Source organism: Ornithodoros turicata, chromosome 3, assembly GCF_037126465.1.
Source record: "Ornithodoros turicata isolate Travis chromosome 3, ASM3712646v1, whole genome shotgun sequence".
In the NCBI taxonomy this organism is placed as follows: domain Eukaryota; kingdom Metazoa; phylum Arthropoda; class Arachnida; order Ixodida; family Argasidae; genus Ornithodoros; species Ornithodoros turicata.
In genome coordinates, this window is record NC_088203.1 from 58,033,954 (window position 1) to 58,097,812 (window position 63,859).

The 63,859-nt window shown below is 47.2% G+C and overlaps 2 protein-coding genes across 4 annotated transcripts; both read left to right on the forward strand.

Annotated features, from left to right (window-relative positions):
- Positions 1–27,953: 27,953 nt before the first annotated feature.
- On the forward strand, positions 27,954–60,629 carry LOC135388500 (uncharacterized). Its single transcript, XM_064618082.1, has 11 exons — positions 27,954–28,052; positions 46,098–46,394; positions 46,735–46,944; positions 48,941–49,255; positions 49,531–49,752; positions 52,593–52,889; positions 53,229–53,438; positions 55,053–55,367; positions 55,647–55,868; positions 57,836–58,174; positions 60,318–60,629. Exons 1-9 carry the CDS (start codon positions 28,016–28,018, stop codon positions 55,847–55,849), a joined length of 2,106 nt encoding a protein of 701 aa, XP_064474152.1. The 5' UTR covers positions 27,954–28,015; the 3' UTR covers positions 55,850–55,868; positions 57,836–58,174; positions 60,318–60,629.
- On the forward strand, positions 28,069–35,069 carry LOC135388501 (uncharacterized). 3 transcript variants are annotated; one of them, XM_064618083.1, is made up of 3 exons: positions 28,069–30,879; positions 30,934–31,258; positions 31,355–35,069. In XM_064618083.1, exon 3 carries the CDS (start codon positions 31,575–31,577, stop codon positions 32,943–32,945), a length of 1,371 nt encoding a protein of 456 aa, XP_064474153.1. In that variant the 5' UTR covers positions 28,069–30,879; positions 30,934–31,258; positions 31,355–31,574; the 3' UTR covers positions 32,946–35,069. The 3 variants fall into 2 exon arrangements, with proteins under 3 accessions (XP_064474153.1, XP_064474155.1, XP_064474154.1); XM_064618084.1 differs by having other exon boundaries at positions 30,934–35,069.
- Positions 60,630–63,859: the final 3,230 nt, after the last annotated feature.

Below are 63,859 nucleotides of genomic sequence, written 5' to 3' on the forward strand. Positions count from 1 at the left end.
GCATTTCTTGCTTCGACGTCCATATTGAAGATCGCTTTCCGGATGCCGCCGCTCTCACAAACTCACTAACAACAGAACTTCTGGTCCAGGCGCCCACTGAAACATGAACCTCATGTTTCCGTCACGCACACGGAAATTGGCGGATATCCACTACAAAGAGGCTAGATTGCGCGAGTTGAGGAGGAAAAGCAAAGCTGGTTTTCAGCTCCCCGTTTGCCAAACTTTGCCGCCGCGCACAGCCAAAATATTTCGCGTGTGGCTTGGAGGCATATTATACCTTCGTAATAGATGCAAATGAAAGATTTGTTGAACTTCTGGACAGAGTCCCTTTAAACGGCAGAGCATATCTATCAGCTGTTTTATTGATGCCTTTTCGATATCGTCCATTGTAAAGGTATTTTCAACTTCAAGCAATGCTGCGATTTCCTCAAGCTGGATTGACTGTAGCATAGCGAGTTTGGATTCCACCGTGTTTCAACGTCCTGAAGCACAGTTCTTCAGCGAGTCAACTTCAAGCGAGTCTACTTAGATGAAATAAGGGTGAAGGTTCGACGACCGTGGCATACCTTGAGCTGGATGGAACGACAGGCGACACGAAGAAGTAGACAGGACAAGGCTCAAAACCAGCAATGCAACATTTATTGATGAGGTAAAAGAGTCAGGAGTGGGAGAGGAGGTTACAAAATGCCTTAGGGAAAATGACCGAGGGCTGGCTGACGCAAGCATTGTCCGAGCCTATTACAGCAGCTTCAAGAATGACGCGGTTAGCATCTTCCCTTACAGTGTGCAGACACTTGGTCCGCGAGAAAACGGGGGGCACAACCTTGACAGGAGATCACGTGTTTGGGTAATTCTGAGGACTGGCTCTTATTTTTGACAGCGCTAAAATGCTCAAGTAAACGTTCGTTGACACAGCGTTTGCTTTGGCCTACATAGGATTTTCCACAAGTTAGGGGGTTGGAGTACACAATGAGTTGTTTACAATCAACAAATTGTTTGGAATGCGCAACAGTGCAATCTTTCGGGGAATCGCTTATGAAATTAGTCAGACTGGCCAGTTTGTTTTCTACAGTGTAGACGACGCGTATGCTGTTGGAAGTGAGGGATTTACCAATGGCATGAGAAACAGCGTGAAAGAAGGGAAGAACAACAAGGCGGGAATTGGTGGGGTCAGCTTTGTGGGAAGGGATCCGAGACACCGTGTTTTTTAAATGACCGATGACCGAACCGAACGGAAAACCGGCATGTGTCAATCTCGACACTTGGTTGGTAATGGCAGAGGAAACATGATGGTGACAGGATTTCTTTATGCAGGTAGACAACAGGTTTTTGCTACGGCATGTTTTACTGCCTTTGGATGATTGCTGTTATAGGGGAGCAGGGGTTCTGGACCTACGCGTCCGTAGGACCAGCACAGCCCAGCTTCAGTGTGGAAAGTAATGTCAAGGGATCTTAGTAAGTGGTTATTGGGGACTTCAACGGTGAACTGCAACTCAGGAGAAGACGACTGAGCGTCGGTTAAAGCTTGTCTTACAGTGTCGGGGTCAGGCCCGACTACAAGGATAGCATCCACATAACGGCTGATTAAGAGAGCGTCATTTTGAGTGTCAGCCCATTTAGTGATGGCTGCATCGAGGGTGGAGAGGTAAATTTCGGATAGCTTGGGGGCTATGGACGAGCCTATACAAACGCCTTTAGATTGGGTATAGAGTTGCGAATTCAAACCTACTGCAGTAGAAGAAAGGTACAGGGAAACTAGTTTGAGGAAAGAAGACGCGTTGTTCTGCCTTCGTGGCTATGTATCCCACTGTAACCAGAGCTACTATTTGAACTCCGTCTCGGCCGCCCCTTACGCGGTGCCTCTCCGAGGTGTAAGGTGCCTTCATGGGCATGCTCCACCGTAACTGGAGCCACCTTTTGGACCCCGTCTCGGGCACCCCTTACGCGGTGCCTCTCCGAGGTGTAAGGTGCAAGAATTTCAGTTGTGTTTTGTGAGGCGTGGCAGTAAGTCGCTTCCGAATGCTACAGTCTTTTTACCGCATAGCAACGCAACGCATCGATCGTGCATTATATTGCATAGCTGGATATAATCACATGTACGTCTATGTATGCTTACGTCGGTTTAAGCTGTCCGATTAAACGTGTGTTTTGCAACAAACATGTGTTGGGATCGGAATAGTAAAAAGACTGCATTCCCACGGCGCTTCTCCACGGCGACTGCTCTGCGAGGATTACGCCATCGTATCATGGAACACGGCTCCAACGACAACGTCCTGGATAAACCTGCTGGTGACATCGTTCTGGATGAACCTGCAACTGACGGAGCACAGCAAGACGCTCGTCCGAAACGCAAGGTGAGCTTGTCGTTGAAAGCTTTGGAAAGGTTTGAAAGTGACAAGGAAGATTTCGTAGACAAGCTGGACAATGCATGGAGCGAAACGGAGCTATGCTTGTCGCGTGTTTCTGCAGCTACGTCTTCTGACGTCATACAACGAACTCTAGATGGACTTGGGTTCAGCTTCAACAAGTATCGTCTTGTCTCTGAAAGATATTTCACCTTTGTCACGCGGATTCGCACGGAGGCGAGCCTGCAAGAACGAGATGTACAGAGGTCAATTGACGAAGCACGCGAAGGTTTAGTGGGGAAGGCAATTACTGAAGCAAGGCAACGCCTGGAGGTTCTTCTGGAAACCGCTTCGGTTCATTCTAACGCCTCCAGACACTCCGTATCGTCAAGACAATCTATAATGTCTATACAGTCGAGTGCCCCGTCGGTAGGTGCATCAGCAGCAAGGGCAAGAGCTGATGCAGAAGCTGCGAAGATCAGATCTGCTTACGGCAAAAAGGAAGTAGAAATGAAGCTTCGTAGAGCCCAAATTGAAGAGGAAGAACAAGTGGCAGCCGCTATCGCGAGGCGAAAGAAAGCAGAATTGGAAGCAAGCATTCAACTACTTCAGGGACAAAAGGAAGCCAATGCAGCTGAGGCGCAAGCAAGGTCACTAGAGGCAGCTGCAGACACCAGCACCGACGCTGTGAACTTTGGGGAGGGTACAGAAGTCCCTACCGAAGCAGTCGAAGACTCAAGTCGGCACCTGCCGAAAACGGTTCAAGGTGTTTCCACGCTGGACGGACAAGCCTCACAGGGTGAGCAGCTCCACGAAGCCCAAGATGCCGAGCGCAAACACACACATCGAGCTCAAGCTTACACGGGATCAGGTCTACGCAGTTATCCAAACGCAAGTCTGCAAACGGATACTATGCAACAGGCTCATTACCCAAGTGCGCCCGATGCTGTCACACAATGGCTCGAAGTGGGCTCTCCTGATCTCCCGAATCCCCTTGCCCCTAGCTTCGCCCCCGCGGGACAACGGCTAGAACGGAGTCCTCCACGCGCCACTTCACGTGCTCAACGCCAAGAATCTGAAACGACTAGTACTTGGTACGACCCTGTTCGCCGGACGGCTGAGCCCACAGGAACTGTCGACAGAACAATGACAGACTTGGCCAAGTTTCTCGTCCGCCGAGAACTGGTGAACAGCGGTCTCACCAAATTCGACGATTCTCCTGAGAACTACATGTCATGGAAATCTTCCTTCAAGAACGCTATCGACAACCTGGACGTCACAGCAAGCGAAGAACTTGATCTCCTAGTGAAATGGCTGGGAAATGAATCCTCGAAACATGTCAAGCGACTGAGATCGGTACATGTGAACAACCCTCTTGCTGGTCTCAGCATGGCGTGGCAAAGGCTTGATGAGTGCTACGGAAGTCCCGAAGCCATCGAGAACGCCCTGCTGCAGAGACTTGAGGGTTTCCCAAGGATTCCAAACAGTGACCATCGCAAGCTACGAGAACTTGGTGACCTACTTTTGGAACTAGAATCGGCAAAGATGGATCGTCGCTTGAAGGGACTCAGTTACCTGGACACTGCTCGTGGTGTGAACCCGATCGTGGAGAAGCTACCGTACGGCCTTCAAGAGAAATGGATCACACATGGGTCAAGATACAAGGAAGAAAATGGGGTGACCTTTCCTCCATTTGCCGCTTTCTCAAAGTTTGTACGGGACATAGCCAAGGCCAAAAACGACCCAAGCTTCCTCCTTGCGCCCCCTCGTACATTCCGTTCAAGTGACGACAGAGCCACGTCCAGGAACCCCGGCAACAAAACGTCAGTAGCTGTCAACAAAACAGAAGTTCAGTCAACGACAGCTAACCCTGAATTCGCTGCAGCTGGAGCTAAGAGAACCAAAGATCCCGGCAAAGACTGCCCTCTTCATCGCAAGCCACATCCACTAAATAAATGCCGAGGCTTCCGGCGAAAGCCTCTGGCTGAACGAAGAGCCTTGCTGAGAGAGTTGGGAATCTGCTTCAGATGTTGCTTGACATCAGATCACCTGTCCAGAGACTGCGGTGAAGTGATAAAGTGCATGGTGTGCGGCAGCGACAGACACTGTTCCGCCCTTCACCCAGAGACCCTTGTTCCAGACCAACCCCTGTTTACAGGAGATACCGGGCACGGCGGGGAGGACAACGCTCAGCCTGAGCAACCCAACGTAACGTCAAGTTGCACGAACGTGTGCGGGAGCAGCTCAAGGAGTACATCTTGTTCGAAGATATGCTTGGTCAAGGTGCATCCAAAGGGTCAACCAGACTTGTCATTCAGGACGTACGCTGTTCTGGATGATCAGAGCAATAGGTCACTTGCAAAGCCAAGGTTCTTCGACATGTTCGGTGTGCATGCGGACCAATCGCCATACACGATCAAGACATGCGCAGGCATAACTGAGACAACAGGGCGACGTGCAAACGGATATGTGGTTGAGTCTCTCGACGGACGCATACGTGTTCCACTCCCAACACTCATTGAGTGCACTCAGATGCCTGATGACAGGAACGAAATTCCAACACCACAGGTGGTGCAGAACCATGCGCACTTGAGGAAGATAGCAGGCTTAATCCCGCCTTTGGACGACAACGCCGATATACTGCTTCTTCTCGGTAGAGACATCCTGCAGGTGCACAAGGTACGTCAACAGATGAACGGTCCAAACAATGCTCCCTATGCTCAGCGACTGGATCTCGGCTGGGTGATAGTAGGTGATGCCTGCATCAGTGTTGTCCGGAAGCCGAATAGCGTCAGTACCTTCACCACCACATTGCTTGAAAACGGCAGGGCAAGCACCTTCACTCCGTGCCCAAGTCACATTCACATCAAGGAAAAGGTTGTACAGGACGGACAGACAGTCACCACGGCGACACACGTCACGGGACTGAACGACATCGCCTCGAGCACTGAGGAGTTAGTGGATCCCATCTTCGAGACTTCGAAGCATGATAGCATGCTTGCTCTATCGATTGAAGACAAACGTTTCCTCGAAATTATGAACAAGGGATTCGCTAAAGGTGAAGACAACAGCTGGATTGCACCACTCCCTTTTCGCACACGGAGATGTGAGCTACCCGACAACAGAGAACAAGCGCTCAATCGATTCTCTTCGCTTTGTCGCACCTTACAAAAGAAGCCCGAAATGAAAGGACATTTTCTGAAGTTCATGAGTAATATCTTCAAGAATGGCCATGCCGAGCTAGCCCCACAAAGGGACGAAGGGAACGAATGTTGGTACCTTCCCATCTTCGGTGTGTATCATCCGAAGAAACCAGGACAAATACGTGTTGTCTTCGACTCGAGCGCGAAGTGCCAAGGAGTGTCTTTGAATGACGTGCTCCTCACCGGTCCTAATCTCACGAACAGTCTCTTAGGTGTCCTGCTTCGTTTCAGAAAAGAACCATTCGCTATCACTGCAGACATTCAACAAATGTTCTACTGCTTCATCGTTCGCGAAGAGGACAGAGATTACCTAAGATTCTTTTGGTTCCATGACAACGACCCGAATCAGGAGATTGCAGAGTATCGAATGCGTGTTCATGTGTTTGGAAACAGCCCATCGCCAGCGGTCGCAACATACGGACTAAGACGAACGGCACTAGAGGGGGAAACAGAGTACGGAAATGACGCAAGGAGGTTCGTGGAAAGGGACTTCTACGTAGATGACGGGTTGAAGTCCCTCCCTACAGAAAAAGAGGCCATTGAGCTACTTCGAAGAACCAAGGCGATGTTGGCAACAGCGAACTTAAGGCTTCACAAAATAGTCTCCAACAGTGTAGCTGTAATGGAAGCGTTCCCATCGGATGAGTACGCGCCGGACCTGAAGGACCTTGTCCTGGGAACTGACACTCCTCCGTCACAGCGTAGCCTGGGCTTAAGTTGGAATATCAAAAAAGACACCTTCGCATTCCAGGTCTCTCCTAATGACAAGCCGCACACAAAACGTGGTCTTTTATCCACGGTTAACAGTTTGTACGACCCTCTGGGTTTCTCCGCTCCCGTCACAATACATGGCCGGCTCTTGCTGAGAGAGCTGTCTTCCTTGACTGACGACTGGGATGCTGGGCTTCCACCAAGCAGTGAATGGGAGATTTGGAGGAATTCTCTGCCAGCTCTCAAAGAAATTCAAATACCTTGCACGTACACCAGCAGTACTCTCAGCAATGGCTGCCGCAAGGAGCTCTGCGTATTTTCAGATGCATCGACTAAGGCTATTGCAGCAGTGGCCTACCTAACACTAACTGACGCTCAGGGCAAGAACCACATCGGATTCATCCTTGGAAAGGCGAAACTCGCTCCGAAACGCGAGCAGACTATCCCAAGATTGGAATTATGCGGGGCCGTTCTTGCCGTTGAACTGGCCGATATTGTTCTCGGCGAACTGGACGTTGACTTCGACGCTGTGAGCTACTACACTGACAGCAAGGTCGTTCTCGGCTACATATACAACGAGTCCAGGAGATTCTACGTATACGTGGCCAACAGAGTCGAACGCATCAGGAGGTCAAGTAAACCTGAACAGTGGAACTACGTTCCTTCTGAACAGAACCCTGCCTGCTATAGGGACTTCGCTGCATTTTACACGGATGGCTCTAAATCATCAAACGCGGTAGCAGCTGCAGCCGTCAATGAAGTGGGTGATGTGCAGCACCTTAGCCTTAACCCAAGAGCAAGTGTCTATACGGCCGAGTTATATGGGGCCTTTTTAGCACTCGATAGAATATCGAGCGAAAACAAAAAGAAAACTGTAATTTACACAGATTCAAGGAGTCTAATGATGGCAATGAAAACAAAAGAGCAAACTAAAAATGCTCTCTTTCATAATCTAATTTTACGCCTTCACAGACTCTCTGCAAAAGGGCATGACATACACTTTTGCTGGGTCCCCAGCCACGTGGGGATTGCTGGAAATGAGCTAGCTGATGCTGCAGCAAAGGCTGCATCACTGTCTCCTCCGCAAACTATGCAAATTCCCTTTCAGGACTACAGACCAGCTCTAAAAAGGGCTCTCGTATCACAGTGGCAGCTGACATGGGATACAGAACTTAATAACAAGTTGCATTTGGTAAAACCAGTAATTAAAGAGTGGGAGAGTTCCTATCACCGAAATCGCTTCTTTGAAGTCACACTTTCCAGACTAAGAATAGGGCACACACACCTAACACACCAGCACCTACTTCTTGGACAACCGCAGCCAGAGTGCCAATACTGTCAGGAGCCTTTAACAGTTATTCACGTTTTAATAGCATGCCCAGCGTATGAACAGTATCGTTTTACCCACTTTTCACGATTCTATCGGTATTGCATACCATTACATCCCTCGCTTTTGCTTGGCAATGAGCCTATAGTACCCCACGTGAATGTTTTAAGGTTTTTAGATTGTATCAAGATCTTACGAAATATATAAGTATTTTAGTCATCATTGGTATTTTACTCTTCACAAGACACCTCTAGAAGTTTTACATATATGCATACATTTTAATGTCTTCCTGATTTTAAACAAATCACTCATTACATAATCCATGAATTTTTCTTATCAGTGACTTGGCGCTCTTTGGCTTGTAGCCCTTGCGCCAGAAAACCTCTAACTACATACATACATACATACAAACAGAACCCTGCCGACATTGCCACCCGAATGGTCCCGGCGGATCGCCTAGCTAAGACGGCCTGGTTAACTGGTCCTGAATTCCTAAGCAGGACTAACGTCGCAAGTGCAGGGAAGGAACATCAAGGATTCGCGCTGATGAGCCCAGAAGCAGACGCGGAAATCCGTCCTGTTGTGACTAGCCTCGCCACCAACGTGTCGACGCGAACACAGCTTGGAGCTCATAGGTTTGAACACTTTTCAAGGTGGACAAGGCTGGTTAAAGCTATAGCAAGTCTGCAACACATCGCACGCTGCTTCCACTCCTCGGATGACGACGTGTCAGCGTCTTGCAATCACTGGCATCTGTGCAGCAGGCTACGTACGAACGAAGAACTCTCCGCTGCGGAGAAGTTTGTCTTCAAAACGGTGCAAAGCGAATCTTTCTCGAAGGAGATTTACTGCATCGAGAAGAAGCAAGATCTACCAAAGAACAGTCCTCTTCGGAGCCTGAACCCCTACATCGACGAAGATGGCCTTCTGAGAATCGGTGGACGGCTGAGCAACTCGACGTTAGATCAAAATCAGCGGCACCCTATCATCATACCGGGTCGACATCACATCGGAACGCTGCTGACCCGTCACCATCACGAAAGTGTGGCTCACCAAGGTCGTCATTTTACCGAAGGAGCAATCCGAGCTGCTGGGCTGTGGATCGTGGGAGCCAAAAACTGCGTTCGTTCAGTGATCTACCACTGCGTTAGATGTCGCAAATTGAGAGGCAGACCTCAAGAACAGATCATGGCTGATCTCCCGCAAGATAGGCTGCGTACGGAACCCCCATTCACCTACGTGGGCCTTGACGTGTTTGGTCCCTGGACAGTGCGATCGCGGAGAACGAGAGGAGGACTTGCAGCCAGCAAAAGGTGGGCCGTCATCTTTACCTGCATGTCTATACGAGCAGTGCACATTGAGATCATCGAGTCCATGGATTCTTCGAGTTTCATAAATGCTCTGAGGCGCTTCCTGTCCGTCAGAGGTCCCGTCAAGCAGCTGCGATCAGACTGTGGAACTAACTTCGTCGGTGCATGCAAGGAATTGAAGATCAACACGACCTCAGGTGGAAAAACTGACATAGACAGATTTCTGCAAGACCAAGACTGCACATGGATCTTCAACCCACCACACGCCTCTCACATGGGCGGCGCTTGGGAGCGCATGATAGGTGTGGTCCGCCGCATCCTCAATTCGATGCTCATGGGAACCGACAGGTCAAAGCTGTCGCACGAAATGTTAGTAACGCTCTTGGCGGAGGTTACAGCGATCGTAAACAACAGACCGCTCATCCCTGTATCAACGGACCCGGAGAACCCCGCGGTTCTGACCCCAAACATGATACTGACACAAAAGACGGGTAAACACCATCCACCTGCTGGAGATTTCGATGCAGGTGACATCTACCGGAGGCAATGGAAGCAAGTACAATCCATGGCGAACGCTTTCTGGAACCGTTGGAAGAGAGAGTATCTCCCAACACTCGACGGTCGTCGCATGTGGCAGACACGTCAACGAGATATTCTCGAGGGAGACATTGTACTTCTCAGGGATAAAGACACGGAGCGCAATGAATGGCCAATGGGTCGTGTTATTAAGACGCTACCTAGCTCTGACGGGCGTGTTCGGAAAGTGGACGTCAAAATCTACAAGAACGGTGCGCCGAAGGTATTCCAGCGACCAATACGGGAAATTTTCCTCTTACTTCCTACGGAAAACAAGTGAACATTTTTTACTGTGAACATTGTATGTGTGGTGGTATCTTGCGATACCAGACGGGGAGTGTTCTGCCTTCGTGGCTATGTATCCCACTGTAACCAGAGCTACTATTTGAACTCCGTCTCGGCCGCCCCTTACGCGGTGCCTCTCCGAGGTGTAAGGTGCCTTCATGGGCATGCTCCACCGTAACTGGAGCCACCTTTTGGACCCCGTCTCGGGCACCCCTTACGCGGTGCCTCTCCGAGGTGTGAGGTGCAAGAATTTCAGTTGTGTTTTGTGAGGCGTGGCAGTAAGTCGCTTCCGAATGCTACAGTCTTTTTACCGCATAGCAACGCAACGCATCGATCGTGCATTATATTGCATAGCTGGATATAATCACATGTACGTCTATGTATGCTTACGTCGGTTTAAGCTGTCCGATTAAACGTGTGTTTTGCAACAAACATGTGTTGAGATCGGAATACGCGTGAATGCCAGCATTAGTCTGGAAGATGATCAGATCCATTTCATTAGCAGCGTTTAGTCTGGTGAGGAGTAGGGAGGAATCGAGTGAGAAGTAGAGATCCTTGATATCCAGAGAAATTAGGGAAACTTTGTTGCCGTGACGGGATGTTAGGGAAGTAAGTAGCTCTTCCGAGTTCCTGAGAGAAAGGGAGAACGGTAAGAATTTTAGGGCGTTATTGATGTATGACGAGATGACCTTTTGCCAAGTGCCATTTTCATTGATGATAAGCCTGAAAGGGCGAAGTGGCTTATGGTCCTTCACCACAAACTTGACCGAGAAGGTGTTGCGCTTAATTTTTTTTCACCTGGTTAAGGCTACATTGTTTGAAATGATGCGAGCGGAGGAGAGCAAGTACCTTGCTCTTGCGTTGTTTCAGATCGCCGTCATAGGGTTTGAGAACGGAGGTTAACGTCTCGAGGCACTTCTGTCCGAGGGAGAACATAGAAATTCGAAGATTTGTCAGTTTCCAACAGGGTGACTTGATTTCGTTGAAGATCAGATAGGATGTGTCTTTGCCAGGAGCGATGAGGGAAGAGGGGAAGATCATCGATGGTGTAAGCTTTGGGAACACTTCTCAGGATGGGTTTTCTTCTATGATGGGGTTTCTTGGCTCACCAGATTGGAAAGGTGGGAACCGGCCTTGTGCAGGACTGAGGTCAGGTCGAGTCTGGATGGAGGAACATGCAGAGCAAAACTTGGGTCCATTGGAAAGAAGGGAGATCGTTTTTCCCGAGAGAGGAATACTGGAGGGGGTTGAGCAACTGAGTTTCTTTTCCAGGCCTGGCTAGGGTGGTTCCACGGTTCGAAGAATAGAAGCGGTTGTAAGCAGAACGTAAGATCCACCATGAGCGTTGGAACTGTGCCTGCAAGCGACAGGATCAAACAACAAAAGCTGGGGACTTGCGGTAATCATCACCATGGCTTAAGGGCCACAACAGATGCACTTGCTGTTGAAGATCATCCCAATCACTTGCGAGCACGTTCCTCGATGAACGTAGCAGTCTTTACTTGCAGGACCAAGGAAGGCAATTGCGAAAAAGGGGCCAAAGATGTCCGGGGGGTGGGAGCAAATTTCTTCCGAAGAGCGAAGCCAAGGAGAGAGAGGTTGGCATTCAAGTTGATCAGAATGTAACCCAGGTGGTAGGCTGTACGGACGGCTTGAAGGTGAGAGGCGCAAACATGAGAGAAAAGCCCGGAGGCGTGGCCGCGAGACTAGGTACGGTTGCAGAGGAGTACATAGATGAAATAGGGGTGAGGAGGCAAGCGAGATGGTAAAGGTTCGACGACGGCGGCACACCTTGAGCTTGAAGGAACGAGAGGACACACGAAGAAGTGGACAGGACGAGGCTCAAAACCATAAAAAAAAAACAATTCCCGACTTGTTGTTCCCTTCTCTCCCGCCGTTTCGCATGCCACTGGTAAATCCCTCACTTCCAACGGGAAACGCGTCGTCTACACTGTAGAAAACAAACTGGCCAGCCTGACTAATTCCATAAGCGATTCCCCGAAAGGTTGCAGTATTGCGCATTCCAAACCATTTGTTGATTGTAAACAACTCATTGTGTACTCCATCGCCCTAACTTGTGGAAAATCCTGTGTAGTCCAAAGCAAACGCTGTGTCAACGAACGTTTACTTGAGCATTCTAGCGCTGTCAAAAATAAGAGCCAGTCCTCAGAATTAGCCAAACACGTGATATCCTGTCAAGGTTGTGCCCCCGTGTCTTCACACTGTAAGGAGGAGGAGGAGGAGGAGTGTCGTTGGGAGGAACCCGAGAGGTCTGCCTGCCTGATTACGCGGCATGTTTCCCGGGAAGGGAAAGGTGGTGGAGAGGAGGAGAGGAAAGGGTGAAGTGGAAGACCGAGGGGAATCCGCTCGGGGGGAGGATAGCTGCGTCCATGGGCCGACTTCAGGGGAACTGTGCCGGCATACGCCTATTACACATCTGAGGGAAACCCAGGAAAAACCCCAGATGGCACAGCCGGCCCGCGGATTCGAACCGCGGACCTCCCAGTCTCCAAGCGCACGCGTTAACGCTGCGCCACCGGAGCTGGTACACTGTAAGGGATGATGCCAACCGGGTCATTCTTGAGGCCGCTGTAATAGGCTCGGACAGTGCTTGCGTCAGCCAGCCCTGGGTCATTCCCCCTGAGGCTCTTTGTAACCTCCTCTCCCACTCCTGACTCTTTTACCTGATCAATAAATGTTTCAAACTCAAAACAAGGTTTTGAGCCTCGTATTGTCTACTTCTTCGTGTGCCCTCTCGTTCCCTCAAGCTCAAGGTATGCCACCTCGTCGAGTCTACTTGCCAGAACCGACTGTTTGGGGAATGTGACCAGGCGCTTAGCGCTCGCGATGGTATCCTGCAGCGTCGGAGCGTGTTCTCTCATAGAATCACGACTAAAAGCGTTCCGAAGCACATTGTTCAACAGATGTGCGGCAGAGTTCAATCGAGAGTATGGCTGGAGCGCCACCCTGGTCTGTTACAAAGACGATCTATGACAGCAGGTTGCAGTCATAGCCTAGTTTCGAAAACCTTCGCTGCAACTCCTTTCTTATATTCTCCCCCGTCTTCCTTTCCCCTGGAAAATCACACGTGAACAGAACATGGCTCTGCAGTTTCCAGTTGTCGTCAACCAGGTACACCGTTATTGTAGTATATGCCACTTTTTTCAAGTCATCTGTCCACATGTCTGTTGTTGAAGCACAACATTCACTTTTCATAACTGATTCCAAAGGAGCTTTCATTTTAACCCGCAATCCATTCGTGGCATTCTCAGTGCGTCGCGAAATCGTGGTGGGATGTGGGATAATATCATTAGCTTCGACGAGGTCGCATTGTGCACCGATCTTAATAAGTGTCTGGGCCACCTCAAGAAAGCCCTTACCAGCTATGGTATTTTACATTTCGTGCACTACACATCACCCTGTCGTCCTGTTTATTAAACTTATATATACCCCCCCCCCCTGTTGCTGCACAGTAGTGGTGTCGACAACAAGCTGGAACGTTTTTTTTTTTTTTGTCACACGTCACTTTTTTTTAGTCTGTCTCCTGCTGTTTGTACGTCCCTGCCTGGAGCTTGGCTTGACCATCGCTTGGTGTGTCAGACGGTGTTTACCGAATTGACACCTTCTGGCTCACTGAATGAACATGTGGTCAAGACAGCGGCGAGCTCGGAACCCTGGACTGAACGCTTCTTATGCCTTCGCATTCGAAGGAAGCAGATCCAGCGTCTCCATACACTCACGGGCGACACACGTGGCGCGAGCCGTCTTCCAGTCACTACCAAACACATGAGCAATGCGAAATAGCTTTGGGTATGTTCTAGAGCTGCAGGGTCGAACCATATGCAAGAATGGTGCGGCCTTGTTTGTGTTTGCAAATACTGTATGGACAGGAATGATGCAAGCACGTCGTCATATGAACTAATAGCCCTGCATGGCATTGAGTTAGCAGAGTGATGCGATCCGGCCGGGGTCCCGAAAGTATGTTTGTCGTCCCGGCCCACATAGCAAATAAAATGTCAGGGCCCGTGCAGGGCTCCAGTACAGATGCCGACAAAAGTTTTTGGAACTCCACAATGAAGCAGCATACACTGAGAGGTGCATGGAATACCCAGTCACCTGCATGGACAGGAATGATGCAAGCACGTCATCATATAAACTAATAGCCCTGCATTGTATTGAGTTAGCAGCGTGATACGACCCGGCCGGGCCCACGAAAATATGTTTATTGGGCCGGGCCCGACAGGGCTCGCCGTACTAGCGTGTTTTGTCGTCCCGGCCCACACAGCATATAAAATGTCCGGGGCCGTGCAGTGCTCTAGTGCAGATCCCGACAAAAGTTTTTGGAACACCACAATGACGTGTTTCTTGATCGGAGCCAGCTCACGCTGCATGCTGCTGTTTGCTAGTGCGGGGAATGAAGCAGCATATACTGAGAGGTGCATGGAATACCCAGTCACCTGTCTGTACGTATATCTGCTCCCGTTTACTACAAGGGTGTCTCTCCGACGAAGATACAAGTCGCTGTGGTGTTCCGTAACCAATTGGCGGGATCTGTATGTCATACCATCGTTCTCTGTAGATGGGCTTCGCAGAACATAGTGGATGATTGTCTGTGCTGCGTTAGTACTGTGATATTATTTATTTTGCATATAAGGAAATGCATACATGTCAGGACGACATAGCAAGTCGGTTCCGTGTTCTGTATCACTGGTTGTAGACAAATGACCAGCTTCTTGTGATACTCCTTAGAGCAGCACTCTTGAGGATCTGGAGCACATTCTTCTTCATTGCCCTCACTACGAACCTTCCCGAATGACACTCTCCGAGTCTCTTCGTCAGCTGGACTCTCGCCCTTTCTCCCTACCGAAATTGCTTGGTCCCTGGCCCAATCCAGCCCAGCAACGCTCTGCGCTCAAAGCTCTTCTGACATTTCTGGACACCATCGGACTTCGATCGTTATTGTAAAGGGGCTCGTTATTTTATTCCCCCCATTCCACCAAGCACTGGGGTAGAGTATCGCCTGTTGCGATGAAACTCCCCACTCTCCAAGGCCGAAAATAAAGTTGTTGTTGTTGTTGTTCCTTAGAGCAGTACTAACTTATAATGGTTCGTGAGTCTGTGGCAAAGATAGACTCCTTCCTCAGTGGATGTTAAATCCGCTGCGTCGTGTGCTGGAATTTGCGTACACGTGAAAGAACCTTCATGTTGGCAAAATAACCCCCAGGCCGACCAGTGCGGTGTCGCTCAACCGTCATGGTTGTCTCGCTACATAAAGCCACAAATTGTTGAAAGATGAAAGTCACTGAAAAGGTTAGCCAGCTGTAGGAGTCGAACCCACATCTTCTGGATTGCCGGTCCAGGGCTCTAATGTCTCTATGGTCTCTATGTCGTTCCAGCCTCAGAACATCAGTTCTCTCTTGTTCCACAAATTGTTATAAAGAAATTAGATTCATGATGACATAAGTTGTTCAGGAAAGTTGTGCGATGCGTCACCACTCGGGACTTCCGTTCCGTGCTTTTCATTATGAAACTGATCCAAGTAAGGCGTAGGGTATTTCCACAGGGCTGAGACGCAGCTCGGAGTCGACAGAATTATTCTCGATTCCGATACATTCTTTGTTTTCGGCATTCTGTCCCAAAACATGAGTAACGTGCACCTCTGCCCGGACGCGCTCTTCAACATACTCTCAGTGCTTTCCCAAGTCTCGTGGCCTAGGTGGCCACTGCTTCGCTGCATTCGCGAATGTCGTTATTGAAATCGCCTGTCTAACGACGGACGCCCCTTTAACACGAATAGAATAGTCGAAACCCTTAATTGCTTCTAAGCGCCACAAAGGTGACTCTCTCCCTGCTCGGCAGGTCGGCGGCGAGTCTAATTCTTCAACCTGTACCTGATATCACGAAATCAGCAGCAAAAAAAACGAACAGTGGCAGATATGTTCTCTGTGTCAGCGTGATCTTCCTATCATTCATGAACTTCTTCAATCTCTAGTTTTTCATTGTAAATAAACAAATGCATCAGCGTGATAACGCTTTAGTTCATCATACATATACACTTGTACCGTTTCAGAATAAATTGCTGTCAGTTGAGGGTTTGCAGTTGTGGAAAGCACCCTCGAAAAAGAAACCGCGAAACAAAAAAAAATACTACGTGATAACCTGTTTTTAGGACAGTATTTCCTGTTGCATTTTCGCTATTTCTTCCGTAACAGCCAACACTCCCAATGCCAGCGACGTTAACCCTCAGTTTAAAGCGTTGGAGATCGGGATCTTTGTTCGTTGTTGGCCCAGATGGTACTGCAATTGTACCTATGAGTGGTGTGGAGAGCGTGGCGAGGATGGATACAGGACAGCAGGTAGAAAGGAAGGAGGGGTAAATAACATGTGTCATTTGGACCATCCTCAGGAGAAACTGTACCAACTCGTCTCCGGAGAAAACACCAGAGAGAGCAACCGTCGGTAGCATTTCAACCTAGCACTCCCCAGACACCGGTTTGGGGGGGGGGGGGATTCAGTCGTCTCGCGACGTAAACCCCCAATTATTATTATTATTATTATTTGGGGGTTTCTTTGTCGGAGCGCACAGTGGGGGAGGGGAGAGAGGGAAACTAATTGCCTCAACTGACGCTTGGTGGGAACGCCCCCCCCCCCCCTCACCCTGGATCCGTCACTGCCTTGAGGACCAAGCAACGGACTAGGCTTCGCTGCTTTTGGTTCCTGTACGAAAAGACGTTTACAAGCCATATTTGCCAAACACATTAGGGAGTCTTAGTAAATCGTTTTCACCCAAGCGATTCGCGAGCGCATTTCCCGATGCTCAACCAGAGGATTCCACTCTGCCGCTTCTCCCTTCTCGCCCTCCGCGATAGAGTTCGGGAACCGTGTGAGTGAAAACCATTTACTGAAACTAGCAACTGAAACAGCAACAGAAACCGCAGTTTCATATAGCTCGCATCCCCCAACGTTTGAGAGATTTCAAAAATAGCCGATCCGCTGGATTCTCGCTCCGTGGCCCTTGTCTTGTACTGCACTGCACTTGCACTTGTGCAAACATAATCCAAAAACCGAGAGACGACATAACTGGACAAAAAAGTAGAGAATTCCGACTTAACATAACAAAATAACAAGCTTTACTCAGACGTTTTGTCCATCATGCGACGGACATCATCAGTGCCAAACTAGATGAGAGATTATACAACCGGTCGCTATTTAAGGAGATGGGAGTATTGTTCGGGAAGGGGGCCACGGTTTTTGTTACAAACCGAGGGGTCACCACGTATGTGCAACGACTCTAGAAGCTTCCTGGGTCCCCATCTTTGTTCGCGAGCCAAGGTCACCGCGTTGTCAAAGTCGAAACAATGTCCCGTGTCCCAACAATGCTCTGTAAGCTCCGTCTTAAACCGTGGTGCGTGGGTCGCGCTCTTTATGTCCCGTTTTTGTTGTTTGAAACGAGTGTTCTGTTTTCTGCCTGTCTCGCCAACGTAGCACGTGTCACAGTCTTCGCATTGTACTTTGTAGACTACTCCACACTGGTCTTCCGAGGGGGACGGGGTCCTTCGGTTTCGATATGACACTTCGAAGTTTAACATGTGGTTTGACCGTAGTCCTGATATCCAACGGAAGCAGAGCCCGGCGGATAGATTCAGAAACGCCTTTGACATAAGGGATGACAACGCGTGTCTGGCGGGTGCGGTTCCCGTCGCGCGGTTCATTACGTCCGTCGCATGACGGACGAAACGTCAGAGTAAAACTTGTTATTTTGTTATGTTAAGTCGGAGTTCTCTACTTTTTTGTCCACTTGCACTCGCTCCATAGCAATGTTTTTTTTTTTTGCGATATGAATTTAATTCAGATACATAGTATTACAGAAGTCGAAAGTTTAGTAGGACAAACAGTAGTACTCTGGATCCCGCAGTATGCTCAGATATGTCCACTTATGTAAAGCTTTCCGAAGGAGCACCTTGATATGTAACGCGCAGGACAACGCGTACGCTGTATACAGTTCGGTGTCAAAAATTATCTCTTGATGGCCTTGACATCATAGCGTAACCTGGATTATTCCGAACTTGCAAAGTTTGGAAATTAAAGAGAAATAATATAGTTCAATAATCGCAAAAACTAAACATTTGATGACGTACTTAAGTTTACAGTTTGCATGATGCAAATTTTGTCGCTACCTGGCAATGTCGTTCCGTTATATGTGGCGTTTAACTAACCCAGAAAAGCGACAAAGTTCTAGGACGGTATGGTGAGGAGCACGTAGGCCAATTGTCGCAAACACTCTACTCAACAATGTTATCAATGTTATTGCTTATAATTTACAAAACGTACAGCCACATTCAAGTCTCAATCCACCGGATGACAACAATAGGAAGTTCTAGGAAATGCTAAACGCCCTCCGATTTCGATTCCGTATCGCTGTCAGTCAATCAGACATCAGGAATAAGATGTCACCCAAACGTATCAGGCAATTGGCTTATCATGTTTTCGGAAACCTTATCTTGAAACTTCTAGGTATTCCTAAAACTCCCTGTTCACAGCTGCTGGAGGTATCATTCACGATTGTTTTTTGTTTGCTCGCACTACTTACGCAGAATTATGATAGGTGGGACTGATATCATTATAATAGCACCACAGCCAGACTGTGGAGAGACGACGTACGGTACTGAGAAATTACTGAAACCGGACACCGTGATAAGGGTTATCCTAGAATGGGCCCTATAAAAACTGTAACATTCGAATGTACGACAACTTTTCAGATGACAGCTCCGGTAAGTTTGCAAGGCTTTACGCAGATCCATTATCTCGTCCCACTGTAATAGTCCTCGTCATGTTCCTCTCCTATACGTCTTTGTTTTAGATCATCTTTTGTCCGCTGTTACTAGATTTAAATGGCGAGAAATGCAATGCCCTTGAATGTGTTAAAATTCCACGCTATTTTCAAAGAGGCCGTCTGGTCTGCCTGAGCCGTGCAACATACGGTACAGATGCGGTGCCACTAATGTACCGCCGATATAGATATACAGGACGTTTTTTAATGTTTTATATAATTTTTATAAAACCGTATGGGAGCAGAAGAGATGTCGATTTGGCAATTGAGTTACACGGCCACTTGGACATCGTCTCGAAGAGTATCTACCTACGAATAATTATATCAAATTCACAATTAACTCTTTAGTTAGCGAATTCAGGACGTGACAATCCTCTTTGAAAGTCATTTTATTTTTAAAAAAATTCAGAAACTGGCGTGAGACCGTGAAATATCCATCGCCAAATTTCGCTGTGCAACTGAGTCGAAACCAAAATAGCTCGCTTCAGAAGCGTTTCCCCTACAGTTTAGCGACCCTGGTTTCAGCGACTGTTTACCCTACACTTTTGCGAGTTACGTTTCAGCGAAAGGAAGGCTCGTTTTCTGAAACCTTGTTGTAGATAATGCGGAGGTAAGCTTTAGAGAACATCGTTCTCACGAATGAAGCTTTGGTTTCGGTTTCAACATATAAGTGGTCGAACCAGCAGTCAGTGTTCGAATATAGCCTAAAGGTTGCCTGTTTGCGCGTCTGCCTTAAATTTCATTGCACTACCAGTGGTAGAAGAGTTCCGATATTTCGTAGAGAATGCGTGCTTTCTTTACGTTAGAATGCAAAGATTTTGCGACAAGTTTCGTCCGAGAGCTTTTTTTTTTTTTTCGAATCATGTGCAGGAGCGCGCAGACACTCTCTCGTACTCATTTCGTCACCAGGACAAACCATACCCTTTGATGCTCTTCCTTAGAGCGTGATTCATTTGACTCTATTCAGATTTTTGAAAATAGACACGTATTACGATACCGGATTAGTTTTGATATCATATCTCCCAGTGCGAGAAAAAATTCCCGAGTTTACTCACTTATTTTTGTTTTTTGAGTTCCTCATGCGCGGCGTTCTGTCCTAATTAAGGCTTCCAGCCGAAAACGTTAGTTGGGCTCGTATTGTAGACCGCTGATATGGAAATGCAAATACACAAGGCGTACGTCGAAAAAAGGTTGCGCGTCCATATCGAAGAGGAACCATCCTGTGTCTGCCTGCAAGCAAATGCTCCAGCGCCTTAGAGAAGCGACACCTAGAACATATGTTGTGAAAAGAGTAAGAGACAAATGGGACCGGTTGGTGTCACCAGGCGTGTGTCTCCGTGCTGCACGTCTACAGATACGTTGATGATTTTTTGTTAACTGGAAGAAGTGACACTAAGTGGCCCAGTGTGGTTGACATTTTTGCGAGTAATCCTTTCCACATGTCGTTTACAGTGGAGAGACCCGCGCGCGGAACTTTTGCTATTTCTCGACGTCAGAATGCAAGAACGTTGACGTCAGTCGGGACCGGAGGATTGTGCACCACTTGTGCTTTTATTGTGCTTATAGGCTAGGAAAGCAGTCCTGCCGTTTTCCTCGGCACATTCAAAAACTGTTAAGGCCGGGGTAATTGCGTCACTTTTGAGCGGTGCTATCGACAAGTCGTGCGTGCATAAAGTGGGTTCCTGCTTTCAGGGCCAAATTGCTAGGCTCCAGAGGGCAGGGTACCCTCGGACTTCCTGAGGGCCGTATTCGGAAGATTGTTGAAAAAAGGGTGGTTCGGGACGGTGACGTCGCCCCTGAAACTGTTAAGTCCGTTGTGGCTTTTCTTTATGTCCATGCAGCTTCTCACCGGTTGAAGTAGATTGGTGAAATACATGGGATTAAGGCTGTTTTCACTGTCAGAGGCAAGTTGGTTTGGCTGCCAGTATTAATGAGGAGAGGGTCCCGCTGAGAGGGTTGAGGTGTCAGGCATAGGCAAAGACATGTCTCTTGCCAGGTCGGTGTCGGTCCCTCTCTCCAGTGGAGAGACGGCCCTTTGTATAAGCGAGAGGCTTCGTGAGGCCCACAAGAGAGAGTTTTAGTGCATCGTACTTATCGCTTTTGCGTACGTACGGGATAGCGTTGATGCTTCTGCGCACGCCCACAACAGAAAGAGACCTTCGTGCAGTGCGCAGAACCACCAACGCTATCCTTTCCGTACGCAAAGGCGATAGCGTACGATGTACTAAAACTCTCTAATAAGGTGACGAAGGCCGAGATGGAGTCTCAGCTGGCTGCACACGTTGGGCCGTGGGGTTGCTCGCAGAAGTATGAATCTACTGCAATTGCCTTCAGGTCCGCTAACTGCCACTTCAGACAGGTTGTAGAGACCTCGCAGATAGATGAACACGAAAGCTCGTGTATCAGTACTGCCACTTTCATACATAAGAAAAATAAAATAAAATGAAATCAAGGATGAGTGTTTAGGGCGAGTGATATGGTTGGTCTCTTTCCCGTTTCCGCTATGGTCCGCAGTTTAGTTTGATTTTTTGTGTGTCTTTTTTTTTTTTTTTCAGTGAGTGTCAGTAAAGTTTGAAAGTTCGACGTTTCCTCTCCGTATCTATGCTTTTCCATCCCTCGCCTCTAAGCATGATCCCCTCTGGTTTGTGAATCCCACTCCCTTGTGCAAGGCTATTAATGCCAAAGCAAAAACCTATACTTTTTCTCTTTATCCCATCTCTTTTGTTAAGAAGGCGGTACCAGGTACTACGACATCGCTTCCTCATGGGGTCAGCATATGACTTTTGAGAAACCCATAAACATGTGTACATTATCGCGTATATCAACAGAGCAAAGGAAGAAAAACGAAACCGAAGCCATCGGGAAGTTTAGGTCACTTCGCTAAAAACGTGATTCTCTCAGCCGACTGTCGCTGAAACCTAACGCGTCGCCACTTTCCCTCAAACGTTATTCCCTAAGGCGTGGCTCTCTAAGAAGAAACCTCTCAAACGTGGTTCGCTAAAACGGGGCTAGCTAAACGGATGGGCTCAGCTCAGAATCGCATTACACTCGCCGACGGAGACTTATCTTGGCTACAAGCGGTTATTCTCTTCAGCAGATCAGCATCTATCCAATCATCTTAATCCCTCCAAAGCACGTCACCTTCTGTGCTCCCTGCGCTCCCGTTCGCCGCAGTTTCGGTTTGAGCTGATTTGCATATCACAATTCGGACATGGAAATTTCAGCGCACGTAGGATGCAGCGCACGTTTCAGGATTTTTAGACGCGGAGTGACTTTCAATGAGGTTTGTATCCGATTCTACGGTCTCACTTTTCTCGAAATTCCCTAATTACAGGGGAAATAATAAATTTTAGGTAATTAGTCATCTTTTCTTTACGTACTTTCTTGGAGAGGTTGTCCGCCTGGTCATATAACTCAACTGCAAAAAGAACATATGTGCTGCTCTCGTAGATTTTTGTAAGAACTATAATAATGATTAAAAAGAAAAACGTTCGATGTTATCGCTCCTAGAAGTTGTTTTCAAATGTTTCCAAGTAGGCGGCTTGCATACTGCAGGGCCCATTTTTGAAATGGGCATTGAACTGCATTATGCTACTACCGCAAACGAGCGAGTTTTACAGCGAGCTCCGGAAAGCGAGGCGAGTGTGAGGACCTCTGGCTATCGCTTAGCAACACCGCGTCTAGCGCCTCTGTTTCCAAACATGTAGTCGCGAGGAGCAAAAGAGTATTCGACATGTTGTCCAAAACGCTATCATAATTGGGGGTTTACGTCGCGAGACATCTATGAACGTGAGCGAGGCAACAGTGCTCGGGTCTGTGAATTAAGTTTGCCCATTTTTGTGTTCTTCAATGTGCGCTGAAAGCTCAACACACGGCACACCGTATCTAACGTCCCTCGCGGAAGACGGCGCGTCTTCCACCATCCCACCAAGCTGCCATCGTCCCCGGCTGGGTTTGAACCCGCGATTTTGGGATCAGCAGCCAGACACGCTACCGAGTGAGCCACCGAGGCCGATTATAAAAAATGCGTGTAATTCCTTTAAAGAGACCGAAATGTGTATAAAAACCTATCGAAACTTTATGTTCAGCCAAAAGCTTGAACCTTCAAAAGTTCAAATATCAAAGACCTTCGCTGAAGTCGCTGTAGATTTTGTGTAATCGAATTTTCCATGATTGCATGTCCAGGGACCTAGTAGGAAACCGAGCAGTCTGTCAACAATTGCGCCACCCCGCGCCATCTGTCGAGGACGCATGTAATACGCGCGCTTCCGGTCGCTAATCCGGCGAAAACGAAAATAGCCTTAGCATTTGCGACCACTTTCTACGTCGAGAATGTCGAACTTCTTGAACATGAGTGCGCTGGAATTCCGCATTCGAGAACTAGCACTCACACAACTTGTGTTCGTGCGATAGCGTGCTGGAAAGTGTGTTCTTCGCAGCAGAAGATTCCTCGTCCAGAGATTTGCCGGAGTCACATATTCGTCCTCACCAGTATCTCACCGCGCCGTGAAGACGGACTGGTTTGTGAAATTTACATGTGTCAGGGAGAAACACTTGCGTACGCCGAAACAAGCGCTGTTTTTTCGTCGTGCAGGTGTTCATGTGGGAAATGCGAACCGATGGATACCACGGACCGGTGTTTTTGCTGCCGAGAGGTAGATAATGCGTGTGAAAAGCAGAGACAATTGCATCACAACTGACGAACATTTCCAAAAATACTGTGCCTGGACACCGAAGTACTGCAAGTGTCCTTTACATACATCCGAGAAACTGAAGAGCATGGCAACATACGAGGAAGCGCCGTGTGGTCTTTACGCGCTACTTGAACGGAAAACTGGACGGAAAACCCTTATTTCTGCAGGAAATTCCGTCATATCACCTGTCGGCTATTCACAAGCAGTATATGGGGTGCTCTAAGAAAGTACAATACAAACTATTCTTCCTGCGTGCGTCGTGCATTTAGGGACACTTTCCCCATCAGTGTGCGGACTTTTAGAAATGCATGTATTGAACATGAGAACATGAGACATATTCAACATCTTTCATCTGTATATGTTGATGTCAGCAAATTTTCATTTCTTGCTTGCTGCAAGTTTTTCTCACTGTCGTCACAGCATATTATAATTATTAGTTTGTTCCTAGAGGGTTAAGTAACCTGGGGGCATATCTCTATTTGAAGATTATACTACTGTCTTGTATATATGACGAGTAAATAAGATAATTTTCGTCTGTGTCACTCAGCTGAACTGTGTTCATAACCTTTTAATATACTTCTTATTGACCAGATTTCCAAATGCCAATTAATATTTGAACAGAGATTGGGATTTAGCAGTTAACTCTAACAGTTAACTCTGTTTTGCTAAAAGAAGTATTTGTAATTGATTCATTATCATATCACCAACTAACATTCGTAAAGAAGGACTTAAGGGCTGACTTCAAGTATTGCAACCCTTAATCTGGGTTTAAAGTTAACCATGGAGCATTGGCGTGGGCAATAATACTCCGAATGGCTAAATAATTTATTAGGTAGGTTCTCTGTTACTGTAATTCAGATGTACTTTTGTAAAGTACTTTTGACAACCCTGCAAATTGAAAGTGGCTTCCGTATACACAACAAACGCATCGTAACATTTAATTGATATATAATGTAAGAGCAGAAGCAACATTTCGTCACAACTCAAACTATAGCCTTCTTTCCCTATTGTCCAGGGATTTAGGAAACAGAGCAGAACTTCCTGCCCTGTGATGTTCTGACATGCTTGATAGAGTTGTAAAACCTGCAACAAAATAAACAAGAGGAGTATAAACAGTTTTGTCTTTCCCTTTTAACAAGAAAGTTATATTTTGCCATTGGTGCACTTTTGTATTCTGTGTTGATGAAAAGATTACAGGAACAATAATGCTGCAGATAGATCCAACAATGACATCTTGATGAAGATGAGAACTTTTCTTCACGTGTGCTAAGTGAGACAAAAGAAATATACAATGAAGGTTGTACAAAAACAGCAAATCTCCGTTGACTAAAACTTTATATATGTGGATGGTACCACATGTAGTTTCCATCCAAAACTGGGACTAGGCAAGGTTGTTTGGTTGTTGTTGGCATGTTGATGTGCTATACCGTTATAGCACATCAATATAGATGAGGGACAAACACAGTAGGCAAGCGTGATGGCTGCCAACTCTCAATTGAAGATTTATTCAACACAACAAGAAACTGAAACCATGAGTAGAAAAAGGCAGTGCCAATGCAATGCATGGAGGACCACATTAACCTCTGAGAAGGTAGGATCGGGAAGGCAATAAAGAGAAATGACAGTTGTGTCCGAGATAGGGGAACTCTGTAAATTAAGGACCAATATGATGTGGTAACCTTGCATGGCTCACTGCAGCTGTGACACACTTTGAAAAATTCCAGTAGTGGGGCTTCAAAGACAGTCAACTTCCGCTGTTTCACTGGGAGTTAAAGTGTAGATGATGCAGCTCTAGGAAATTAATTAGCGTTTCTTAGTCTACCTCAACAGGAAGTATTCCCCTACCCTTCAAAGAATATAGTAGCTCTTATCGGTTTCTTCTCCTGCTGTTGACGTCATACTAATATTCTGCACCTGTCCAAAAAACCCCAAAACGTCACAAAGTCTGCAACACGTAAAAGATCTAGTGCTTCCATCTGTGGACTTTGCATACCTGTTTTCAGCTATTTCTGCCATGTCAACTTGAGTGGCTGGATCACACACACACGAAGCAGTCTTGCGCCACTTCAACACCGGACGGCCCCTAAAATTAAATTTGTTGATGTTAACAATGTTCAGCACGGGACAAGTAGGATAACATAAGTTAAATGGAATACGTCATCGCTATATTATAATTTATACATGTGTGACACCTGTGCATAGCTAAGACGTTGTGTTGAACCCGTCACCTCGTTGAAGCAAAATCACTGGTTACTGAACGGCAGTTTGCTTCGGACGTCTTCGCCATTCGCCTTCTACGGCATCTTCGTAGTCATCGGCAGGGAAATGAGCTCAGCACACAGGACACGACTGTGTATCTAATAGCCGAGTGCTTCGAACCACATTCGTTTTCGCGCACTGTCCTGAGGAATCTTGTGCTAGAAGACGCTCGTCGTCGAAGATCAATGAAGATGATTTTCCCCATCCCCGAACACCAAAACTACACCAGGCATATGTAGGTCTCTCTAATACGTGATACAGCAGCCATAGACATGTCATTCTCTTCCATTTCCTGCTTCGCGCGACCAACACGACCACCCACGAAGTAGACATCGCGAAACACACAGACGGCCTTGCAGATGGCGCGGCGGATCGTAGCTCGTAGCGGCGAAGTAGCTGAATGCTTTATTAAGGCTTTATCAATGTAGAAACTATGGAAGTGAGTGTCATTTTTAAAATGGCGTTTAGCTGTAAGATAATGTGCGTCAACTTTGTTCTCTACAAAATTAACTCTCACGTAGTAAGGGTTGACCAATCCCTGGGAGCCCTGAACCCGAAACCCGAGTTGCTCTTTTTCGCCGTTTGTTGGCAGCGCCGTCCATGTTCCGGCAATCTTCAAAATCTTTATACGTAAAAAATATGCTGAATTGAGAAGTAACGCTTTGTGTGTGTTATCAAACAACGACGTTGTGCACGACAGTGGGCAAAAATATGGGAGTTATTTTTCACCCACCCACCCCTTTTCGGTCCCTTTAACTCCTCTCGCATAATGCCATTATAGGTATTTTAAAATTTGTGCAAGATGAGACACAGACACAAACGGAATCATGTAGGAAGAATTGTCTATGTTCAGTGCATCTTCAAATCGCACAAATTTTTGCGCGGATTTCTGTGTTCTACCACGACAGGTTCGTGTCTTTTGCACTGGTCCTTGTAACCTCGCACACCACACGCATCTTCACTAAGGCATTGCTTACGTTTTTCATGCATTTTTCAAGTTCCCTAACTCTTTATCACCGGTTCTGCACTCACGGAGCATCGGCCAGCTCTGTAATTATTTGCATGGACATTAGGTCCCCTAGCGGACTCTTTAGCGAATTTCTTTACACATTTATTTGTTTGAAATAGCCCGACGCATTCAAAATAGCCTTAGTTCTTGTGCTTCATATTGTACAGTCCAAATTATCACAATGACAAGTTCTTTTATATTTCCATGTGCCAGTATGCGCTGATGTCTTCGTTTTCCTTTGTTTATTAACTCCACCACCAGCGGCATGGCCGAGTGGGCTAAGGTGTCCGCTCGTTGGTGGTAACCAAGGTCGCGCTGATGACTGGGAGGTGGTGGGTTCGAATCCTACCGCCGGCTGTGCTGTCTGAGGTTTTCCCTGGGTTTTCCGAAGACTTTTCAGACGAATGTCGGCACAGTTCCCCTTAAGTCGGCCCAGGACGCATACTAACCCCCCTGTCCCCCACTCCTTCCTGCTATCCTCTCTCCGTCTGTTCACATCTGTACGTCGCTCATAGCCACAGTTGCTTCGCGGCGCTAACACCCAATAAAAAAAAAAATTTAACTCCACCATATTGGAAGCGAGAGCGAAAATATCAAAAGGCCGTAGATAGCAGCGAGATGGTGATTTCACGCTCTCGCTGTATGGGCCGCTACTTTGGGAATACTCGAGCGAGATGCGAGAGCAAGAACAATGACATTCTCACGCTGTCACGTGTCGAAATCGCTCGTTCGTTATCGTTTGTGAATGCAGCATTGCGTTCTGCTGGATGGCACAGTAGCCACAAAGAAATATTTTTTTCTACGGCATAGTAGTACTCGAGATACAAACCCTTAAACACACTTGAACATTCAGCCCTGTCGTAAGAGGGTCGAGAAGTCGATTGGCCAACAGGTCGACATGGTCGATTGGTTTTCACAAGCACGTGACGTGTTGCACACTGGCCGACATGTCATAGCAGGACGAGCCTCGGAATTCGCGCCGCCTATTTCATGCGCTAAATCTATTGAGAGGCTCGCCCTTTGGAAAGCACGTTCACATGTATACAATTCACCATCTCTCATATGTACCCTGCATAATCTGGGGTGGCGACAATTCCGAAGTAAAAGAAGCAATATAAGTGTACCACATGGTAGCAAACGAGTTATGGCGGAAGCACATGCGAAATGTCGAAGCTTGGTCCTGTTTTGCCCGGCTTCACAAATTTTAGTGCCGTAGACCGAGCATTGAAGTAGCAGCGCTCGTATTCAGATTTGCAGATAGTCTTCTTTCGCGAACTTTGTAATACATCACCCACACAGTCCTCACGATCAACTCTGAGATTATAACTATCTAGACTACCATTTGAAGCGGTATGAACTCACGTTTATCATTACAATATTGGACATTATTTTCTCTTCCAGGGATCCTTTTGTTCTTCATCAGATATTCCTTTGAGGGTTGTTCCAGAAACATCAGAGGAGTCAAGATGCGTTTTGCATTGATCATCGCCACTTTCGTTGCAGGTACGTCAGTGACGCACATTCTTCTGCTGTTCTAATAAAATATTCATGACTCAAATATCTTGTACCTCTCGTGAGGCGTTATACTCTCAGATGGTAAATAATGATTTGGAGTAGAATTATTCCGAAGACAAGTCAGTCTCCATGTGTGTGCAGTAAGGGCGGCCTTCAGCTGGCGATGCATGCGCTCCACCATATCACTTGCAGACGTGTGTTAGGCGGTAGTTCGAAGGTGTGCGATGCCGAAGGTAGACAGAAAGCGTTTGAAAAGCGCGGATTCAAATTGACGTCCGCGGTCAGCTGTGACACTTCGCGGCAAGCCGAAACGAGAGATACACGATGCAAGGAACGTTGAAATGACAGTCTGGGCGATGCTGTCTGGCATAGTGGTGGCTTCAGGCCAGCGGGAGAATATGTCAACAGCTGTCAAGGGGAGCCTGAGGCCTGTGAGATGGAGGGGGGACCGGCGGCGTCCCTGTTCCTGCTCTCACGTACGTTTTAAGAGAAAAAAAAGGTGGATTTTCCTACCCACGCTGGTAGAACGACAGCACTTCTACCATTTCCGGCTGATCCATGCGCGCTTTCTCCTCCGCGGGTATAAACGCCGGCGTCCCTGTCCCTTGCTCCTCTCTCTCACGTATGCTTCAAGAAACAAAAAAGGGTAGAATTTCCTACCCAAGCTGGTAGAACGGCAGTTTATCTCCAGTAGTTTGTTTCTAGTATGCAGTTATACTCAAAAGGTAAACTTGCTTTGAGTCGATATGTGGTTGCAATGCAGCTCTGCCGAGATGGGTAGAAATTTCTGCCGTTTTGTCTTAGAGCCTAAGATTGAGAGATGGAGTAGTGCAGACATTGCCCTGGCAACAAGTCGCTTGCGGCGCATGTCGATTAGGATACCTAAGTTTGCGATCCCAGGAGAGCGTAGGACACATCCGCTAGGAGGAAAATCCATATGAACCTACATCGGAAGCAGATATTGAGCGTTGAGAAACCGCTGACATAGGAGATGCAACTATGGTTGACGGCGTGCAAGTGCCGTGCGGGAAGGGAGCGGCAGTCCTTGCGTGTCCCGGGGAGCCCACTGTCTTCTGCACCAGTGCCAATGAGGAATCAGACGCCGGTGGTGCGATCGCGCAGAAATAATACTCGGCGGTAGTCGTTGGCCCCTGTAGCATTCGCCTCCGTTAATGCAGGGCCGGGCAGTTTCCCCTGTTGCTGTTGGAAAACGAGGAGAAGGAAGTACAGCGCCTGGCGCGCAAGCCGTACTTGTGGGGGTAACAGCACAGGCCGGAGTCGTTAGCATGAGACGAATGTCTCTATGCTGATGGGGATCGTGAGATACGAGGGAGTGATCTCTAGGGGCGATGAGTAACGGCAAGATACTGCAGCAGTCGGTGAGACAAGAAACCTCAGCGCGTAGGTGATTAGTCTGCGAGGTATGCGGCTGGGCAACACTTGATACCAGGGGGGAAGAGACGTCCATAATATTGTCGGCCCCATGTGGGCGAAGTTTGCCGAAGGAATATCCCCAGCTGAAGCCAGACTCATCCATACCGGGTTGGGGAGGCGATGCAGGAGTAGTTCCCGAAGAAAAGCTTCGTCAATCGCAGGTTTATCTCCTATGAGATGCTAGATCTGCCGAAGTAGTTGAGCGGTTTCCGGTCGCCAAGGTCTTCAGCAGTTAACAATTGCGTAGGCGACGCTGTAGTAGACGAGTAGGCAAGGGAGTAGCTGTAGGCGACGGCGCTGGGAAGCTTTAGTGCGCTTCATCAGTTCACTCATTAGAGTAGTGCAGGGCTGTTCCGCTGGACGGTGGAGCAGAAGGGGGTTCCATAGTAATGAATGGAGGAATGGCAGAAACAGCAGCGTTGTATCGGGAGTCTTGGCCGACGACACGCTGGGCAGTAAATTGCGCTTCCACTTGAACAAACCAGACTACGGGATCGCTCGGCCAAAAGACTGGAAATCGAGCAGGCATGGCAGCAATGCAGGCTGATGGAACAGGAGCGCTAGAGAGGTCGCCTTCGAAGGGTTCAGCCATGGTAGCAGTGTCAAGGCGCACGGAGGGCAGTGGATGCTGCAAGGCGATGAGTGTTATCACCTTCTGCTCACCAATTAATATGTAGTTGACCACATATGAATGCATATCCGTCCGAGGCAGAAAACCGAACTGAACTGAAAGCAAAAGCGCGCCTCACGTTCGCACGCTAAGCGCAAACGTCTTTCGTCTTCGTCGGAGTGTCGACGTACCCATAAACGTTTCCCTTGAACCCTTTTCGCTTCAATCCGTATGAAGCCTGAGTATTCGCGCTTAAAGGAGCTCAGAAAGCCATCTAAAAAAATTCAGTTCCGAAGGTCTTGTGAAAGTAGGTAACTTAACTTGATGATTAACACAGAAATTTTCACTGTACGCGATATTTTTCATAGAAAAAAAGGCGCTTGAACATCGCCGCGCGCGTTCCCACTCGACTCGCTCCTCCGGGTCAAACGAGGATGAGAAGGAAAAAACGTCATTCCTGACGTAATAAAAGTAGAAAGCGGCGACCGCTCTTCAGCGCTTCCATCTGGGTCAGTTCTGCCCGGTTTTCTTCCTTTTCGTTTTCCTTGCTTTCTCTCTGTCGTGAACGATGGAGGATTTCGAAGTGCCTGCGGAATATCGGCACTTGATGCCACTATCTGAATGGGAAATACGAACTCTGCAAAGGTGCAAAATAATTAATTGTACGCCGTATGGCGATACGCCTTATATGACGCCAGGCACAAGCTTAACTGGCGTCGCCGGTAGCCATGTGGCAGCCAAGCGAAAGCGGCGGGACAGCTCGGATGATTGGTAAGTTGACCATAGTTGCGGTAGTTTATGACATTGCATTGATCTCTGCAACAGGTGCACATGTGGAGTGTGCCGATCAATGCAAACACGGCGCGAGGACGTCTGCTGCCGCAACGTGCCAGCAGCTGTCGAAAAGGAGCCGGAGGGCTGTGTCACGACGGCGTCGGAGTGCTTGACCGACGTGGTTATACGGCTAGCCCTCCAGTCACTTGAAAATCAGGGTGTGTTCATGAACACGGCGCTCCACGAGGAAGTTCACAACCTCCAGGACAGGGTGCAGACAGCGTGGATATGGTCCTTCATGGCCCTCATGAATGTTACACACATGATTGTTGAGGCTCTTCCACATCGATAGCGCACGTTCTGCATCTCCTTCGCTGTGAGTGACACAGTAGTATAGGCAAAATACAAGACTTAGTTTCGGTTTCACGCTTAGTTTCGGTTTCAAGCTTATAGGTTGGCAACCATGTTACAGGGAGAGAGAGAGCATACACTTCTCCAGGTGCAACGGACAGAGGATGATCACGCGCAGCAACGCTCTACGCATACTCTAAGTTAATCAACTCATATATGTGTGTGTAATGCAAGAGAAATAAATCCAACTCGTTTGAAGCCTGCAGAAATCAGAAGTGGGATCGACTCGCCATTTTCATCATCAGAACAAGGTGGGCTTTGATTGGGTTGGATTGCAAAGTATGCTCACGCGCCGTGCATCACGTAACGTGGACGCTCCGCGAACGATGGACGGGACGCCGATAGGATCCAGCACTACTGTTGACCAAAACCTGGCGAACGTAGCCGACGACAACGTACAAGTCGTTAGCAGCCACACGAATGGAGAACAGAGCGCGGACAGCGAGGCAACACCGTCAAGTGGGCTTCACGGCACGACTCGCATCGGACACCACAGCAACGTTGATGCTGGGACAAGAGCACCCAACAACGGCAACAACGCAGACGTTTTTGATATTCAGTCACTTATACAAGCCGCAGTGCAAGCAGCGGTTAGAGAAGCTATGGACGGGGCTCGACAACTCTACGAATCACCACGGCCACCGCAACGTACTATTGCCAGCGATGAGTCATCACCGGTCGGGTACCTCGCTTCAGCGAGCGCGAACCTTGTACCGACATATGATCCTGCTACGAACACTCAGTCGACGGTGGAAGCGTGGATCAACAAGGTAGACGGACTCGCGGCGGCTTACGGCTGGAATGATAAACAAACTTCTTGCTTTGCGCTTTCGAAGTTGGAAGGAGTTGCGAGAAGCTGGTATGATGGGCTCACAACAACGCAATATACATGGGTAGTGTGGAAAAGCAAGCTTCGAGAAGCGTTTCCATCAAGTGCAAGTTTTCAACAGCTACTGCGGGAAATGGAGGCCCGAAAAAGAAAACGGGACGAAGCCATCGAGATCTACTTCTACGACAAACTCGCCAAGGCCAGAAGGTGCGGGCTGGACGATCCCGCTTGCATCGAGTATATTATCACTGGCCTCAACGACGAAAACGCAGTTCGATTGCTAAGTGTGCGTGAATTTGCAAATCCTCAGGAACTCCTTCGTTGCCTGAAATTATTGGTCAATTATTGGTCAACATCGTCAAGCACTCGCGTTCCGCGGGTGGCCAAGACTCCAGTAAGAGTGCGAAACAGAGCACCGGTCAAACCGCATCATCCAAAGGAAAAGGAAAGCCAAAGTACAACGACAAAGGAGAACCCCTCTGCTTCAATTGCTCCGAATACGGACATCTTTCAGCAGCATGTCCACAGCCACAGAGGAAGCCACGCTGCGACAAATGCAAACGAACAGGGCATGAGACTAAAGACTGTTGTCAAGACAAAGCCAAGGGTTCGGCAACGCCAAAGTCGGCAGTTGTGCTTGCACAAAACGTGGTCACAGCGGAAGGGCCAGCGAACTCGAAGGAAGGGAGTTGCCTCAGGACACAAGCCGCCGATATTTCGAACAGAGACTGTTCTTCTTCTGGGCGAAGGAGAAGGGTTCGCTGGATTTCTACCCATCTACAGCGAACTCGAAGTATTTCATGACGGCTCTCCTGGACGGTAAAGAAGTCGAGGCATTTGTTGACATGGACAGCCAGTGCGTCACGCTTCGCAAGACTAACGCAGACGAATTATCGGTTCAGTAAGGCGATCTCTCAGCTCCATTTGAAATCCACGGCTACGGCTCTGGCAAAATAATTCCCATCGGTAAAGCGCGACTGGAACTGAAAGCCGATGAAGCCACAGCAACGGTGGACGTCTACGTCGTCCCAGACAATGCCCAAGTAGTTCCACTGTTGATCGGACAACCCTTCACAGAGCAACCACACGTCACAGTCATACGCAGGGGTAACATGCTGCGGATCTTCGAAGAACACGCGCACCTGGACGAAGGTGGCACCCTGCAGGATACTAAAATACTCACTCTTGCGCCACGACATGTCAGCCTTTGGGCGAAGAAGAAAACGGTTATTCCTCCGAACTACGTCGGACTTGTCATACTGTGCACCAAAGGGGAGAACATGGGTGACGTCTACGTTGATGCTCCTTATCGAGCTGGTCGAGTTTACGAGCACCGCATCCTTAGTTGCGTGCTTCGCGAGACTGAACAACAGGAGTACCTTCTGCCGGTGGCAAATGTATGCGAGCACGAACTTTCCATTCAAGAGGACGACAGAGTGGTAAGAGCACAGTGGTGTAAGCCAGAGGATACGCCAACGGTGGTCGAGGTGCTGTCCAACAACGAGGGCCATAGTAGTGAGATCAAGGCTTCCGAAATAAACGTAGGCACATTTGTAACACCTGCCCAAGCACAAGAACTCGCTAAACTTTTAAACGACTACCGGGACTGTTTTGCACAGTCAATGTCTGAAATTGGTTGGACGGCGCTCACAGAAATGCAGATCGACCTCATCGATGACAGCGTCGTCAAGTACCGTCCTTACCGTATCGCTTACTCGGAAAGGGAAGTGGTTCGAGGTATCGTACGAGAACTGGAGGAAGCCGGCATCGTAAAAGAGTCGAACTCTGACTTCGCAAGCCCTATTCTGCTGGTGACAAAGAAAGCAGGTTAAAAACGATTGTGTGTAGATTTTCGTGTGCTCAACCGTATCACAAAAAAGAAACCCTTCCACTGATTGACGACCAGCTGGACAGATAGCACGACAAAAAGTATTTCACCACGTTAGACCTGGCATCGGGCTATTATCAAGTGCCGCTAACGGAGTCGAGTCGGTCGAAGACAGCATTTGTAACTCCAGACGGGCATTACGAATTTACCAGAATGCCCTTCGGTCTCGTCAACGCAGTAGCTGTCCTTCAAAGAATGGTCAATGCCGTACTTGGTCCACTGAGACACACGATAGTTATGGCTTACATGGACGGCCTACTGATCCCTACACGGACTACAGAGAAAGGACTGACTTGTCTCCCTCAGGTGTCACGGCCTTGCAGGTGTGCTTCTGCAGGAACAATCAGACGATCTCCTCCACCCGGTTATGTATGTCAGCCGCCGAACGACACGTGACGAGGAAAGGTATCACTCGTACGAACTGGAGGCATTGGCTGTCTTATGGACTGTGGAAAAGCTACGCCCTTACCTGCTTGGGTTGGACTTCACGGTGGTCACTGACTGTAATTCTCTTCGAACGGTTTTCTCGAAGAAACATATCGTTCCCCGGATTGGTAGATGGTATCTTCGACTTCAAGAGTACCGCTTCGAGATCGAGCACAAGCCAGGCGAAAGGATGGGCCACGTAGACGCGCTAAGCAGGGCTCCCGTGGGAGAACCCGAATAAATAGAAGTAGTGGACACTGTAGAAATGCTAGCGGCAGCTGTCACAACTGAGTGGCAGTGGCGCAACGTTCAGATCCGTACATCCAGAAGATAAAGGACAGCTTGGCTAGTGCAGACCGAACAAAGGAAGCGAAGAGAGTAAAGCAGGACTTTTTACTCAAAAACGGAAGTGTGTTCCGAAGGCTACAAGACGGAACAAAAGACACGCTGTAATGGGTTGTCCCAGCACGAGCACGCTGGCAAATAGTACGCAAATACCACGACGAAGCAGGACACTTCGCCCTTGATAAAACAGTGGAACTCCTACAGCGTAGCTACTGGTTTCCTCGCATGAGACGTTACGTAAAGAGCTACAGCTCGAAGCAGAGTTGGAAATGGAACGCCGCTTCGACTAGCAGAGCAAGGGGGCAGCCACCCTAGCGGCGTCTAGTAGAAATAAAGGGCGAGGAGGTTTTGACATTTCCATTCTAGTCGGAGGGGTGTTCGCTATGGCGTGCCGAAGAGTGCGCAATCAGGCTGGCGTTATCAACGCTGCGCTCGTTTGTTTTGGGCTACCCCGTCTGAGCGACTGCGAAGAATCGATGATATCCCGATGGCGAGCGCCAGGTAACACGTCCGAACCAGTCGTCTCTCACCTCTCCTAAACTTCCAAAATTAAAATGAAGGTGAAGTGATCCAGATGAGGAAAATTTTCAGAAAAATGATTGATGTGGGACAAAAAAATGCGATTTACGAAAGGTAGGAGAGGCAAATTTGGGGAACGTGCAGTCGAGGTATGGACGAACCTCTGCTGACGGAAACTGAAGTGAGGACAAAGGTCATGGTGAATTTGTCTATCTCTGATCATTCACTACACCAATAATAGAAAACCTTCACGGTGACTCCCTGCACTGTGCGCCAGCATGCACACAAATATTTGTGTGTACTAATTGGCTGTTCTTCCGAGAAACGCGAGATGCTACACCATGAAAGCATTGTTTTGTTATTATTTAAAAAGCTCATTACGATGGCTTCGCGATTACCATCGTTAATTATTTCAACTTCAACGAGAGAAGTTATTGATTTCATTCGATCACACAATGAGTGTTTCGGATGACGCGTGCCCATGCGCCAACCTGTTTCCAGGCGCGTGCCATGACATCGATTCTCCGCATTATCTCAGACACAGTCGCCCGCCCAAAACACAAACAGGCGCAGCGTTGATAACGCCAGCTTGATTGGGCACTGTCCGGCACACCACAGCGAACACCCCTCCGACTGGAATGGAAATGTCGAAACGCCCTCTCCCTTTATTTCTGCTAAAGGGCGCCAGGGTGGCTCCCCTCTTGCTCCGCTGGTCGAAGCGGCGTTCCAGTTAACTCTGCTTCGAGCTGTACATCTCAACATGCTTAGAATGCTTGTACAACAAGAAACCATCGGGGAAACGGCCAGGAGAGCTACACAGCATCGAGAAGGTGGCAGAACCCTTTCATACGATACATATCGATCACCTGGGCCCCTTCGTCCGAAGCAAGCGTGGAAATGCCTACGTGATCGTCCTGGTGGACGCTTTCATTAAATTTGTGATCATTCGTGCCGTGCGTAATACAAGTGCCGTCCTCGCTAGGATCATAACGGACTGCGGAACATCATAAACGAGTACAATTTTTGAGAACTACTACCATAACATCAAGAGCATTCACATCGGAAATGCCACGACGACTTCCAGGGCAAACGGCCAAGTGGAGAGATACAACCGCTTGATCACTCCGCCCATTTCTAGCCTTACCAAGGAACCCGACGGCAAGGACTGGGATGAGACCCTACCTCAAGCGCAATGGGGAATAAACGCTACATACAACAGGTCAACTCGAACGTCTCCGTTCAGCTTACTGTTCAACTATGTGCCGCGAAACCTGACGGGCGACCCTGTACGAGAGACGCTCAAGCGACTAATACAGAGGACCGTATGAGGTCATTGAAGAACTGGCGCATGATCGATACCGAATTCTATCCTTGCCCGAGACTGGCCACCAAAGGTCGAAGCTACAAGGGCACTGTCCCGGTAGACAAACTGAAAAGGTTCGACATTTCACACGACGACTTCGCAAGTTCGACAGAGTCGTCCGATGATGACGAGCAGGAACCAAGACGTTCGGTGAGACTGGCCGAGAAGATGAAAACTTAACCTTTATTTGTTCGATGGGGTCGATGGAAAGAAAAGGATGGCCTAATATAGGCAAAATACAAGACTTAGTTTCGGTTTCAAGCTTGTAAGTTGACAACCATGTTACAGGGAGAGAGAGCAGGAGCAACGGACAGAGGATGATCACGCGCAGCAACGCTCTACGCATACCCTAAGTTAATCTACTCATATATGTGTGTGTGTAATGCAAGAGAAATAAATCCAACTCGTTTGAAGCCTACAGTAGTACAGATGATTCACTACGGGCTTTGATTTTTGCTGGCACTCATCAGCTTCTTTCGAATGCCTATACAGAAGAATGTGAAAATGAAAAGTAACGATCTCATAGCAGGTTGATGTTTGTAACTAATTTCAGTATACCTGTCTGGTACAGTACATACCTTTGGAAACGTGCCAGACATCAAACTGATGGTTAGCCTCTGGGTTTGATGTACGCATGTATTTACGTACACTGGGATGCCGATCTGTTGTCAAAGACCGTACACCGACGTTGAAATGATGCAGTTCTTCAGGGCCACGCTGCAGTGCTTCCAGCTCCATGTGGTAGCTTGATGCCACTTCATTTGACTGTTGATAGATAGAGTGAATAAGTTTTATTGTGGACATCTGGTTATCATTAATATTTAAGTATACGAAGGTACCATATACTTGAACCTGTACTGTATCGACAGCCTTGTTCAGCTTCCCATCATAGAAACTGTACGATAGGTACTTTGCGTTGTGGCACGGAGAATCGCATCTTCCATCAGCAGCCAAGTCGGATTCCTTGCCCTGCAACTCAACCAGGAGTGCTGCTTGGTGCTGTGTCCATACCTGCAACAAAAGCAAAGTTCAGTAATAACTTGTAAACCAGCGTTGTATGTAACTCACTTAGTAATGTCATTCATGTTGAAATGAAATAAATATGAAAAAAAATTAAAAATCATAATGGTTAACTTGAAGTCGAGTTACCAGTTGAGGTAGCAAGCTACATAACTGGCTACTTTTTTTTTTTTTTTTCAAGTTATGTCATTACCAGAAAACGTACCTCAGTTATTGCTGGTACTGCTGGTAGAAGGTATCCTCGCTGGTAATTGAAAAACGTGTGATCACAGAAGATCTAAAAGCAATGCTGACGCACTGTAAGCTCTTCTGCTCATTTTACATGCGAATAATTTCTGAGGATCGAATGCAAATTATACCTTGACATTTATCAGTTTGAGCATCCGCAGTGTTGGAGTGGGACTTGCTCCGCTAAACAGAATTGTTGCAGACAGCAGGACGTTTCCAACAGGCTTATTTGATATGTATGGCTGGCTATCCAAAAGAAACGTATGACCACGTAGCAGGACTCAACTCGGAGGAGGGAACCAACACTGAAGCTTGTAGTACATGGGTTCAAGCATGTGGTGCAGCAACGAAACAGTTCTTTCAGCTTGCTTTCGAATATTATATATTTTCGCTCCTCCTGGAGACTGACACTGCTGGCTTGAGGGCTATCACTGCAAGAACTTTGAATGTAACATAGAAAAACATGGCACTTTGAAGAAGTCAAACACTTACCCAAGAAGGCTGTCGTGTTGTGGTACATAGGTGGTGTCTGCTGGATTGTCAGTGTCACCAATAGTGGTCTCTGTCACATTATCCATAAGTTTTGTAGAGCACCGTTTTGGTTCCCATTGGATGCCTGAGTGCTGTGGCCCAGGTTCACAGAAGTCTTGACTTGTTTGAGTTGATGATGTTTGCAGAGATTTGGCATTATGATTTGCTTGTGTGCCTATAAGATGAGAAATGTATCAGCTACATGTTGCCATCATAGTGCCATGCTTTTACGTACCGACTCTCCTAGTTTGGATTTGGACAACTGTTGTTTGGGTCACTTTGACTCTCTTGGCAAACTGTACTGGGTCCCTTTTCTTCAGTCAAAGATACGCTGTTGGGCTGTCTGCACCCACAGTTCACGCACGGTAGGACGGTTGTAGGTGTCATGTCGGGCTTCATGAAAGAAAGATATAGACACAATGACATACTAGTATGACAGTGATAATACATGTGTCTCTCTGTGATACTCATTTTCTATTTAACACATATTTTACAAATCACATAGCTGCATGTATGCTGTGTAGCGGTTAAATGGTGTACTAGTCATAATCAATGAAGTTGGACCTATGTTTGCTGAGATACTTACACTGGGAGAGTGAGATGTAAGCACAGGGGAAGCAGGTTGGGTGTGAGATGTGTAACCGCTCTCTTCATTTCCAAAGGAAGAAGCCTGTGGGGCAACATTACAATACAGCAGCATTTACATATACAGAGCATATATATGTTTACATTGCCTCTGTATTGCCCCCTGGTGCTAAAACTCTCCAGCCATCATCATAAAATTATAGTTGTTATTGTTGTTACATTGCACGGCAAAAAAGCGAGAATCCTTACGTGACTGACTAAGCTGGCACATGCACTGTCACCGTTTAGGCTGTCACCTTCTGGTAGACATAGTTCTGCCTGTATTTGAGGAAAGTGATTGAAATTTATAAAATGTGCTAAGCAGGTGCACGACACATATATTTCTAGCATGTACTGTTGCAGGCACGTCAAAGGCGACATAAGTACCACGTTCTCTCGCGCAGCATTAGGTCGGTTCAACGACGGCGTCACGTCGGGTCTCAGTCTATGTTTGAATTTTCAAACTCCGGAGCCTTCAACAAGTGACACGTTGAGTTCGTAGTCGTCCGGTCGAAAGTGTAGAAAACAGACGACGATTCCAGCGTTCGATGGGACGTCATCACGTTGTATCAGTCGTAGCCATGTACTTCGTGCAGGTTCTTTCCGCGGTACCGTGTGCCGACGATATTTCGAACCATTCCATAGACTGTTTACGCACCAGCGAACACCGCACGCCTGCGGCATCGCGACTGACATCGTGAACGGATAACAATTCGTAAGTTGCAGGATTGCTGTGGATCGTGTCAGACATCGTGTCGCTACGAATACACCACCAGATGAATGACTGAGTAACTATAACAACGTTGCTAATCGAGGCGGGCGAGTTAGTGATTATGGCGTTCCTCTTGAATTGTACGCTGAAGTGTTGCGCAATTTTGTACTAATTGTCGCCACACAACAGAACAACAGTACCCTTGTTCGTTTACTGTACCTGATAAATCAAAGAAAAAGTGAAAAGTAACACTTCTGCAGGCGCTGCTTCTTACGGCGTGGTTCAGAGAAAAAATAGCAGACGATGTTTCTCTAACCCACCCAGCGGCTGCACCTTTCTTACGTCAAAGTGACGTAAGCGGCTCGTCTGTTCGTTCCGGTCATTGCCACCGTTGCGCATGGTCGCGATTTTTAAAATTTAATTTTGCGATATTTGTGCGTTTGTTGATTGAGTTATTGCGCGTGGTGCATTTTAATAGGCAGGATAACCGCCTGGTTTAAAAAAGGGGTAGTGATCGAAGTGCTTTCTGAGCTCCTTTAAAGGGACTATCGCATCCGTCCCAACCGATTCCGAACCTATAGTGACAATTTATTCCGCGTTTATCACTGATAATAGGGCCGACAATCCGACTCGAATTGGTGGTGTTGCTCCTGTGCAAGAGCGGACGACGCATATTGAGAATATTCCGGGATTCTCTCTATGTAAACGTCACACAGACAAGGCCAATCAGTGAGCACCCTTTGGCACGGACGATACCAATCAGGGAGCGGCTGGAGGGACCTTAGTAGCCTTTGCCAATCCAAGCCGACCGACAGGCGTGCTGGCGAGCCGGAATAATATGGGACGGCGTCTGCTCTGTGATCGGCTTGTGGAAAGTTGTTTGCGGTTAGCGTCGGACGCGTTCGTACAGCCAGGAACATAATATCGTGTTCCACGCAACATGGTCACGTCAGAATACACGCTGGTAGACAACACTCGGCGTATTTACTGAGGACTTTTCACTTCGTATATTGCGATGCGAACGCCAAGCAGACGACATCGGAGACAACCGCCTGCGCTACGCTCCCATACGTATGCCTGGCTTACGTCATCATGGTGCTAGGTGCATATGAAATGGGAATCTTTAACATCTAAACTGTATTCGGAAGATAAACTTGCCAAGGTGGCTGTGAAGCGGTGACGACCATTACCGTATCTCATGGACACTTTCCCGGATTCCATAGTTCCTTTAATAGAGCTTCCACTCGTTGTAAATTAGTTGCAGGATTTTTCGTGTCAAAGTCGTTGCATTCGTCGAAGTTGTGACGATAGCATAAATGGCAACCAATAGTTAACCGTCATCAGAAACACCCCAAACATCGTCATCACCTTGTCGTTTTTGATCAGAAAATATGGTGCGGTTATTCGAGCATTAACCAGGTCCAAAGAAAGATATTCAACATGTGCAAACATTGACAAGGATCGACGGAAACAAATTATTTTGCGGATGCGTGCATAGGAAAAAATAATACCACTTAACATATGTACAGTGCGTTTTATAAGCTAGAGGACCGCTCTAGGATTTAAATAGCATAGTGCAGTACAAAAAACTCCGTTTGGAGCACGGAGAAAGAAGGCTAGGAAGAGACAGTTCGCTCTCTCCCAGAGCGGCTCCAGTTCGCAGCGCCATTTGTTCAACAGAGGCGGAAATCTTGCGGTGGTTGCTGTCACGTGGTGCAGTTGCTTGGCGGCAGTCTTGGGAAAACTTACTTTCAAAAGTAACTAAGTTACAGTTACAGTTACTCGAGCAAAAAGGTAACTAAGATACAGTCAGGGCTCGGAACCGTTATTTTTGGGGGGTCCGGTTCATGTTCCGGTTCAAGGTTATCGGTTCGGTTCGGGTTCAGCGCAGCCAAAATAAAGGTTTGAACCGATATTTATCGGTTCGAACCGGTTTACGTCTGCTGTACTAATCAACACAGTTCGAGATAAATCGCTATGTAACTAAGTTCCTTTTGTTAGTAACTTGTACAAGAGTTCCGGGATGTCGGATTTATCCGAAAAAATCCCAAAAACATATAGCCCGGTGAAATTTAAGCAATTCGGATTAATCCACTTGGCAGATGTTTTTTTCGGATAACCGTGTAATTCTTCTTGGCCTGCTTTTGTGTCCTGGGTTTCTTCTGACCTCGGATACCGGCCCCGCCGGAACATGATAATGGTCTCCGCGACCTAGCGTTTTCTTCCCCGGTCATACCGACCACTTTGAGGATTCACAGCCTGTGTTTTTCCCCAGTCTGTTTCCCTATTTCCTTGTCCTACATTGACATAAGGACTAAAATGAGCATCGAACCGAGGTCATACGGAGTGATCTTTTCGGAAGGGCAACTAGTTGCAGTGCTGACGAGAAGATGGGACGCAAAAGAAAGCGGCACTGAGACTACGACTGAGTTCGATGAGGTCACATCGTCCCGAGATCTCAATGTAGAGGTTGTCGTATGTAAGCACTGCTATAACAGTGACCACAGTACACAGAATGGGTGCATTTAGAATTGCGGAACCCTTCAGTGTGCGTAGCACGAAATGTATTTTTAAGCTTGTAGTGCGCCGTCAAGTTTTCTCCAAATTTCGGATATTAACTGAGCTGTAAATCATGCACTCCGAAAAACTTCGTTCTTCGAAAAAAACAATAAACACCGAAAAATATCCTCCGGTAACGCCCAGAAATAAAACCCGGAACCCTACTTGTAACTTAACTCGGTACTTTTACGCCGTGGCAACTTTCAGAGCGACTTGTTTCTTTTTCAGGTAACTTTGTCAAAGTAACTTAAACAAAGTTAAACTAAGAACAGCTGCCATTGAAATGAAGCTGAACCATTGCGCGCCCACAGGGACTAAGATGCAAAGCGTTCGAATTGTTGGACATAAACGAAAACGATCTAAGCGTGTTGCACTCCTCCGCAGGCAGCTGAACATTGAACTCAACTGCTCACACGCCCAGCAGCAGCGTAGTGCTATTTTGTGTCAGAAGTAACTTGGAAGTAACTCGTTCTTGTTTCCAACGAACTGCGAGTTACATTTCAGGCTGAAGAACTTGGATTACCTTAGTTACACTTTTCATACAGTAACTTAACTCGTAACGAGTTCTTTTTGACAGGTAACTCCTCTATCTATGCTAATTAGTGTGTCACACGTGAGAGGTAATATCAGGTTCCGGCGACGTATTGCTCCTCGTTCCTACATCTTACTCCCTCGACAGAGAACCATGCAGTTTACAGCAGATCATCCTTTACTGTACTGAAAAATGCTGGGAAATGACGCACAGCGTACCATTGAACTTCATTGCAAAAGGTTATCACCAACTTCTCAAGAAAAAAGGAAGAAAGCGGTCATGTGGTAGATAGGCGTATCTCAGAGTCCCATTCGCAGGCCAGCACGCTCCCCGTTGAAAAGAGGGCGGGATGCCGCTCCTGTGTTCCCTTCCTCCATGCTCTGGACCACAGGCCAGCCTCTTTCCCTTCGTCGCTAGAGGTCTGCGTTGCTTGTGGATGTCACTGTGACCTATTAAAAGTTACGCCGCCCTCACACTGCGGTGCTGAATGAAAAGAAGCCGCCGAGGCAATAATACAAAATGTAGCTGTCGTGTAGCACATCTTTTTTTACACCTCGAGTTACAAAAATGTACAGAGATGTCGTGAACCTTTTGGAGGTGAAGCTGTAGGAGGTACATGGTGTTGCAGATTTGGGTTAAATAACTTCCTTGTCGGCGTAAATAAGGCATGAACGAGGAAGACGATGTGGGCTCTCGGGGAATTTAAATAGCGTGCGAGCCAATGATTTTTTTTTTTTTTTATGTTGCTGTTGTTGGATGGAGCGTTCCATAAAAAAGTTTGAAGTTTTCTCGAAGTCGTGGGTCCATTCTTGAATACATGGACTAACCAATTCTTACTTTATTAATTTGTCTGCTCTATAAATTCGGCAAGATTCCGAGCGATGCAGGGAGCTTATGCGCGGCAGCCCAGAGGAAAGGTCTAGGAGTTTTTACCGTCCCGCGAACCGGTTACCGCATCATATTTTTTCGGTTTAGTTCCGGTTCGTTCAAGGGGAGAGAAAAAATGTTTACGGTTCGGTTCGGCAAAAATAACGGTTTTATGCGGTTTTCGGTTACGGTTCAGTTCCGGTTCCGACCCCTGGTTAAAACCGTGAAAATTATTCCGCTTCCGACCCCAGTGAAAATTGTAACTAGTTACAGTTACAACTACTAGTTACAGTGACAAGTTAGTTACTTTAGAAATTTTCGAAGCAAAGAATGAGATCGACAGGCTTTATTGCATACATTGAAGTTATGCTATTTATATATATTACATTTGAGCAGCAGCTGGTGTTCGACGTTTACCTTTTGCGGCACGCTATCACCGCTATTTACGCGTCTGCTGTGCAACACGGTGCAGACCAGGATGCCTCCTCTGAAAAACCGTTTGGTAACCTCCTAATGCCAGCAAAATGCTCACAGTACAAGGTAACTTACTTCCTGGTGCTTCTTCAAGTTGCTGTAGATGTCTTGCTGCATGAATAAGTTTTCTTGCACGCCTTGCAATGAACTTTGACGTTGACGTCCGTAGAGCACACCAAATCAAATGTACGCTCATACATTGGCCAAGGAACCTTTGGGGCATCTTTCATGTTGCCTATCGGTTACCATGCCACTTCGAAATGTCATCAAGTAACTCTTTGTAACATATTGTTTTACAGGCCCTTAATGTGCCTATTACGTCTACCGTACCCCGTGCGAGAGTACCGCGCATTACCTAGCGCACTTCCCTCGCACCCCTTCAGTAGCCTCTTATCGGGGTCAAACACCCAAGAAGGAGCACATGACACGTGCCTAGCTTTGTGTGCTTCGGCGGTTGCTCGGCGGTGTGCTCGGCGACAAGTTACGTTTTCGTGACAAATAACTAGTTAGAGTTACAAGTTACATTTTTTGTAACTAGTTACTTACTTAACTAGTTACTAACTAGTTACTTACTTAACTAGTTACTAACTTGTTACTTACTTAGTTAACTAGTTCCTAGTTCCTAGCTAAGTAACTAGTTACTTGTAACTACTTCACTTCCCAAGACTGCTTGGCGGACATAGCTCGTCATTTCGGGTCGTGAAACACAAGATGACAATTATCTGATAAAGCATGCGCTCAGCCACGTGGTGCGAATTCACGTGATGATCGACATGGCGTGTCGCTGATGTCGATCATGCCGTATATTAGAGCGCTCGCCAGATAACATCACATCTGTGACCAGAGCTTGGCAAAAGAACACATGCTCTGGTCGCAGGCGTGTGTTGTCCACTGAATGCGCTAACATGCGACATGGTCGAGCGCAGCGATACGCCATGTCGACCTTCAAGTGAGTTCCTAGCCTGCGACTGAGCTCATGCCTTATCAGATGATTGTGATCCTAAGTTCCGTGGTCGAAAATGCCGACCTATGTTGGCGGTTCTTGGCGAAGTATCTCCCTAGTCCGTTGAATCGGCAGTTTGAGGAATGCTCCTGGACCTTTTGAAGGAAGTGTTTGGCGGCCCGGCACGTAGATAGGGCAGTTCACATGGACTTAACTTGGGTATACGCTCAGGCTGCTAATTTCAAATGCAGTTCGAGCGAAGCAACTGTAGACACCCGTTCAGTTCCGACTACCTTCTATCAAACAATGTGTAGTTGATAGAAACACTCCAATTCAGATTTGAAGACTATGTAACTGTAAAGGCACCATTCTTGCTCACACCACATCAACGTGCAACACGAAATGCACAAAATGATTACTTAGTCAGATGGACAATTATGTAACTATGTGCTGTGGTGTATGGGCTCGTAGACGACTGAGTTGTGGCGATGACGACGCAATAACGACGCAATAAAGCATAAAACATTTCATCGAGCACGCTCTCGTCATCCGCGTAAGGGAGCCGAGAGCCGACAGGCCGCAATTGTTTCCCGTGGTTTGCGTTGAACAAAATGCATTTTGTAAGTGACACGTGCGACGCGAATTGTAAGGACAAGCATGCTTCATATCTCCCTGTAAGTTTACATCCGTAAAGCTTGGTAGAGGCTGCCGCACTACTCGCAAAGAGTACGGCTTTTTCGTAGGTTTCCATGCAAAAGGGCAAGACGACATTGATAAATGGTGCAGCAGCATCTGTCGCGTGGTGCCAGCAGCCGGCTCCCTCTCCCAAAGCGACTTTCTCCGGTCGCGGGCCTGCGGTTGCTTCCGTGGGGAGTTTCATCTCCTATCCTTCTTTCTGAGTGATTTGGATCTAAACAACGAAAATGTTCACCCTTTATCGACAGGGGCCTTGGCAGGGCCGTTTGAGGCACTCGACCACGACTCGGTCTCCTTACCCGACGTCAGATTTGATGTACCGGGACACCCCGCAAGTCAGGTGGAGTTAACCCATGGAAAAGTAGAGGGACTCAGCAAGGTTCTCAGGCCCGGTCGTGATTGCTACGGACGTTACACGTGTGATGTGTTGGTCAGTGGTCTACACGTCACCTACAAGGCTGTAGCTAATGCGCCAGAGCGAGAGTTCGACGTGGTAGTGGACGTTCTTCACGGGCTGCTCCATCTGGACAGCAGAAAGACAGCAGGTACATGATGCTCGAACTGCGAATTGAAGAACCTTAAGAGTTCTATCCCTTTATGAGCCATCTATCTTATTGGTTTTCAGAAGACGCTTTCTTAAGGCTTATCTAATCACAAATGGCTGTTACACCCCAAGCAGCACAATGTACTGAAAGTCGAGTGCATAATGGTGGACGGTATATGTCTTATCAATATTCTTTAGTTTCACGAGTGTGTTCAAGGCCTTTCACCTACCCGTCCACCCCTATTGCACTCGACTTTCAGTACATTGTGCCGGCTGGGACGTTCTCGAATGATTCATCTCAAAGTTAATTGGGTCAACGTTGACACGTGCGTCTTTTGCAGGAGGCAAGTACGACGCGAAGAACGTCCGTGTCAGGGCTCTGCACCAATATGTCAGGAAGCCAGTGAAGTTCGGCACTGACCGGAAGCAGAATGCACTCTTCGACGAGGAGCTCAAGAAGAAATTGCTGGAACTATTGAAAGAGGTCGCGCGGACAGAACTATTCAGTGGTGTGCTGAACGAGGTTTTAGACGGTGATACAAGCAAGCGAGGTTGGTGTAACCCTGATACATTTGAACTGCTGACCCAGACATACTTCGTGCAGAGCTCCCTCCAGAGTGGACTCCTATGGAGACATGTTACATGTACCACCGGGTACAATTGCACATGTTTCAATTTCAATTTCAATTTATTTCCTTGCGGTTGGGAGAGCAGCAAAAAGCACATGAGGCTTGACACCGGCTCCTCCCCCAAAATTCACTTGGGGCATGTTGGCATGTTAACAAGCGTTCTGAGATTTGGGGAGTCGCGATCACATTGTTAGTAATCGATGCCAGTAATTTATTACAAAACTGTTATCACATAAATTATGATCACGGATTACATACTAGACTCCATGGGAACGTCACGAGAATTATCTGTCGCTCCATAGCTGCATCAGGCTCACCAATTGCGATATGACCGGGGATCCAGCCGGTTATACCGTTTTGTTACAGATTACAGGTATTATCTTCTGGTTGGTTGAATGCATTCATTATTCAGGTATTTCATGAATGAATTCTCAATAGGCATACGGTCATCGTTGAAAATGCCTGCAAATGCACAGCCCTAAAGCTTGTTGAAGATATTTCAGTTAAAAAACCTTAACATCACGTAACTTGAGCGCTTCCTACCGTTTCTGAAGCCGTTCGAGATAGTCGGTCAAGAATAAGGGCAAGATCATGTTGCTGCTTGGGTTTCCATTTTTGCGGGATAGAGACCTGAGTGTTCTGCTGCACAACTTTCTAATTTAAACCACTGACCCATTTTTACTAATTATTGAAATTGAGTATGCAATTTCATTAAGACCTGCGTTACCGGTTAAAAGGATGTTACGTCGAAGCAGGCCATGCAGCAAATGAGTATATGTACTGTGTTTTGGAAGCTAAAATGGACCTTTAATTTAGAAAAATTTGCCTCATTCATCGATAAAGCACCCTGTATACAGGGTCCCGTTGGTATACAGGGTTGTCCCGTTTCGTCCACGTGTTCGTGAACCTTCCATTTTTCTGCAACCGGTCTGTAGCCTAGATCACTACGTTCACATAATCCCCTCCACACTCTAACAAAGCAGCCATTCACTCCCGCCGTAAAAACCCGTACGGACCTTTCTTCCCTCCGGCCTGTTGACCCACAATTCGCATGAACCTTTAAACACGTCACACCTAACCCTTTAAATACCATGCCAATGATGAGGACGGTGCCCAGAAGAAGAACAGTCTCTGTTCGAAATATCGGCGGCTTCTGTCCTGAGGCAACTCCCTTCCTGTATACAGGGTGTTTTAGTTAAATACCCGGACTAAATAATTCGCGAGCGGGTGCACCAATCAAAGAACTTTCCGTTTTAATAGTTTCCAATACCACCTACAAGCTGCAAATGAAAGCTGCAAGCTACAAATGAGTTTCGTGAAAAAACATAACTTCTAATGCAGGACACCGTCGGCATAAAAATGGGTACTACCCCTCTTGCGACCTCCCGCGGACACCTTTTAGAGAAAAATCTGCCACCGAAGCGGGTCAGTTGTTGCAGTAGTTAATTGGTTTCGGTTTACATATTTTTATCGCGGCTGGTCGCAGCAGGGATGTATATTTTAACGCACGTGCGTGTTTCAGGTATTGTTAGGCGTGGAATGGCTTTCAGTGAGGATAGCCCCCCATTTTGCTATCTCGGTTCTGCCCTAAACCCCTGAATTACAGAGTTAATTAATGAATTTTAAGTAATTAGTTGTCTTGTAGTTCCATACTTTCTTCGGGAGGATGTCCGCTTGGCCACATAACTCTCGCAATAACGACATCTGTGCTGCTTTCATAACTTTTTACTAAAATTCTATAAAGGATAAAAATAAACACCCTGCAGAATACCTTCCAGTAATACACGTCGCAGTAATTCTGGCAGACATACGACGAGGTTCAGTATGCGTGTTATGCCAATGTACTCCCGCAAGCCTCGCAGAAAAAAAAAATGTCACAGTCGTTGGTTCCACTTAACTTGTGCTCTACTTTGTGCAGTCGCCGCGGGACCGTCTGAAGTAACAGGAGTGCCATTCAAAGCAGTCTTCGAGGACCACGTCGCTTTTCCCGATTTCGAAATTTCTGTGTCTGGAGCTCCCAGGAGGAACGTGACATTCACCAAGGGAAGAGCAGGACCTCTGAGCGTGGTTCTCAAGCCTACCCGTGGTTCTCATGGGGCCTATAACAGCGTTCTATCACTCAAAGACATGCGTGTCATCTACGAGGCTGTAGCCATCGAGCCCAAAGAAGAGTTTCAACTGGTAGTGGATGTAATGCAGGGCTTGGTGAAAGTAGAGCGCAGAAAAACCGCAGGTACGAGCATTTACACCATGGCCTTGTAACTGACCCTTGAAAACTTGTTGGTAGTAGACACGAGAATGAGCACCACCTTGCTCTAGTTGCACACCTACGGCTTCCAGTAGGCCTTTAAATGTACATTTTATGGACATTACTCGTACGGACTCTTACTCTTTTACTGCTCTGACATGACCCCTCCTGCTGTAATCCCCAAGAAATGAGTGGCAGATGTAGCTGTTAGGAATTTCGTCACCCGCAAAGTAATCTTCTGACATCTACAACCTTTGCAGGTGGGAAATTTGAACTCAAGGACGTCACTTTTGAAGATCTGAAGGTGTCCGTCGAAAAGCCAGCTGAGTTCAGCAGCGATGGAGAGCAGAACACTCTGTTTCAAGAGGAGGTGAAGAAAACAATCTTGGAATTTGTGGAGCTTTTCCTACAGGGAGAAGTGGTGAACGACGCGCTGACGGACTTCGGAGGTGATACCCCCCAACTAACCTCGATCACTCTCGGTTTGTATGGTTTGTTGAACCTACCAGAATTGGCAAGATGGGAGAATATCGCGGATATAGTCTTGTGCTAGGGGTAACGTCTGGAGGGAAACCTTACGCCGTCAATTCTTGCCGCTGCACGGGTATTCTGATGAGCCGCCTCAAAAGCCAAGGTCATGTCCGCATGATCTTCGCTAGAGTACGAGGTCATTGTATTGCAGTACTGGAATGCAACAACTGTCTCGCGCGTGTCGTACGCGTGATTTTATTCACCGCATGTGAATCTTGATTTTAATGAAACTGCTTTTTCTCGTGGTTCATTTGTCCGTGACACTTCCTTCTACTATAAGTCACTGGTACACGTTTGACATTGTACCCCCACTGCGGGATGACAAGCGGCAGCGACAGTTATCGTTCAAGACTTGATGCGAACATCCATGACCAGATACGTGCCTTTCCTCTTTCCCTTCTTTTCTAATGCATTGATGTGAAAACGACGCAAGTCCCTGCATCCCATGCTATCCTTTCCGCGCCCTGTGAGGCTGTCATGTTTGTTTCGATATTCCGAAGAGGTGATAAAACAGAAAAGGCAACACAATTTATACGAGGCACTAAGCCCTGCTCTGGAAGTTATTAACAACGATAAGCATTGTGTGTCGTGGGTAGCGAAATCGCTTGCCTGACTTCATCTATATTGTATCGATCGTTGGAGACATCAATTTGTACGACAGCCTGGAGAGTTAGAAAGGGTCAAGGAAGCCCCGCGTTCCGGAGGGTTTTCCTGCAGACGTCGTCCTTCCAGGTTTCTTTTTTGGGATTGCGCGAACATGGTGTCACCGTCTTCTTAGGAATAACATGTAGCCCAAGTCACAAACATCTCTTCAAACCAATGAATAACAGTTGCCCAGTTTCTAAAGGCTACTTTCGTCCCGTGTGCTGTGTGTGCAATCCTACAGTACTGTTATGGACCAGAGTGTCACGACGTCACGGTCTGCTTTGTAATGCATTTTCTACCAGCGAAGCCGGTCACTTGTTGCAGCAATTAAATGGTTTCTGTTTCCACACCTTTGTTGCGGCTGTAAATCGGTCGCAAATCATATGTACGCTCATACATTGGCCAAGGAACCTTTGGGGCATCTTTCATGTTGCCCGTCGGGTACCATGCCACTTCTAAATGTCATCAAGTGACTCTTTGTAACACATTTTTTTACAGGCCTTTAACGTGCCTATTACGTCTACCGTGCCCAGTGCGAGAGTACCGCGCATTACCTAGCGCACTTCCCTCGCACCCCTTCAGTAGCCTCTTATCGGGGTCAAACACCCAAGAAGGAGCACATGACACGTGCCTAGCTTTGTGTGCTTCGGCGGTTGCTCGGCGGTGTGCTCGGCGACAAGTTACGTTTTCGTGACAAATAACTAGTTACAGTTACAAGTTACATTTTTGTAACTAGTTACTAACTAGTTACTTACTTAACTAGTTACTAACTAGTTACTTACTTAACTAGTTACTAACTAGTTACTTACTTAACTAGTTACTAACTAGTTACTTACTTAACTAGTTACTAACTTGTTACTTAGTTAACTAGTTCCTAGTTCCTAGCTAAGTAACTAGTTACTTGTAACTACTTCACTTCCCAAGACTGCTTGGCGGACATAGCTCGTCATTTCGGGTCGTGAAACACAAGATGACAATTATCTGATAAAGCATGCGCTCAGCCACGTGGTGCGAATTCACGTGATGATCGACATGGCGTGTCGCTGATGTCGATCATGCCGTATATTAGAGCGCTCGCCAGATAACATCACGTCCGTGACCAGAGCTTGGCAAAAGAACACATGCTCTGGTCGCAGGTGTGTGTTGTCCAGTGAGTGCGCTAACATGCGACATGGTCGAGCGCAGCGATACGCCATGTCGACCTTCAAGTGAGTTCCTAGCCTGCGACTGAGCTCATGCCTTATCAGATGATTGTGATCCTAAGTTCCGTGGTCGAAAATGCCGACCTATGTTGGCGGTTCTTGGCGAAGTATCTCCCTAGTCCGTTGAATCGGCAGTTTGAGGAATGCTCCTGGACCTTTTGAACGAAGTGTTTGGCGGCCCGGCACGTAGATAGGGCAGTTCACATGGACTTAACTTGGGTATACGCTCAGGCTGCTAATTTCAAATGCAGTTCGAGCGAAGCAACTGTAGACACCCGTTCAGTTCCGACTACCTTCTATCAAACAATGTGTAGTTGATTGAAACACTCCAATTCAGATTTGAAGACTATGTAACTGTAAAGGCACCATTCTTGCTCACACCACATCAACGTGCAACACGAAATACACCAAATGATTACTTAGTCAGATGGACAATTATGTAACTATGTGCTGTGGTGTATGGGCTCGTAGACGACAGAGTTGTGGCGATGACAACGCAATAACGACGCAATAAAGCATAAAACATTTCATCTAGCACGCTCTCGTCATCCGCGTAAGGGAGCCGAGAGCCGACAGGCACCAATTGTTTCCCGTGGTTTGCGTTGAACAAAATGCATTATGTAAGTGACACGTGCAACGCGAATTGTGACGACAAGCATCCTTCCTATTTCCCAGTAAGTTTACATCCGTAAAGCTTGGTAGAGGCTGCCGCACTACTCGCAAAGAGTACGGCTTTTCCGTAGGTTTCCATGCAAAAGGGCAAGATGAAATTGATAAATGGTGCAGCAGCATCTGTCGCGTTGTGCCAGCAGCCGGCTCCCTCTCCCAAAGCGACTTTCTCCGGTGGCGGGCCTGCGGTTGCTTCCGTGGGGAGTTTCATCTCCTATCCTTCTTTCTCAGTGATTTGGATCTAAACAACGAAAATGTTCACCCTTTATCGACAGGGGCCTTGGCAGGGCCATTTGACGCACTCGACCACGACTCGGTCTCCTTACCCGACGTCAGATTTGATGTACCGGGACACCCCGCAAGTCAGGTGGAGTTAACCCATGGAAAAGTAGAGGGACTCAGCAAGGTTCTCAGGCCCGGTCGTGATTGCTACGGACGTTACACGTGTGATGTGTTGGTCAGCGGTCTACACGTCACCTACAAGGCTGTAGCTACTGCGCCAGAGCGAGAGTTCGACGTGGTAGTGGACGTTCTTCACGGGCTGCTCCATCTGGACAGCAGAAAGACAACAGGTACATGATGTTCGAACTGCGAATTGAAGAACCTTAAGAGTTCTATCCCTTTATGAGCCATCTATCTTATTGGTTTTCAGAAGACGCTTTCTTAAAGCTTATCTACTCACAAATGGCTGTTACACCCCAAACAGCACAATGTACTGAAAGTCGAGTGCATAGGGGTGGACGGTATATGTCTTATCAATCCTCTTTAGTTTCACGAGTGTGTTCAAGGCCTTTCACCTACCCGTCCACCCCTATTGCACTCGACTTTCAGTACATTGTGCCGGCTGGGACGTTCTGAATGAGTCATCTCAAAGTTAATTGGGTCAACGTTGACACGTGCGTCTTTTGCAGGAGGCAAGTACGAAGCGAAGAACGTCCGTGTCAGGGCTCTGCACCAATATGTCAGGAAGCCAGTGAAGTTCGGCACTGACCGGAAGCAGAATGCACTCTTCGACGAGGAGCTCAAGAAGAAATTGCTGGAACTATTGAAAGAGGTCGCGCGGACAGAACTATTCAGTGGTGTACTGAACGAGGTTTTAGACGGTGATACAAGCAAGCGAGGTTGGTGTAACCCCGATACATTTGAACTGCTGACCCAGACATACTTCGTGCAGAGGTACCTCCAGAGTGGACTCCTATGGAGACATGTTACATGTACATGTTACATATGCATGTTACATGTACCACCGGGTACTATTGCACATGTTAACATGCGTTCTGAGATTTGTGGAGTCGCGATCACATTGTTAGTAATCGATGCGAGTAATTTATTACAAAACTGTTATCACATAAATTATGATCACGGATTACATATTAGACTCCATGGGAACGTCACGAGAATTATCTGTCGCTCCATAGCTGCATCAGGCTCACCAATTGCGATATGACCAGGGATCCAGCCGGTTATACCATTTTGTTACAGATTACAGGTATTATCTTCTGGTTGGTTGAATGCATTCATTATTCAGGTATTTCATGAATGAATTCTCAATAGGCATACGTCATCGTTGAAAATGCCTGCAAAGGCACAGCCCTAAAGCTTGTTGAAGATATTTCAGTTAAAAAACCTTAACATCACGTAACTTGAGCGCTTCCTACCGTTTTTGAAGCCGTTCGGGATAGTCGGTCAAGAATAAGGGTAAGATCATGTTGCTGCTTGGGTTTCCATTTTTGCACGATACGGACCTGAGGGTTCTGCTGCACAACTTTCTAATTTAAACCACTGACCCATTTTTACTAATTATTGAAATTGAGTATGAAATTTCATCAAGACCTGCGTTACCGGTTAAAAGGATGTTACGTCGAAGCAGGCCATGCAGCAAATGAGTATATGTACTGTGTTTTGGAAGCTAAAATGGACCATTAATTTAGGAAAATTTGCCTCATTCCTCGATAAAGTTAAAATTCCAGTTCCATCCAATCCAATTCCAGTTCCAATAAAATTCCAGTTAAATCCCCGGAGTAAATAATTCGCGAACGGGTGCACCAATCAAAGAATATCTTTCCGTTTTAATAGTTTCCGATACCACCTACAAGCTGCAAATGAAAGCTGCAAGCTACAAATGAGTTTCGTGACAAAACATAACTTCTAAAGCAGGACACCGTCGGCATAAAAATGGGTACTACCCCTCTTGCGACCTCCCGCGGACACCTTTTAGAGAAAAATCTGTCACCGAAGCGGGCCACTTGTTGCAGTAGTTAATTGGTTTCGGTTTACATATTTTTATTGCGGCTGGTCGCAGCAGGGATGTATATTTTAACGCACGTGCGTGTTTCAGGTATTGTTAGGCGTGGAATCGCTTTCAGCGGGCATAGTCTCTCATTTTGCTATCTCGGTTCTGCCATAAACCCCTTAATTACAGAGTTAATTAATGAATTTTAAGTAATTAGTTGTCTTGTAATTCCATACTTTCTTCGAGAGGATGTCCGCTTGGCCACATAACTCTCGCAATAACGACATCTGTGCTGCTCGCATAACTTTTTACTAAAATTCTGTAAAGGATAAAAATAAACACCCTGCAGAATACCTTCCAGTAATATTCGTCGCAGCAATTCTGGCAGACATACGACGAGGTTCAGTATGCGTGTTATACAAATGTACTCCAGCAAGCCTCGCAGAAAAAAAAAAATGTCACAGTCGTTGGTTCCACTTAACTTGTGCTCTACTTTGTGCAGTCGTCACGGGACCGTCTGAAGTAACAGGAGTGCCATTCAAAGCAGTATTCGAGGACCACGTCGCTTTTCCCGATTTCGAAATTTCTGTGTCTGGAGCTCCCACGAGGAACGTGACATTCACCAAGGGAAGAGCAGGACCTCTGAGCGTGGTTCTCAAGCCTACCCGTGGTTCTCATGGGGCCTATAACAGCATTCTATCACTGAAAGACATGCGTGTCATCTACGAGGCTGTAGCAACCGAGCCGAAAGAAGAGTTTCAACTGGTAGTGGATGTAATGCAGGGCTTGGTGAAAGTAGAGCGCAGAAAAACCGTAGGTACAAGCATTTACACCATTACTGGCCTCGTAACTGAACCTTGAAAACTTGTTGGGAGTAGACACGAAAATGAGCACCACCTTGCTCTAGTTGAACACCTCCGGCTTCCAGTAGGCCTATAAATGTACATTTTATGATCATTACTCGTGCGGACTCTTACTCTTTTACTGCTCTAACATGACCCCTCCTGCTGTAATCCCCAAGAAATGAGTGGCAGATGTAGCTGTTAGGAATTTCGTCACCCAGAAAGTAATCTTCTGACATCTACAACCTTTGCAGGTGGGAAATTTGAACTCAAGGACGTCACTTTTGAAGATCTGAAGGTGTCCGTCGAAAAGCCAGCTGAGTTCAGCAGCGATGGAGAACAGAACACTCTGTTTGAAGAGGAGGTGAAGAAAACAATCTTGGAATTTGTGGAGCTTTTCGTACAGGGAGAAGTGGTGAACGACGCGCTGACGGACTTCGGAGCTGATATCCCTTAACTAACCGCGACCACTGTCGGTTTGTATGCTTTGTTGAAGCTACCAGAATTGGCAAGATAGGAGAATATCGCGGATATATCGCGGTATTCTTATCAACCGCGCCAAAAACCAAGGTCATGTCTGCACGCTCTTCGTTAGAGTACGATGTCATTGCATTACAGTACTGGAATGGCACAACTGTCTCACGCGTGTCGCACGCGTGATTTTATTCAGCGTAAGTGAATCTTCCTTTCAATGAAACTGCTTTTTCGCATGGTTCATTTGTCCGCGACATATGCTTGTACTATAAGTCACTGCTACACGTTTGACATGGTACCCCCACTGCGAGATGACAAGCGGCAGCGACAGTTATCGTTCAAGACTTGATGCGAACATTCATGACCAGATACGTCACTTTCCTCTTTCCTTTCTCTTGTAATGCTTTGATGTGAAAACGATGAAAGTTCCTGCATCCCACGCTATCCTTTCCGCGCCCTGTGAGGCTGTCATCTTCGTTTTGATATTCCGAAGAGGTGATAAAACAGAAAAGGCAACAAAATTAATACGAGGTACTAAGCCCTGCTCTTCAAGTTATTAACAACAATAAGCATTGTGCGTCGTGGGTTGCGAAATCGCTTGCCTGACTTCATTTAATCTGCATCGATAGTTGGGGACATCAATTTGTACGACAAACTGGAGAGTTAAAAAAGGGTCAAGAAAGCCCCGCTTACTGAGGGTTCTGCCGCAGACGCCATCCTTTCAGGTTTCTGTTTTGGGATTGCCCAAGGATGGTGTCACCATCATCTTAGCAATAAGGTGTAGCCCACATCATAAGCATCACTTCAAATCAATTGAGAACAATTGCCCAGTTTCTAAAGACTACAGTCGTCCCGTATGCTGTGTGTATACCCCTACAGTATTGTTATGGACCAGAGTGTCACGACGCGACGGTCTGCTTTGTAATGCATTTTTTTGTGTTCCCGCAGCTTCGCCGTTAGCACCGTTAAATGAGCGTGCAATTCTTCTCCTTGGTCAAGAATAAATAGGAAGGACCCGGCTCTTCGCATTCCACTGATATAATAATATACAGAGGAGAAGAAAGCCTGTTTCAGTCATACGGGCATTCGTTCTATCGAGTTCGGTGCAAGCGCTTCTAACCATCGTGATAAGGGGACACTGCCATAGCCACCAGCGATACAACGCGCACGCGCTGCTAGCGACTTAGAGACGGAGAGGGTACGGCGAAAGTTCACTCACGGTTGTTCCTTAACTTGACTTCCGACACGCCCGCTAGCGAACCGAGTGGATGAATCTAGTGTCAGCTAGTTGAGCGAAAGAGCGCATTTTTACGATAATTTGCAAAAACGAGCAATATTCAAACTGGAACCAATTAGTTACTCGAAAAAATCACTGAGTGTCGAAACGTTTTTTCTTCCTGGAATATGTTTCGCTGACAGTCCCGATACGTAAAATAGAGGTTCCGGAAGCGTCCGAAGTAAAACTTAAATATGACGATTTTTATTTAATTAACAGGCGTGTGCAAATCAGCTGCTCACTGCTTATTTCTTGACCGATGTCTCAATAACCGTTCCCAAAAAGAAAGTTATTATAAATGAACCATAAATTTTGGAAAATTTGCCGTACACCTCGACAAAGTACGCTGCATATATAATAGACGTTTCCGCAACGCCAGGGAGCGTCAGCTGGATTTGCACCCTGTAAGTTTTCCGGTTTGCTCTATTTGTTTGCAAACAGTGGAAGGGTCTATACGTTCCACTGCAAGACGTCACTGTAGTTCTCGCATACATAAGCTTCGTTCTTTTTATATTTTGTTTAATTCGTTGTTAGCGTCGCGAAGCAACTGTGGCTATATGAGCGGCGTACAGACATGAACATTGAGACAGGACATCAGGAAAGAGTGGGGGACAAGGGGGAATATGCTGCGTTCAACATGCATGTTATGCAAATGTACTACCGCAACCCTCGTACAAAAACTTTCATTTTCAGAGTCGTTGTCTCCACTTCGTGCAGTCACCACGGGACCCACTGAAGTAAGGAAAGAGCCATTCAAAGCAGTCTTCGATGGCCACGTGGATTTTCCGAATTTCGAAATTTCTGTACCTGGAAGTCCCAGGAGGAACGTGAAATTCACAAACGGAAGAGCAGGGCCTCTGAGCGCGTTTCTCAAGCCTACCCGTGGCTCTCATGGGGCTTATAAGAGTGTTCTATCCCTGAAGGACCTTCGTGTCACCTACGAGGCTGTAGCCACCGAGCCCAGGGAAGAGTTTCAAGTGGTCGTGGATGTAATACAAGGCGTGGTGGAAGTGGAGCGCACAGATGCCGAAGGTACGAGCGTTTATATCGTTACTGGCCTTGTGAATCAAGGTCGGAAAATTCGTTGCGAGTAGACAAGAAAATAAGCACCAGCTTGCTCATTGCGCACCTCCTATTTCCCAGTTGACCTTTAAATGTTTGCTTTATGGACGTTACGACGTCCCCTTGCATGTCTGTACAGGATTGGCTCTTCCTACTGTATTGGAGAAATGTAGCCAGCGGTAAAAACAGGACTAGAGAAGTAGAAGAAGACACTGGTTACCAGAGGCGGAGAGTTTTCATTTTCCCAGGGGGGGCAAGGGCGCACCGCGAAATAAGTACTCTGGTGGGGGTGGGGGTGGGGGATATGTTTATTAAGAAAAAAAAGAAAGGTAAGCCAGATGGATGTCGGCGTGTTATTCCAAAAAAAGTGAAAGGGGGAAGACAAAAAAGGAAAAGAAAGAAGAAAGCAAAAGAAAACAAAAAGAAAAAAAGAAAAATTAAGAACACAAAACTAATCACACACTCTGGCGGGATCTTATGATGTATGCAGAACTGGTATAGAAATAAGAGGAAGGAAGAACAGAAAAAAAGAAAAACAGAGAGAACGTAAACAGTGAACATGTGCACAACTGAAGGCATTACGCCTTTGAAAACTGAGTCCAAAAGAAACAAAATGCATTGAATCCTCGGTGTTTGACCCGAAATGCGCGCGATATTATGAATATTGTCAATGAAATGGACCAGCGGGAGTTGAACCAGCTCCCAAGGGATATGCGTCCGAAGATTCTACCGTTGCACCTCACTGGCAGCTGCAGGTACCTTTTCGACTGCTTTCGTTTCATTGATCTGATTGCTTTGGGCGAAATTCAGGCAATGTGTTGTGTCATCCTCTGTGTTTCTTCGCCTCACCTTCTACTGTGATAATAAGTATGGTGGGCGGATACATATTTTACAAATTGCAAGATGCTTTTTTGTGGTTGGTGCCTCTTCGCTCTTTTGACCCGGGCGCTCCGATCCCCAAAGGTTGGTGTCAGTCTCTTAGCGGGACTTCCCGGGGGAGGCGGAGCCCCCCCTAGTTCATGTTCCGGGGGGGCAAGGGCCCCCGCGCCCCCCCGCAGTCGGCGCCTATGCTGGTTACCTTTCTCCAATACTATGTACCAACAGGCCCAAACATTCACCCTTCCTACCGTCCTACTTCTAAGAAAACATGACATATGTGTTGTAAACTCTTAGGACTAGTTGGGTAGTTGGTGCAAACTCATAATAAAGCCGGCGGAAACGCAGATAACCAAACATCACACTAACACACAGCCACGCATGCGCCAGATTGCAGCTTGCTGTTGGCATGCTATTTGGATATTTGTGTTTCTGCCGCCCTTATTATGAATATGTAGTTCGTGAAGGCGGGCTACATGGTAACTATCCATGATATTGAAAGTAAGCAGAGGGCTACGGACGAAGGAACAACACACACAGAGGCTCAACTGGCAGCTGCCATTTATTACGAAAGGTAGCAAAGAGGAAAACACTCATCAGTCATACAAAACCCACAGTTCTTCTTTGGAAAGTATCACAGAAGGATGACTAGCGCATATCCCAGTACCTTGTATCTTCAAGACTTCTATGCTTTCCCTGCCACATGATTTTTTGTTGCGCCCTACGATTTCCGTATGTTTAAAAAGGGCTCCCGCATTCTTACACGTAGGCAGTTCCACGTTTCCAGACACAGTCCCCAGTTCCACGTGGGACACTTGGACTCAGCTATTCAAATATCTTTCATGCTCGCGAAGACGATCATTGACACACCGCCCCGCCTGTCCAATGTATACACCGCGGCATGTCGTAGGAATCTTGTATATCACGTTTTTTTATAAAACACTATATCTATACCGTAGCTCAAACCCATCATCTTAATCATGTGTCTAAAATAATGCAGGTACGGGATCGCACGTGGACGTTAAAGTTTTCTTGTCTGTTTCTTCATTACTCATGGCCCACGAATGTTTTCATTTTTGCCCTCCTTCGTATTAAATGTCAGTTGCTAGTGTGAGCCTCTGTGTGCGTTGTACCTCCGTTCGTATCCCCCTGCTCACTTTCAATGTTATGGACATATGTAGCTGGTCGAAAATTCGTCACTGGATAAGCAATCTTCTGATTCCCGCAACATTTGCAGGGGGGAAATTTCAACTGAAGAACGTCATTGTGAAAGATCTGGACGTGTACGTTGACAAGCCAGCTAAGCTCAGCAGCGATGAAAAGCAGAACACTTTGTTTGAAGAGAGGCTGAAGAAAAAAATATTGCAGTTTCTGGAGGTGTTTGCACAGGGGGAAGTTGTGAACGATGCACTCACCGCCCTCGGAGGTCACACCACCCCCTCTGTCTGAAGAACAGATAATATACGCATGCATGATCGGGCGTTTTGAGTACCCGATATGAATTTATTGTTTCTTATGAAACTTCAGAAATAAACACAATAATCCTATACTTCTCGATGTCAGTGTCGGTATACGTAGACTGCATTGAATTTTCGTTTGTAAATAAAGATAAGGAAAACCGTTTACTTATACGAATATCACAGAGCCCGACGGGTGGAAGAAATCCATACCTGTTTAGAGGAAAATTGTTTTAAAAAATTTGATATCAGATATTGTAAATTGGAGACGATCTTTCTGTGTGTCCCACCACTCCTCACTTCACACCGTTAGCATCACTCTACTGAATATTTTTTAAAATCTTACCTGATATGGGGAACGAGATCATTTGGCTCTAATCTGTGACAATACTCCGCTTCGAAGATATAGTGACTATCCGATTACGGAGTCACCAGACGTGGGTTGTCACTGTCATTGTTATCGCCAGCTGGCATGCATGTTGTTTCTTCTCCTTCTTTTTTATTGGATTATCTGAAAAGTTACTGCATCGATCTTTCGTGGAGATTGCTGCGAGAATTATACTAGTGAAACGTACCGTAATAAGTAATGCGTATTGCCCGCCCCCGCTGGTTGATTCACGACAGCCGGACAATTCTAAGAGATAGCACACTGACAGATAGACACACTGACAGATAGACACAATTCTAACACTGCACTGGGAGATGCTTAACCTTAACCATAGGCCTTGAGAACGTGAAACCATAGAAACGCTTGCACAGGGTCAAAGCGACAGCTACCTAGAGAGGTGATAGAGTCACAAAAAATAAGCCCAAATACGTATGGCCCGGACATGTTGTATGTCCTAATCTGTCTCGATGATGTTGAAATGTAGAAAACATTTTTTCCTGTCAAGGCGGCAAAAGTCCTGTTCTCAGCGCGCCCACGTGTTTGCCAGTTGTCGTGTAAGTTTTGAGAGCTTAACATAAGTGACACTTGAGTAATCTCCTTACCACTTCACGCTGCGCTGCTTTGTATCGGCCCAGGCAACGCTCGGTGCGCTAGTATAAGTGTAAAGGACGTCTAAGTGTAGACTTTGGGAATGTCTATTAGACGTCTAACAAAGTACCTCTATTGCTCCGTATCCGTGCCCTAGCCCAGCTAACGTTACGCTAAAATACGATTAGCCGGATAAGTATAGCATCGATTTAGACCTTTTTTAGACCAAATGTCTAAAACGGGACAGTAGTTATCTATCCACTGAGCCGTCATATAGACATGTACTAGCCATGGTGTCTAAAATTATACATAATTTATACCTAAATTTTGGCACTAGTGGCCCATGTATTGGTTCATCCAGGTATATGTCCCTCACGTGCACATGCAGATGTGTGGTTTATGCACAGTATGTCTATACAATTCAAAGAAGCACCATGGATGTTGGTACAAGATTTATTTCTATTAACATACAGTGTAAACACTGACTACAGTTGCAAACATGCGGACAAGTTCCCAAACATGCTGGACATCGTGAGCACTTCCCCTCTTTGCAGAATGAGACATCGCATATGACAAATCGCAGTACTTGTATCACTGCTAGCTGTGTAGAGGAGGTGGTGTTCCTCTACATGAGTCCCGACCGGCGATGATGGTATGATGGTATGCCACGGAGAGGCGATGACGGTGGCCTATCTCCATGGCCCCGCCGGTGGAATTGAGGCAGGTGCTCCAGGCACGTGGCCATCTTCGTCCGTTGTCCACCGGCCGCTACATCACTCCCCCCCTCAGACGCGGAGCAGCGATAAAGCAGGTGATGTCCGCGACTTCACTGGAGGAGGGCAACGAGGGCGACCGTGGTTAGCATGCACGGTTGAACACGATGATGGCACGGCAGACGGTGGCGAAGCATCACAGCTGATGAGTAATCACATCCGGTAGCCCGAGAAGAGCGAGGAAAAGTGTGAGGCGCTGGGGAAGTGGAGGTCCTGTGGTGCCGCTACCGGCACGGTAGCCTAAGCTCTGAGAGTCCCAGAGGAGGAGAGGGTGAGGCTGTGCGAGCCGTTGAGAGATGCCGAGACGCCGACTGAAGCGTGCCGTGGCGTCGGCTGCCGCGACCGGCTGGTGAGCGCGAGGCTCGAGTGTCGCGGCCGGCAGTGAAGGAGCGCCGAGGGTGCATGAACATCGGGTAGAGGTGTTGATTGATGAAGCTGTGAGGCGCGTGCGTGCCGGTTGGTCGTGCTTTGTAGGAGGGAGTCAGTAGGTCGGTATGCAGGAGTCCGCTTGCCGAGCCCAGAAAGCCATTCGGGAACGAAAAGAGGATGTTGAGGACGGATGAGAGCCGTGGCAGTGGGTCTGGACAGGTGAGGTTGAGGATACGTGGAGAGCATCAGGTTCGATCGTTTGCTGTATCACATAGCTACCATAGCGGTCCATTGCAGCGTCGGGCAGGAAATTGAGGGCTTCCAGGCTGCGCGGCAGCGTGCCGTCGGTGCTGGACTTGCGGGAAGGTTGCTAAATTTGGGATGGGAAAAGGGCCGAATTACATCGAACTTGATGTTCATAGTTCGGGTCACCAAATGTAGAGGAGGTGGTGTTCCTCTACATGAGTCCCGACCGGCGATGATGGTATGATGGTATGCCACGGAGAGGCGATGACGGTGGCCTATCTCCATGGCCGCGCCGGTGGAATTGAGGCAGATGCTCCAGGCGCGTGGCCATCTTCGTCGTTGTCCACTGGCCGCTACAGCTGCAAGCAAGGCCTTTGTTTTCGAGTCCATGGACTGATCTTGACTGCTCCAAAGGGAACAAGTACTTTACACACGTGTGGCGTGGAAGACGACTGTGGGTAGCAGGAAGGAACGTTTCCAAGATACGCTGAAACTAGAAACAATATATAAAACTATAAACGACTGTATGTAAAAATGCTGGATGCAGCTCGTTTACTGAAGAACTGAAATTTATGCCTATTTTTTATTCAGGCACTACGCAAGTGTCAAATATTTCCCTATCCATACATGTAGGATCATATTATGCTTGTGCAGAAGCCATTTGACTCCCGACTGACAATTCGAGGACGAAACCTTTTTCTATAAACTTGCATAACACCATGGCAAAATTAGAGAATGGGCGACGTTAGGTAATCCCAGCGCTCCTCACGTGGGGGAAGGGATAGTAGTCCATGCTTTATTTTTGGTGACTTTCACACAGCATGGATCATGGGCTAAAAGACTAGAAACTGAAGTAGTTTGCATACCTTCGCCTACCTCGATGTAACGCAAGTTTCCAGTGTTTGAAGCAGTGCTAAACATTCTGGGACTTTCTGAAGTAGACGTTACTAAAGAGAGC

What these genes read in the sequence shown, in the direction of transcription:
- LOC135388500 (XM_064618082.1), top strand. Translation starts at nt 28,016, where the DNA reads ATGCGTTTTGCATTGATCATCGCCACTTTCGTTGCAG. An exon ending in ACTAACCTCGATCACTCTCG is followed by an intron (nt 49,753 to 52,592) that starts GTTTGTATGGTT and finishes CTTTATCGACAG; the next exon opens with GGGCCTTGGCAGGGCCATTT. An exon ending in AGAGCGCAGAAAAACCGTAG is followed by an intron (nt 55,368 to 55,646) that starts GTACAAGCATTT and finishes CAACCTTTGCAG; the next exon opens with GTGGGAAATTTGAACTCAAG.
- LOC135388501 (XM_064618084.1), top strand. Translation starts at nt 31,575, where the DNA reads ATGCTCACGCGCCGTGCATCACGTAACGTGGACGCTCCGCGAACGATG.